This window comes from Octopus sinensis, unplaced genomic scaffold (genome assembly GCF_006345805.1).
Source record: "Octopus sinensis unplaced genomic scaffold, ASM634580v1 Contig13812, whole genome shotgun sequence".
NCBI lineage: Eukaryota > Metazoa > Mollusca > Cephalopoda > Octopoda > Octopodidae > Octopus > Octopus sinensis.
The window spans coordinates 25,001-82,500 of NW_021833046.1; the positions used below are offsets into that span (position 1 = coordinate 25,001).

Consider the following 57,500-nt stretch of genomic DNA (forward strand, 5'->3'; position numbering starts at 1 on the left):
AAAGCATGAGGGCCTTAAAGGATGCAGTGTCATGGCAGTCAACAACTGACGCAGGCAGTTTGTTCCATGCTTCAGCAACTCTGAGCGTGAAAAAATGTTTCCGAAAGTCATGGGAGCTGTGTTGTTTTCTGACTTTGTAGGCATGTCCACGTGTGTTAGACACATGGAGATCAAAAAGGTGTTCAGTGTTGTTGTTGGTGAGGTGGTTGATAACTTTGTGGGCGTTTACGACGAAGTCCGTCGCCAGACGCCGGAGCTTCAGTGAATCCATGCCCAGGGAAACAAGGCGCTCAGAATATGGTAGGTGTCTGATGGAGGGTATGCGTTTGGTTGCACGTCTCTGGACAGATTCCAGGAGGTCAATGTTCTGAGCAAGATAGGGGTTCCAAATACATAGCGCATATGTATTTGGTCATTCATGCACACTAACATAGTGCATTCAGCAGAGCATGTTCACTTAATTTTCTTTCTCTAGCTTTTACAGATCCTCCACACTGAAGGCTCTCGTTCACTACCACATAACAATTGGAATATGTATGCAGGTATCATACAATTTACCCTCATTCTGAGAGAGTAAACCTTTATTACCAGCAGAGGTAAGACGCCAAACTATTTCCTTCTCATTACCCTGGCAACTATACTTTCAGCGTGCCCACCTCCACTGTTGATTAAATCACCTTGGGAACACAAGCTATCAACTACTTCTAAGGAGTAACCTGAGCATTTAAGAGAACTTGTTTTACATATTCTCTTATTTTATTTCTGCACCTGTCACACAGAAAGTCTGTCATCACTGTAAGCCTACCTGCACTCTTACAACAACTCTTGTGTGCCTATAGTTTACACTAAGTAATATAGATTTTCTAACTTCTGTTTCCCGTAAGCTGAGCATAGCCATTACTCAGACAGTAACAGGATCCTGCCTGTTTTAATTCACTTTTTCTAAGTTTATGTTGAGGCCTCTCAATTCCAGGTTTCGGTTTCGAAGGTTGGGAATCCTTCATTATATCTGTTTATAGATTTAAGTTCTTTTCTAAATACATAATCAACTATAAGGTTATCAACATAAAGGACTGCTAGTCATAAACCTTTCTGTTATGGCTTAAGGGACAATATAAACTAGAAGGGATCAAAGATTAGGCCGTCGTAAAAAAAGGAAAAATACTTGTGTTCAGTAAATTCTATACACATTACTGACTACCACCCTGTTGGTAACACAGTCCTCACAGATCATTCATCCTGGGTTTTCTTAGTGGCCTTAAATGTGTTTAATATATATAGAAGTCTGGTGCAGCCTCTTGCCTGGCTGGCTCCTGACAAATTGTCCAAGCCATTCCAGCATGGAAGGCAGATGTTAGATTATGATGATGATGATGATCATAGTATGTATGTTAGCAGAATTGTTAGAATGCTGGGCAAAATGTTCAGGGTTGTTCGTCTTTACCTTTTGAGTTCAAATTCCACCAAGGTTGACTTTGCCTTTCATCCTTTCAAGATTGATAAAATAAGTACCAGTTGAGTACTTGGGTTGATGTAATTAATGTATCCCCTCCCATGAAACTGCTAGCCTTGTGTCAAAATTTGAAACTAAGATATATATATGTATATATGTATGTGTGTATATATATATATATTAATTAGAGATAAAATCACTATTATATATATTATAACTATTATATATATATATATATATATATATTATATATATATATATATATTAAATTAGAGATAAAACCACTATTATACTATTATAACTATTATATATATATATATATACAGGGTGTATAAGGTATTTGAGGACATACCTTTTTGGGGTCATTGCTGCATTTTTTGCTAACTCTGTATAATCTTTGTTTCAGAAAATAATAATGGCACACCCTCAGATTACTCAAGAAATGAAGAGGCATGCTGTTATTGTGGTAATAGAGGCTGAGCATAGCGATTTAGAAATATCTCAACTTTTAAAAGTTGACAGATCTTTCATCTATAAAGATTGTAAGGAGTTAGAGACTGAAGATGGAAATGTATCACCAGCATCAAAGCCTCAAAGCATAAAAAGCATTCTAAACATTCTGAAATCATCAGAACACTTGAATTTATCTAGCAAGTTCAACAGACCATTGATTACAATCCCAGAAAGTCCATGAGGTCAGTTGCAAAAGATCTCCAAGTGTCAGAAGAGACATTCAGAAAAGCTGTCCACAAAGACATCAGATGTAAATTTTATATGATAAAGAAAGGTGAATTTGTCCAAAAAAAAAAAAGAAAAGAAAATCACTACATCAGATTTAAAGGGTTCTTAAACAAACTGAAAAATCCAGCAGAAGAAAATTTGATTTGGTTTTTCTCAAACGAGAGAAACTTTAACCAAGATCAAAAAGTTAACAGAAGAAATGACAAATGGTTATGTGCAGACCCTTCAGAAGTTCCAAGTGTTAAGCATACAAAATTTCCTGCAACTGTCTTGGTTTTAGGGGTTGTCAGCAATGAGGACATGTGATGCCTCCTTACTTCTTTCCACTTACCTTACAGGCCTTAGAGTACTCTGCCACATACATTGAGGTCCTGGAAATAATTGTTAAGCCCTGGATAGACAGTGTATGCAATGGAAGGTCATATGTGTTTCAGTAAAACTCTGCACTATCACACATGGCTCTAGTAAGTGGCTGAAAATTTTCATGATCACATAACCCCTAACATTTGCCCCCCCCCCTAATTTTCCAGATCTCAATCCATTGGACTATTACATGTGGAGCATTATAGAGCAAGGTCAATGAACATGACTATAACACCAAAGATTCTCTGAAAGCTGCCATAGTCAGAGTAATGTCCAAAATGAACCAGGACCACTTGATTCAAGCATGTAGATGATTTAGATCTCATATAGAAGCAGTTGTTGAGGCTGAAGGTGGCTTTATTGAATAACATTTTAGAAAAGAAGGTTCATTTTTATCCTGATTCCATTTTTTGATAAATAAAGTTATAATCTATTATTATATATCTGTTTTTTTATACACATAAATCTGTCCTCAAATATCTTATGCACCCTGTATATATATATATATATAGTATATATATATATACATATATATACTCTTACTCTCTTTACTCTTTTACTTGTTTCAGTCATTTGACTGCGGTCATGCTGAGCACCGCCTTTAGTCAAGCAAATCACCCCGAACTTATTTTTGTAAGCCCAGTACTTATTCTATCGGTCTCTTTTGCCGAACCGCTAAGTGATGGGGGCGTAAACACACCAGCATCGTTGTCAGGCAATGCTAGGGGGACAACACCAGACACACAAACACACACCAATACATATAATATATATACATATATACGACAGGCTTCTTTCAGTTTCCGTCTACCAAATCCACTCACCAGGCATTGGTCGGCCCGGGGCTATAGTAGAAGACACTTGCCCAAGATGCCACGCAGTGGGAATGAACCCGGACCATGTGGTTGGTTAGCAAGCTACTTACCACACAGCCACTCCTGCGCCTATATATATATATATATTATATATATATTTATATATATATATATATATATATATATAGTTTTTATATATATAATATATATATATATATAAAAATATATATATATATAAAAATATATATATATATATATATATATATATTATATATATATATATATAATATATATATATATATATATACATATATATATATAGTATGTCTGTATGTGATAGTGTGTATATATATATATTGGTTTAAAAGTTTGAACACACAAGGCCAGCAAGTTTGGGGCAGGGGGGTTAAGTCGATTACATTGACCCCAGGGCTCAACTGCTACTTATGTTATCAACCCTGAAAGGATCAAAGTCAAAATCAACCTCAGCAGAATTTGGACTCAGAATGCAACAAAAATGGTCAAAATACCATTTAAGCATTTTGCCTACCTTTCTTGCATGGTCTTCATCCGACCCATGCAAGCATGGAAAGGTAGACGTTAAAATGATGATGATGATGGTGACACGTAAATGATGGTGACACGTAAAAGCACCATCCGTTCATGGCCGTTGCCAGCATCGCCTGGCCCCGTGCTGGTGACACGTAAAAGCACCATCCGTTTGTGGCCGTTTGTGGTACCTGTGCAGGTGGCACGTAAAAAGCACCCACTACACTCACGGAGTGGTTGGCGTTAGGAAGGGCATCCAGCCGTAGAAACACTGCCAGATCTGACTGGGCCTGACGAAGCCTCCCAGCTTCACAGACCCCAGTTGAACCGTCCAACCTATCCTAGCATGGAAAGCGGACGCTAAATGATGATGATGATATTAAATTTGGAGAAAGCCGTTCTGCCAATAAGCATATTCTGACAGACGATGTGGTTTCTATTATGCTGAGCTACCAATGAGATGGTTATTTGTGAATGAAGCCAAAAGTAACCAAACAAACCGGTTTAAACTAGGAAAATGAAAGTGAAACTGAAGCATTAATGGAATGAGAATGACAAACAATGATATGATGAGGCAGATAATAATGGAGTGCATTTGTACATACACACGTGTGTGTGTGTCTGTGTGTGCACACACATGATTGTATGTACATATATACATGAGTGTGTGTATGTTTGTATACAAACACACACACATATGTATGTATATGTGCATACATGCAAGCATGCGCACACACACATATATATAGTACAAATGTACACTTAAAGAAATATATATATATATAGGTATGTATGTATGCTTGTATGTGCATATGTGTGTGTGTGTGTGTATGTGTGTGTGTGTGTGTGTGTACTATGTATATTCTTTTTTTCTTTTAATGATTTCAATATTTGGACAGCAGCCATGCTGGGGTCTCTGTTTTCAATTTTATTGATCCCAGTACTTCTTAGACGTGTACATATAATATTTTATTGATATTTATTCATCAAATGGTTCAGTGTGCCTTTGATATAAAGGGAAATAACTGAAGATAACTAGTTGAAAATATGCAAATATATATATATATATATATAACCGTTGCTGTTATGTAAGAGTCACAAATCCAAAATGTTGCTTTTTCAGAAATTGAAAAAATAGTTTTACCATTTCATAACAAAACTGTTGTCCTACACTTTGACAATTTTTGATATCTTGGCATCTGAAGCAGCTTGAGATTCAACAGCTTGACCAAAAGAACTGGCCATTGCAAGCAAAAGTAAATACTGACAAACCGCATTTCACCAAATTTGGACATACAACAATTTAATATAATAGCAAATATATATATATATATATATAACATTTTTTCACGCTGAGAGTTGCTGAAGCATGGAATAAACTGCCGGCATCAGTTGTTAGTTGTCGGAGCACTGCATCCTTCAAAACTTCCATGCTTCCTGAGATTCACCAACACTACACCTGATTTTCTCCCCTCCATACACACGCAAGCATGTATCTGACTCATACACTGTTCACTTCCCAGACATTTGTACATTACTACATATGGTTTATATGCACTTTTGACAAGTTGTGGTGCACCTGAGCACTGTATACAATAATTTCATTATTATTATTATTATTATTATTATTATTATTATTATTATTATTATTATTATATAAGGATAAGATCATTATTTAAATATCAAACTTATCAGGTGGCTAGCATGGGAATAAAAACCTCATAGGTAATAATTATTACTATAATTATAATTAAAGGTATCTAAGAGATACCACTATGCTAGATATAGCAGCCAAAACTTGACTCTAAAACCACATTAAATGTTCATACAGCACCAGGAGAGAAGATAAAGAGACAAAATAAAGTAGCAAAAACAATTATTTGTCTTCTGGTGCTGTATGAACATTTAATTTGGTTTTAGAGTCAAGTTTTGGCTGCTATATCTAGCATGGTGGTATCTCTTAGATACCCTTAATTATAAGTATATATATATAAGTATAATTAAAAGTATTTAAACATCCCTGAAAGTTTCATCTGAATCCATCCAGCAGTTCTTGAGATATCTTGTCTTCAGACAAACAAACAAAGAAACATGACTGATAAATAATACCTCTGCCTTCAATAAGGTGGATGTAATAATACTCACAACACTGATAGTAAGAATCAATGACATATTGCAGTATAAACTTTTCACTTTAGTTTTCATTACCTCTATAGTTAAACATGTGAATTGGTAGATGCCAAGCATTTTGATAACTTATTTTAAGGTTAATTCCTTCACACCTAAGGCTTATAGTCAAATTTAAACATTCCTATTTACCTTTCCTATCTCAAGCCTTCACTTCTAATCCCCATACCTTCACCTTTCACCTACTCACACTCATCTCATTTTATCTTCCTTACTCCTATCCCCAATCACTTTATTTTTCTTTGGCATATCTTTGTCCCTCTCTTGTCACCTATATAGGCCACAGAATTACCCAAAACTTGTAACTATATCTAAGCATTATCTAAGCCTAATTAGATTACCTATTACCAATGAAGAAAATCAAATACTACCAATGTAAGTGATCCTCACAAATTATGAACACACAAACACTTTCCACTTCACAAGAACGTAGGACAACCCAGAACGACAAGATTAAGATATAAGAAATTCACAATTGAGCATAACAAATGTGTTTTCCCATCAGTCAGCTTATATATGCCAGTGATGGTGGTACATAAAAAGCACCATTCAAGCATGGTCAATGCCAGTGCCGCCTGACTGGCTCCTAGGCTGGTGACATGTAAAAAGCACCATTTGAGTATGGTCAATACTAGTGCTGCCTGGCTGGAAAGTGGCACATAAAAAGCATCCACTACAATCTTGGAGTGGTAGGCATTAGCTGTAGAAACCTTGCCAGATCATATTGGGGCCTGGTACAAACTCCTGGCATGTCAGTCCTCAGTCAAACCGTCAACAAACCAGAGACTCTGGTGCAACTGAAGGGGAACATCAAGAGAGAAATCAGAGAAGTGGGATTCTGAAACTCTTGAGGGTATTAGGGTGCAAGTTTATTTGTAAAGTTAAAGAAGTTATTAAAAATTGAAACCATCAGTGACTTTTGGGACACCTTGTATATATTCTCTCTCTCTCTCTCTCTCTTTCTCTTCTGCCCTCTGTGTCTCCCTCTGCCCACTGCTGACACGTGTCCTATGGTCAGCTCTTTTTTTCATTTTCACTTTCTTTTTTACACCTGTTTTTGAGGTGACTGATCGTAAATTCTCTCGTCTCCACTTCAGCCTGTCTTGCTGTTTCCAATCCTTGAGGATTTTCCTCTAAGCATTTCACATGCTTCGTCTTCATCTGGCTTTAATGCTGCGTTCTGTTTGTTTTTTCCTTTATTTTGTTTTTGTCCCCTGTCTGTCCACTCGTGGTCTCGTCTTGAATGACATTCATTTTCATACATCCATTTCTGTATCACTTGTTATCTATGTATTGTTTGTTCTTGGTCCATATTCCCTGCAACTTGCATATAGCTGGGAATCAATATTATCGTTAAAGGCACGAAATTGCATCAAGCCCTCTGGTTGATAACTGATGAGGAATTGGGGACATTCTGTGTGTGTTTTCCATTTGTCTGCGCATTTAATATATTTTTTAACTTGCTATTCTGTGTCCTTTTTTGTGTATTTACTACACATTTTTTACTCATATATATATGTGTGTGTGTATATATATATATATATATATATGTATGTGTGTGTATATATATATATACATATGAGTCTGAGTTTGTGTATCTTACTTAAAGCAAATACATCACTGAAGGCCTAATCAGCTGAGGTGTTTATCTTGGGATACCATCTTCTATAGACACATAGTGTCTATTTCAGTAGTGGACGAAAATAAATCGTCCAGCCGTGGTGGGGGCACTGCCTGCCTTTTTGACCTTCGTCAGTAGTAAGTATCCACTGCCAGTCGCAGGCTAAAACAAAACGGCTGTTACTGATACAGCAAATCAATGACTGAAAAATTATAATTTGCTATCTGTGAAAGAAGCAGCATTAGTTTAAAATAGGAATTTGTGTATCATACTTAAAGTAGATGCATCATTGAAAGCCTAATTCAGTATTCATCTTGATATAACATCTCTTGTTGGCGAATACTGTTAAGAGACCGAGAAATATAATATTAGTAAATGAAATCATCCAGTAGTGGTAATATTAGTGTTAAATGTGTATTTCTGTGTCATTGCACTTCATCAGTGGAAGTCACGTTTGGGCAATAGGGTGGCATTCCTAATTGCCCCCCACCTCATTCTATCAGGTGGGCGATTTTCGTTTACTATTAACATATTTCTGTGTTTTTCGCTTCAGTGTTTTTGGCACTACATGAAGTGGGGTTCTATTTTATGTTTTTGTGATATCAGTTGTCAGGTGTTTAGCATATGCTCTTTTTCTGTCTACAAGAACATTCATATTAAATAGTTAAATAATAATTTAAGAAATTTATATCGATATTCAAGGTATTTGGGAAAGAATTGGTACTGTCTTGAAATCTTAACGTTTTTTTTTTTTTTGCCGGATTAATAAAATAAGATTAATAAAAGTGTCTATACTCTTTCATTTGGGCAGGTATCACTTTAGCATTTCAAGTCTGCACTCTTGTGCAGATTCCATTGAATGTAATTATCTCTGTATAACATTTTCCAAAGCATTCTCTTGATTACGCTTTCCTTTTCTTTTCTTCAGATAAGATATATGGTATAGAGGAATGGTTCCCAAAGTGTGCATTGGAAACATCCAGGAGGGCATTAAGAAAAATTGGGGTGGTAGGTAGCAATGCTATCCCCCTCTATTTTTCAGTGGTACACTCAAGTTTAGAAAAAAGTGCTTAAATATCGACCTGAGAAGGGAACAAAAATAAAGAAAATATAAAACTCCAAAAGTTTTATAAATGACGCTGGTCTTAAATTTCTCCTGAGAATTCCCTTGAAAGACGAAAACATATGATACTGAACAAAAACGTTGGTTTCAGATGCCAGCTAACCACAACGTTCTTATGTGGTACCCGAGCTAACAATAAGTTGTTAGGCTCTGGGAACTTTTCTCACTGGGTAAATCCAAGTGTCCTGTTCAGGACTATATTTTCCATGGAGTAAGCAATAATATTAATAATGATAAAGAGAAAGGATGTTTTTCCATCCATAATTTTACAGTTATTTACAGCATCTGTACGGGACCTACACTTGTTTCAATCGCAGCAACCTAGCATCGTGGTCGATGCAGTTTCATCAGGGTCCTTACCCTCTGTCATTTTGAAGTAAAACGCTGCAACTGAAACACATGTAGGTCCCGAAAAATGCTGTAAATAACTTAAATAAAATTATGGATGTGGAAAATCTCCATTCTCCTTTTCAGTATTAATACTACACACACACACACTCACACAACAAACTAATGGGTTAATTCAGTTAAGTTTTATTTGTGAAATATTGTGTTTTGAATTTGCAATAAAAAGAAATCTATGTTTGTGGTGGAAAGCGATAGTAGTGTGATGTGGGCGCTAAAAGGGTGGCAGTCCGAAAACGTTTGCAGATCTCTGGTACAGAGCTGCCTCATTGGTATTTGAATATTTTTCAAGGAATACAGGATGGATTAAAGATCTAAATGCCTTCTAACAACAAAGATCATTTCCAATGAAGCAGAACATAATTCTAGCCGTTACAAAACTGCTGATTATGTCTAGCTGAGAAATACCACATTTGGAAGCATTCACTGAAGTCTCCCTCCTCCAGAGGCTCGAAATATTGTCTGTCTTCATCAGAGGAGCTTTTTCTAGACAATTTCCAAATGTGTGATTGCCTTAAGCCAAATGACACAAATTTATACATTTCATTTGCAGTGATGTACTTGGAGTAGACTCCCTTCCGTTTGTGACCATAAACTTGAACTGGATAACCTCCCTTACATCCTTATAGCCTGGTCATTTTTGACCTTCAACATTTCCGACTTTAAGAATGGGTTAAACTCGTGCTCTGCAGAAATATTACAACCATTATCATTCAAAAAACATTGTTAGATAGAGTAGATAGAAATTCACATGTAAAGGGTGAATCACCGAGTATTAACCTATAAACATAAATTCTTCTTTGTGCTGAGTTTTCCTTAGTTTGCGCATACAAAGACCCCTTCACAAGTACAGTTTGGAATCAGCTACAAGTCAATGCATTTCACTTTATTTTTATATCCTTCTCTCTCTCTCTCTCTCTCTCTATATATATATATATATATATATATATATATATATATGAATGTGTGAATATGTGCGTGTGCGCGTGGAGAGATAATGAGGGAGAGAGAGAGAGAGAGAGAGAGCAGTTGACATACATCGACATTTAGCTAATCCCATTCTGATAGGAAGGTGGTTACCTTTTTTTACGTACATACACAACAGATACTCTCAAGCAACAGACAAAGAAATGTGTTTTTATGTCTTTTAATGAATCCCCCAAGTTTCTGCTTCACTGAAGTAAATTTCTATAAAGACGAGTTATATTAAATGTCTCTCGAGTTCGAGTTGTAAGCGATCACCTCTGAAACATGATTGGTGGTTGGCAAAACGATTGTGAATGAATACATGAATTAGTATATAAATATAAAGAAAATACTTTTATAAAAATAGCATATTGCTATTGAAATTAGGCGTAAATAGAAATTTAGTAATTCACATCACGTGTCAATTGTGTGCTAAATAAACTCTAGGCCGGCGAGCAAGATTTAACAACGATGCTTTTGAAAGTAAACTTTCAATTGGAAAGATTATGACTTTTTAACAAAAAAAAAAGCGGGGTGCAAAAGGGGGAGGTTAAGATAAGATAAACGTGAGTGGCAGTTGAAGGTAATTAAATGAAAATACAAAAAGAAGCGCATATGTGTTAGCCCAGTCCCCAAATCTAGGTCGTTTTTGCTCCGATAGACGAAGTTTTGTTAGAAATCATGGCTGCAGCAGCTAAATTCGTGGTAGTCAGCACCGAGGAATTGTTTTCGTTTGTTGTGCGATGTATTGAGAAAGCTGGAGGGAAAGTTTCACATGCTGAAGCATTAGCAGAATTATTAGTTGCTGCAGACAAACGTGGACATTTTAGTCATGGGCTGAACAGACTTGGTGAGTTTATTTCTTGGTGTTTTCTTTTCTTCTTTTATAATTTCATTTCTAGTTCGTCCACGATTATTGTTAAACGAATCACACCAATCGGTAATTGTTACGATCGAGAGGCATTCCTATACAATAGAGTCGGAAATTACCTAGTGCGTAAAATACTGTAGTTTCTTCGGATGCATATTTTGAAAATTTTTTCAGATGTTATAGACATATGAAACTATGATTCTTTAAAAATATGCGGTACTATTTAAGAAGAGTGGTCCCGGTGCGCGCACTCGCGCATCCGCACTAGCTAGTCGTGACTAGACGATCCTAAAACGATTACCTAGCAAAGTAAATAAAACACAAAATAAATAATTTTTTTACACAAAGTAAATAAATATTTTAAAACAAAGTGAATAAAACACAAAGTAAGGATCAACTAGTCACGACTAGCTGGCGCAGACGCGCGATTACGCGAGTGCGCGCACTGGACCACTCTTTTTAAATAGTACCAAAATATGCGTAGCATAAATCTACTGAAAACCTGCAAAAGGATGGAGCAGTCCACGCTTTACCTTTTTTTAATGGTAGATTTGTAGTGTACGAATATGAAATTACTATTTTTGATGCCCGCGATCATTGTTGACTTTAATCCTGTCGAAACGAAGTCGCTTCTACGGAGTTGTTCAGCGATCGAATCACGCACAACTCACCGTCGTAAATACGCATAGGACAGATTACATAATGCAGTTCTACATATTCCTCAATAAAAGAAATGGTCACTACTGGAACATCTATAGCAGTAGGACTGCTCGCTGTCATATTGTTGTATGTATTATGAATGTAATTGCTTCATGTTATTATATTATACACTCACAAACTTGGTACTGATTAAGAATTTTGTACGAATAGCTACCGTAAAAGGGGCACGTATAATATATATACTGAAAGCATAAGGGCTGGAATTTAGTGCGGAGAAGACAAGTCGATCACTACTACTAAATTTATCGACTCCGAAAAGATGAAAGGCAAAAGTCGACCTCGGCGGAATTCGAACTCACAACCTAACGACGGGCGAAGTACCACGAAGCATTTCGGCCGGCGTGCTAGTGATTCTGCCAGCTCGCCGCCCTACAAAGTGAACGCATAATATAATACCATATAATATGCGCCTCGATTTTGAAGCCAAATTGTCTGAGTAGATGGGGAAAATAAGTTATGTCATTCCATGTATTATGTCACAATTTTAATCTTGATAGTGGCGAAGGAAGGACGTGTTCTTTGTGGGAGTTTTACGGTATATCTTACATGACATGCAGCCTGGGGAATTTTGTGGAAAGGGAAACGAGTGAGTGAATGGACATTTAAATTCATTGCAAGGACAGCAACGTGGATACCAAGGGAAATTACTCTACAGCTCTCTCTCTCTCTCTCTCTCTCTCTCTCTCTCTCTCTCTTCTCTCCTCTCTCTCTCTCTTCTCTCCTCTTTCTCTCTCCAGGATATGTCTTTGGAAGTGTTTGTTGCGTAAAGTTGCCCAGAGTTACCTGACTTGAAAAGTATTTCAAACGACGATCCACAGAGGGAGCATCTGTGTAGCCGTATTATTTACAACACTCCCCCCCCCAACTTTCAGATTAAAGCCAACTCTATGAAAACTCGGTTAACGAATTCGCTTAAAGCGGGATTGTCATCGCTAAACAGTCTGAGAACAACGTTAAACGGATGTCACATTATATTTTTAATTGCGTCATTCAGTGACTCCAAATCGACCATATATTTATATAATATACTAGCAGTATCGCCCGGCGTTGCTCGGATTTGTAAGGGAAATAACTATATAAGCATTTTTAGAGAGTTACTTCCCTTATAGATGCCAATTCGGGCTTTCTTAGCCATTTCTGTTTTGGTGTCTTCAAGCCATGAAGTCGTTGTTCTAAAAGAACGCTGGTCTCCTTGACAACGCTTTACGACGTTGATTTCCTTACACTCCCTTCCCCACAGCTTCACGAGGGAGGGAAGGGGGAGAAGCAAACACAGGTGCAGGTGTTTGAGCGTGGACGCCAACTCCGCCGCCATCGACACACGATGCATTTTATGCATTAAAATGGAATAAAAAATGATGTTAAATTATTTTAAAAATCGTAGACTCATCGTAGACGCGCGCTAATACTCAGACGGGCTCGATATGAATCACGACTATAAGATACCCGAATTTGGTTAAACTGCACCGCAAAGTGTGGGAGTAGTTAGGAATCTAAATCGAAGGGGACAGACACTCACACAACTACAGTTTTATATATATAGATATTTCTTTAATAGTCCTATTATTTAAGGCAATTATTACGTCTTCGCCTGACACCAGTTGCTCAGTTCGCTTTACGCCCAGTTTGCTTTACGCTCACTTTGAATAAAAGAAGTATTAGGAAATTACGGAGATGCGAATGACCTGATCTGAGACCGTGTGCTGGAATGAAAACAATTGCAGCGTGGAAGGTGTCTATAATCCATTTAAGAAACACACAAAAACCGTTAGATTCACTTCAACTTTTTAATTTAATTTGCCAAAATATTTGAGACCACGACTTGTTCACTGACAAATTTCTGACGAAAATATTTTGGCAAATTAAATTTAAAAGTTGAAGTGAATCTAACGGTTTTTGTGTGTTTCTTAAATGGATTATAAACACCTTCCACGCTGCATATTAGGAAATGCTTTGAAAATAAGAAAGGCCAAGGACGAAGACACTTAACCATGTTTCCCACCAAATTTTTTAAAAACATGAATATTTAAAGCTATATATTTTTTAACCACACACACACACACACGATATTTGTAGGTTAATCTCTAGTTTAAAACCCGATCACAAAAATGAAAAAAAATAGTGTAATAGGTGTTAAATAATGGGTAAATTTTTACCAAATTATGTGTAGTAAACGAAAATTGCACGCTAAAGAACGGGCCTTTTTTTCCCCATATTCTTTAACTACACATTATTTAACACCTATTACACTATTTTTTATTTCATTTTTGTAACCTAGAGATTAACCAGTTTTTATTTGGACGGTAAAGAGAGCAATACAAAATCACTCTAGTTCACTATATTTTTCTTTGAATCCTTTCATAAAGACCTCGTCTAGTTTTGTCACAATTACTGAATAAGTTTAGAAAACTAATCAGTTACCACCTTTGTGGATAAAAAGGAATTGTTTACTGTAGCAGGAATATTCAGTTAACGCCGATATCACAGGTCACTAGAATATTGCCCACATAATCAACAAAACCTGACCAATCATGATTTTGTGTCGAATAGTCTCCCACAATGATTTTTTTATTTTGGCGCGCTTTCTTCTGAGCCTATTGACTAGTATAAATTCAGTACATTGTGACTACTGGACTGAGAGCTTTGGGCTGTGATAGAGAGAGCATTGACAGACATACACACACAGCTGACAGCACCAAGGCAGTGAACAGTCAGTGGATGAACAACACTAGAAATCAACTGCACGCAAGCACTAACCACACTTTATCTGCCAGAACTACATCAAACACAAAAAGTCTCTCAATGTTTTGTCATTCATAGTAACAACAACTATCATATGTACACAATAAATTGTTGTTTATCAAAATCTCAACAGACTCCAGTGTTCCTTTCCATACATTACTTTAACCCTTTAGCGTTCAGATTATTCAATCAAACATAATGCCTATTGATTCCCATTGATTTGAATTAATCATGCATTATCTCATATCTTCAAGATGTTGATGGTGTAATTATTTAATGTAGAATAACATTGTAGGGTAGGTGTGAGAGCCTGGATCTGGTCAGTTTGAACATAAAACAGATTAGCTATTTTGGCTGGTTTAAATACTAAAGGGTTAAAAGTCCATCATTTCAAAAACGTTGGTAAGAGTTGAAAAAAAGAAAGAAAAGAAACATTTTACAGAATTAGAAGAGATTGTCACAGCAATGCTATGTTATTTGCATTATAAATTTCTCATTCATGGGAAGTGTGAGACAGTATGGTGAACAAACTGTTGTCTAAATTATGCAAAGACGAAAATAACACTGACATCTCATTTTGGCAGATCTATTTACCAGCATTACATAAAAAAAATATCTTGAAATACTAAAGAGTAAATGTATTCAATAAAATCACCATTGGCTTCAACCATAGCCTCCAGACAACTTTGGAATCTCCTGCAACTCTTCTGGATGGTCTCCTTGTTTAGGTTGGTGAATACTGCCATAATCCTTGCCTTCAGTTCATCTTTGATTTTTACTTGAGTACAAATATGATAGAGATAACTCGTGATACCTGCTTAGGAATGGCTCACTGGCACCGTACATTTCATATCATCAGCATCGTCATCATTTAACACCCATTTTCCATGCTGGTGTGGGTTGGATGGTTTGAACAAAGCTGGTAAGCTGGAGGGCTGCACTAAGCTTCAGTTGTCTGTTTTGGCATAATTTCTATGGCTAGATGCACTTACTAATCCAACCACTCCACAGAGTGTACTAGGTGCTTTTTACATGGTACCCTTTTCTTGTGGTGCCAGCTCAAGTGCTCTTTTATGTGGTGCTGGCATGTGTGCTATTTTACAAGGTACCAGCATTGGTGCTTTTTAAGTTGCACCAACACGGGTGCTTTTTACATGGCACCAGCACATAAATTTATGTGTGTATAAGCTCAGTGATGGCTTTGTAGTAAGAAGTTTCCTTCTCAACCATATGGTTCTAGGTTCAGTCCCATGCATGGCATCTTGAGCAGATGTCGTTTACAATAGACCTGGGATGACCAAAGCCTTGTGAATGGACTTGGTAGATGACAACTGAAAGAAACCAGTGGTATGTGTAAATATATATTTTTATATATGTTTGTGTTTGTCCCCCATTATTGCTTGACAACTGGTGTTTGTTTACTTTCCAGTAACTTAACAGTTCTGCAAGAAAGACTGATAGAATAAGTACCAGTCTTAAAATGGAGAGCAAGAAAAAAGACTACTGGGGTTCATTTGTTCAATCAAAACATTTAAAAGCAGTACCTTGATGTGACTGCAATCCAATGATTAAAACCAGTAAAAGATAAAAAGGTATACATATATATATAATATACATGAGGGAGTACTGAAAAGTTCCTGGCTTTAAGAATATTGTGAAAGGCCTGGGTGAAGGCCCAACCTTCTGAGTTCTATTACAGGGCTTAGAAGAACTGAAGGATGACTGCAATAAGTGTGTGAATCTGAGAAGGGTATATCTATATATATAAAACTGTAGTTGTGTGAGTGTCTGTCCCCTTCGATTTAGATTCCTAACTACTCCCACATTTTGCGGTGCAGTTTAACCAAATTCAGGTATCTTATAGTCGTGATTAATATCGAGCCCGTCTGGGTATTAGCGCGCGTCTACTATGAGTCTACGATTTAAAAAATAATTTAACATCATTTTTTATTCCATTTTAATGCATAATTTTTCGTGTGTCGATGGCGGCAGAGTTGGCGTCCATGGTCACACCTGCACCTGTTTGCTTCTCCCCCTTCTTCCCTCCCTCTTGAAGCTGTGGGGAAGGGAGTGTAAGGAAATCAACGTCGTAAAGCGTTGTCAAGGAGACCAGCGTTCTTTTAGAACAACGACTTCATGGCTTGAAGACACCAAAACAGAAATGGCTAAGAAAGCCCGAATTGGCATCTATAAGGGAAGTAACTCTCTATAAATGCTTATATAGTTATTTCCCTTACAAACCCGAGCAACGCCGGGCGATACTGCTAGTATTGAATAAAATCATAATTGACTGATCCTCCTGTATTTCATTTACCCAAAGCTAGGGATTTTTCAGCACGCACCCTATATGTATTTACAAAACTAGAGTACAGTTCACATATCAGCCACAGTTATGAATATTTAATGTAATTTGTGTATCATATGATCACTGTATGGTGAATATTCTAGTTTTGTAAAAAATGTGATTCAAAGCAATAAAAAAACTTTGTGATGTTAGATTTAGTTGCCAGACTGGTTAGGGTGAGCTGCCAGATGAAAACTTTTCTAAACATTTGATGGGAACAGCCATAAACACTCACTCGTGGTTGCAATATTACCAGGTTCCATAATTTAGTTCAACTTCAGCAACAAAAGACATTCTCGGTTACATAATGCTGTGTATCCAGCAACATTATAAAGAAGGTGTAAAAAAAAAAAAGAGCAACCAGATTGGTAGCTGTTGATAGGTCAAATAACAATGGGAATTGTTAAAAACCACTTCATGAACAATGAGAGGAATAAATATTTGCAACAAAAATTCAATTGAAAAAATGTTTATGAAATATAATATTTGTTTAAAAACTTTATCTTTTTAATACTTTCCTGTCAGTAGCAAAGTGTTCATCATCATCATCATCATCAGCATCGTTTAACGTCCGTTCTCCATGCTAGCATGGGTTGGATGGTTCGACCGGGGATCTGGGAAGCCAGAAGGCTGCACCAGGCTCCAGTCTTATCTGGCAGTGTTTCTACAGCTGGATGCCCTTCCTAACGCCAACCACTCCGTGAGTGTAGTGGGTGCTTTTTACGTGCCACCTGCACAGGTGCCAGGCAAGGCTGGCAACGGCCACGGTCGGATTGGTGTATTTTACGTGCCACCGGCACGGAAGCCAGTCGAGACGGCGCTGGCATCGGCCACGAGTCGGATAGTGCTTTTTACGTACCACCAGGCCAGGGATCCTGGCTGGTTCAATTCGATTTCGATTTCGATTTCGCTTGCCCCAACATGTCTTCGCAAGCAAAGGGGGTTGGCATGGGTGCCTGTCGTCGGATGAGGTTCTATATCGACTTCGCTTGCCTCAACAGGTCTTTGTGTCCAAGGGAGGAAAGGCATGCATAAGTGGGCTGGGCTCACTTGTCCTGTCTGGTCTTTTCACGTACAGCATATTTATATTTAAAAAAATAGGAAAATCTCATGCTAACATAAGTGATATATTGAGACATCAGTTAATCAACACAAGCATAGCTGTCTTCATCGTTGTTGTTATTATAGTTATCATCATCATCATCATCAACACCATCGTCATGTCCACTTTCCTGTGCTCAGACAGGTTCAGTGAAATTTGTCAAGTTGGATGTTCTACAGCCAGATACCCTACCTGTAATCAACCCTCACCTGTTTCGAGTAAAAAGTAATATTCTCTGATGACCAGACATGTTTTCACGTAAGATTAGAAATGAAGGATTATTTGCATGAGAGGGATTCTCATTAACAATGATCACATGATGTGTATCAAGGCAAAGAGAGTAACAAGCACACACACACACACAACACACACACCACCTGTTCTGGCATTGTGATTATATATATATATGTGTGTGTGTGTGTAGGTGCATGGCTCAGTGGTTAGAGTGTTGAGCTTACGATCGTGAGGTTGTCAGTTCGATTCCTGGACCGGGCTGCGTGTTGTGTTCTTGAGCAAGACACTCTATTTTACGTTGTTCCGGTTAACTTAGCTGTAGAAATGAGTTACGACATCACAGGTGCCAAGCTGTATCGGCCCCTTTGCCTTTCACTTGGATAACATCAGTGGTGCAGAGAGGGGAGGCTGGTATGCATGGGCGACTGCTGGCCATCCACAAACAACCTTGCCCGGACTTATGCCTGGGAGGGTAACTTTCTAGGTGCAATCCCATGATCATTCATGACCAAAGGGGGTCTCCATATATATACATGTATATATATTTACATATACACACAGGATGGGGTGAATAAACTATCGTCTAAATTATGCAAAGAAGCAAATAACACTTACATCTCATTTTAACAGATATATTTACCAAAATTACATAAAAATATCTCTAAGTACTAAAAAGTAAATTTATTCAATAAAATCGCCATTGGCTTCAACCACAGCCTCCAAACAACTTTGGAATCTCCTGCAGCTCTTCTCGACAGTCTCTTGGTGAATGCTGCCATAATCTTTGCCTTCAGTTCATCTTTGGTGTTACAAAGAGTTTTGTTGGTCTCTCGCTCAACTGCGTCCCACATATAATAATCAAGGGGATTGCAGTTTGGGGAGTTAGGTGGCCAGATGTTAGGGGTGATGTGGTCGCAGAAATTGTCTGACAGCCATGACTGGGTTCTCTCGCTTCTGTCGCAGGGTGCAGAATCCTTTTGTCAGACCTAGGGGCTTCCATCAGCCACCCTCTTGAGCCTGGGCAGCACTACCTCTTTCAGGCACTTAAAGTAGGCCTCTGTGTTGAGTGTGAGGCCGTGTGGGAAGATCAATGGAGGCAAAACCTCACAATCACTAGTGATCACTCCAAACATAATGATGTTGACTGGATGTTTGAATTTTATCACTCTTGGTACATGACTTCAGAGCAACACACTGATACTCTGAAGTGGTCATATTGGAGCTTCTGGCATGAATACCAAGCAGTACGAGGTGTTTTTCTCACAGACGGTGCCCAACTGACCCTACTATACTGTGTAGTCAACAAAATCAAAAACAAACTATGTGCATGCGCAAAATAAAAAAATATAAAATGGAAACAACTTACACATCACACCCTGTATGTATATATATATATATATATATATATATATATATATACATATGTTGGGCTGCTTGCAGTTTATGTCAACTTTATCCTCCACTCAGAAAGCTTTGATTGGCTCGGGGCTATAGTAGAAGACATTTGCCTGAGGCATCATGCAGTGATACTGACCCTAGAACCATGTGGTTGGGAAGCAAACTTCTTACCACATGACTATGCTTGTACTAATATATATATAGGGAGAGTTTACGAAAAAACAAAAGACGAAGACAGGTGGTGTAGAAAACAAACAGATGTATTAGTATAACGCTCAGGAATAGAAAAAGTCTTTTACCTTTCAAGCCTACACTCTTCTACAGAAAGGGACACAGAAAAAACAAGGAGAGAAAAAAATGTGTATAGTGGCTAATACATATACACACACATATATATAAATACAGAGAGAGAGAGAGAGCAATATATGAAGTTGCCGAAATTTTACTATAGAATGTTGATAATTTTGACAATGAATTCTAAGACATGTTTAGTCACGAAATGACCTAAATCCATGATGTTTTGAAAGTATGAGGGTCACCTGAAAAGTTCATAAGCTGACCATGATACTCTCATGGAATGTCACCAAATTGGGTTTGCTTTTCAACATAGCCTCCTCTGCAGTCCACACACTTCTCCCATTAGTGTTGTAGTGCTTGGTACCCATTGGTAAGTACCTTTTGTCCTGTTGGTCAAAAAATTTGCTAACAACAGATATGACATCATCATCACTGCGATACTGGTTCATAAACAAGTGTTGTTTTTTGGGGGTTTTTTTTTCAGTGTTTAGAAATAAAAAGAGAAATAGCATTTACAAAACAGCTACAAGGGCAGGCTGAAAAGTTGATAGGTTGATTAAGTGCTTTCAATGACTGCTGCGCATGACTGGGATTTGAACAGTTGATGGGACCAAATCAGGAGGGTAGGGAGTGGGGCGTTCAACAAGTTCAAATCAATGTCATGCACAGCAGTCATTGAAAGCAAGGACGTGTGTGCTGGATCACATAATCAACCTATGAACTTTTCAGCCTGCCCTTGTAGTTGTTTTGTAAATGGTATCTCTTTTTAATTCAAGGTGGTGTGACGAAAGATTTCAGACAAAGGACACTAAAATAAGAACAATAATAAAACTGAAGTGATGACCAAGTGCATGGTGTGTGTGGTTAATTGGTAAAAATATGACCATCCCCAAATATAACAATAACTTTGTCATTTTTAAGCTGGTATAAGGTGGAGAGCTGGCAGAATCGTTAGCATATTGAGAGTGGCAAACAGAGACAGGTATTGTAATGTCCATTCTTTAACCACTTTTGCTACAGTATTTATGTAGCTTTTGTTTCAATGAATTTTTGAAATAATGAAGAATTTAGTTAAATAGCTAAATAAACGACATGGGTACATACAGTGTAATAAGCAAACCTATACACACACACAAATGGATGTGCAGGTTAAGGATACACGTCACAGACAGAGAGGATGGACTAAACATCGGCATAGGAGTGGTAAGTAGCCTGCTTACCAACCACATGGTTCTGGGTTCAGTCCCACTGCATGGCACCTTGGGCAAGTGTCTTCTACTATAGCCTCGGGCTGACCAAAGCCTTGTGAGTGGATTTGGTAGACGGAAACAGAAAGAAGCCCTTCGTATATATATATATATATGTATGTGTGCATGTATACGTTTGTGTGACTGTGTTTGTCTCACCAACATTGCTTGACAATCGATGCTGGTGTGTATACGTCCCCCGTAACTTAGCGGTTCGGCAAAAGAGATCGATAGAATACGTACTAGGCTTACAAAGAATAAGTCCTGGGGTCGATTTGCTTGACTAAAGGCGGTGCTCCAGCATGGCCACAGTCAAAATGACTGAAACAATAAAAGAGTAAAAGAGAAAAAGAGTAAACAGAACAGGAGACACATGGGATGGAGAGCTACTGAAGAGGTCAAAGGTGGTGTGACGAAAGATTTCAGACAAAGGACACTAAAATAAGAACAATAATAAAACTGAAGTGATGACCAAGTGCATGGTGTGTGTGGTTAATTGGTAAAAATATGACCATCCCCTAATATAACAATAACTTTGTCATTTTTAAGCTGGTATAAGGTGGAGATCTGGCAGAATCGTTAGCATATTGGGCGAAACACTTAGTAGTATTTTGTCTGTCTTCATATTCTGATTTCAAATTCCGCCAAGGTCAACTTTGCCTTTTATCCTTTTGGGATCAATAAATTAAGTACCAGTTATGCACTGGGTTGATGTAATCGACTTATCCCCTTCTCCCAAATTTCAGGCCTTGTGCCTATAGTAGAAAGGATTATTAAGCTGATATGGCAGTGAGCTGGAAAATACATTTGCACACCAGGCGAAATGCTTAGCGGTTTTTCATCTGTCTTTATATTCTAAGTTCAAATTCCACCAAGGTTGACTTTGCCTTTCATACTTAAATAAAGTACCAGTTGTGTATAGGGGTCGATCTAATTGACTGGCTTCCTCCCCCAAAATTCCAGACCTTGTGCCTTGAGTAAAAAAGATTATTAATCTGGTATTTAAAAATTAGATTAACAGGAAATTTTGATGGAGGTATTTAATTTCAATCACTTCATAGCAAGAAGTCTCTGAGATAGAACAGTTTCAGACAGGTTGGTATCAAATGGATTAAGAGAACAATATGATGACTTCAGAATAGTTTAAAAATTGGACAAATTTGTATGGAATCCAGTATTTTAATATAAAAATAACTGCAACAGTTTAGGTTTAAGATATTCCAAGAAGTGCAATCTGAAATACTGGAACTAGGAATTTAGATACGGCTGTGTGGTAAGATATTTGCTTCCCAACCATATGGTTCTAGGTTCAGTGCCTTTGCATGGTACCTTGGGATAGTGTCTTCCACTATAGCCTCAGGCTGTTGAGTGTGTGATAATGTCTTTTTGCCTTGGTACTCTTTTACTTGTTTCAGTCATTTGACTGTGGCCATGCTGGAGCACCGCCTTTAGTCGAGCAAATCGACCCCAGGGCTTATTTTTTTGTAAGCCTAGTACTTATTCTATCGGTCTCTTTTGCTGAACCGCTAAGTTACGGGGATGTAAACACACCACCATCGGTTGTCAAGCGATGTTGCGGGGACAAACACAGACACACAAACATATACACACACACACACATATATATATATATATATATATATATATATATATATATATACATATATAAGACGGGCTTCTTTCAGTTTCCATCTACCAAATCCACTCACAAGGCTTTGGTCGATCCGAGGCTATAGTAGAAGACACTTGCCCAAGGTGCCACGCAGTGGGACTGAACCCAGAACCATGTGGTTGGTAAGCAAGCTACTTACCTCACAGCCACTCCTGCATCTTTGTATGATAGTAGTAAATGAGCATCATCTTCATGATGCAAGCATTGTCCCTTGTTTCTAATCTTCCATGAAAGCAAGTCTGATCTTGGGGAAATATCACCTTATTTGGGAACAGATGAGGGTTAGTAGCAAGAAGGGCATTTGGCTATTGGAAAGCTACATCAACAAATTCTGTCCAAACCATGCACACATGGAAAAGTGGATGCTAAAACACTAATGACAACAACGATGATGATGTTGATGCTGTTAAATTAATGTTAATGAAACCGTTGCCAGTGCCGCTTTGGCTGGCTTCCGTGCCGGTGGCACATTAAAAGCTCCAACCGATCATGGCCGATGCCATCCCCGTTTGGCACCTGTGCAGGTGGCACGTAAAAAGCACCCACTACACTCGCAGAGTGGCTGGCGTTAGGAAGGGCATCAAGCTGTAGAAACTCTGCCAGATCAGACTGGAGCCTGGTGCAGCCCCTGGCTTCCCAGGTCCCGGTCGAACCATCCAACTCGTGCTAGCGTGGAAAACAGACGTTAAACGATGATGATGATGATGATGATGAAACTAACGATACATGCATAGTTCCTTTTATTTATTTTTGAAGTTTGTTAAAATACTAAAGATAAATCATGTTCTATTTCTTTCTTTAAATTTGTTTTGTAAACAAGCAAAATCTGGCTGACCTAGATATGTTCAAGGTCATTCAGTTGATATAAATCAGTTGATTACTGAAATCTTTGTTAAAATTCAGTGTTAAACCTATTGTCATTATTATTATTTTTTTATGTTTGACTTTTGCTTTACATTTGTACAAGTTGGCTCCAAGTCTCACCCAGAGACCTCAAGAGACAACAAGTTAGAAGTTCATGTTGGTGTTATGCCTAGGGTGCCATATATTTGGTTTTGTACATAGTATTGTTCTAGAGAATGTTTAAGAAACCATAAGAAAATTATGTGTTTGTTTTAAAACTTGAAATTACATAGAAAGTATTTTGCATAGGATATGAGCAGTTCCCATGAGCACTATCTTTTGAATTTCTGTCATTTTGGGGTTTCCTGGTATCTGAGCTAGGTAGCAATCAGCCCCTTTTGCTATCATTCCCAGGGCACCTATGACAACAGGTATTGTTTTAGTCTTCAGGTTCCACATTTTGCTAATTTCTATTTCAAGATCTTTATATTTGCTCAGTGATAAAAATTTAAAATTATAGAAATTCAGATCTAAAATATAAACGAGAGCAACCAGTGTCCATGCATTGATGGAATGACATCATCAGTCTTCAAGTTTCAGTTTTATAACTGGCAAAAAAAAAAGACAGAAAAAAAGTGAAAAAAAAATAAGGAAAGCAAACAAAAAAGAAGAATACTTAATCAAACAGTTTTGTGTAAATTTGATGAAATTCTCCTGTCATTTTATTCATTCCTCCAGGGCATCATGTTAACCCACTAGCATACTTCTCCTCATGCATTTTGCATATTGAAAGTGTATCAGATTCAGAAATTTTTTTTCTGAGAATTGCACTTTCAAGTCTTTTTCAAAATTGCAGCTGTATGGACTTGCATATGAAATGGACATGTGTGTGTGTGTGTGTGAGAGAGAGAGAGAGAGAAAGAGAAAGTGAGAGAGAAAGAGTGTGCCACTTACACATACAGAAGAACACATGGATTCACTCACACACTCCCTCTCTCTCTCTCTCACACGCACACACACATACATAGACACGTACATGCAAAGAAGATTGTAAATCTGATCAATGTAATATGTTTAATTTTTCAGACATGTATGTCCGTGACCTGGAATCCAAAATCACATCAGGGACGGCAGAACCTGAAATTGTAAATGAAACTCCAGCAACAGCATTGGTTGAAGGAAACAATATTCTTGGTTGGTTTTACTTATTTTTCATTTTTTTTTGTGTGTGTTTCCGTCTGGTAATTTGGGAAAGCCATTGCTACTACTACTACTACTACTACTGTCATTCATCATCATCAACATCATCATCATCATCACTATCATCGTCATTCACTATCAGCCGCATCCCTATATCACATCTAACACATGTATTACACCCTCGCTCTTATCAAGACAATGAACACTGTCGTTGGTACCGTCATCATCATTAGCATCATTGTCATCATTAGCATCATTATCAATCATTATCATCACCACCACCCTCATCATCATCATCACCATCATCATCACCACCACCACCACCACCACCACCACCATCACCACCGTCACCATCAGTTTTATGTCTATGATGGGGCAACAAATTGTCCTTGCACTTTTTTTTTCTTAAGTCTCACATTTAATCTATGGAAACTGAACTGCTAAGTTATAAGGGCATAAACAAACCAATACTGGTTGTCAAGTGGTGAAGGCAACAAACACTAAGTTACACATACATACATACACACCCACATACATATGCACACACACATACATACATAGCCACAGATTCTGTCTCCTAAATTCACTCACCTTGAGGTTATGATAGAGGATACTTGCCCAAGGTGCTACGTAGTGGGACTGAACTCAAAACCATGTGACTGCAAAACAAGCTTCTTGACCCCTCAACCACACCTGAGCCAATCCAAACAAAAACAAAACACGGTGCTTTTGATAAAATAATTGAAATTGTTTATATGAGAAAAAGGTTTGTTTTTTAAAAATAAATTATTATAAATAATTTTGATAATTCTTTACTAATTTTGTTTTGTTTGTATATAAATTCTGGCATTAAAATCTTTGTTGGCAGGTCCTGTGGTTGGAAAATTTTGCATTGATTTGGCTATTAAAAAGGCGAAAGAAGTTGGTGTCGGTTGGGTTTGTGCTTCAGGTAATAATGTTTTAGCTTTGTTTTATCTTGTTTTTTTCCTTATAACCCTGCTTCCAAATAATTTTCGAATATTTATCAATTTATAGTGGTTACATCAACCTCACCGCTCAACTGGTACTTATTTTATCGATCCTGAAAGGATTAAAGACTAAACTGACCTGAGTGCAATTTGAACTCAGAACACAAGGAGGGATGAAATGCTACTAAGCATTTTGTCTGGAATGCTAACGATTCTGCCAGCTCACTATCTTGCCTTATGCCTATATTAGAAAGAATAATTATGTGTAAACTTATGTGTAGAGTTCTGTGTTTTACCAATTAAATAAGTTTTGGTTTTTATCGAAAATAGTCTTTTTATGTCAAAAAGAAACTTGATATGAGTTCAAATATGTTTGATAGATATTTGAACAAATTAAAAGCTTTTAGTTGCTGTTTGTCATGAAGAAAAAAATTCTCTCTTGAAACAAAAAAGCATAAAACATTATTGCAGACTATTATATTTTTCTCCATTATGAACTGCAGTGAAAGGTCTTGAATGGTTTCATATATCTCTCAAATATATTTCAGCTAATATCAAGTTTGTTTACTCTCAGTCATTGCTTTGCATACAATCTCACAAATATTTTAAACATTTATTCATACATTAATTTGTGACAGAAAAGAGAAAGGAGCCTATGGGATATAAACTACAGTTGCCTGACAAGCTATAGATTTTTAGTATATGTCTAGTCAATTGGCCCCATTTTCCTCAAGGTCAAGTTTTGCATTTGTGATATCTAATAACAAACAAATCTTGGATTCATTTTACCAACCAGAAACAAAATCAGCATTTGGTTTAGTAATGTTTAGTATTTAATACCCTTCTAACCTTATTATTGAACTTTAAAAAAACAAAATCTTCAGATCTTTATGCTTTGATCAGCAATAATTCAAGACTAGCAAAAGTAAAAAAATTCAATTAAAAGAAAATTATAAATTCCTTAACCCTAATCATCATCATTTAGTGTATGCTTTCCATGCTGGTATGGGTTAGACAGTTTGACTGGAAATGGCAAACTATGCAAGGTTCCAGTCTGATTTGGCATGGTTTCTATGGCTGGAAACCCTTCTTGACACTAAGCACTCCAAGAGCGTAGTGGGTGCCTATTGCGTGTCACTGGCACAGGTTCCAGTCATATGTTGCCAGCATGAGCACTTTTACATGTTACTGGCACCAGCTGCAACTACAATTTCACTTGGCTCGAAGACTCTTCTCAGACATAGCAAATCACCAAAGGTCTCAATCACTTGTTATTGTCTCCAAGAGACCCAACATCTGAACATCATGCTTCACCACCTTGTCCCATGTCTTCTTGGGTCTACCTCTTCCAAAGGTTTCCTCCACAGTTAGAGATCAGCCCTTCTTTACACAACTGTCATTGTCCATACACATTACATGACCATACTAGTGCATTTTTTTATGCAAGTTGATGCAACTCAACATTCCGTTTTATGCAACTACCAATAAACTTAGACATATACACCTCTACACAATGAGTCTCCTCATATTATCTGTCCACAGAGTTTCACTCACGAGCTGTTGATCAACCCCAGGTTACTGTGGAAGATGCTTTTCCAAGGTACTGTAGAGTGGAATCAAACACTCAAATCACCTGGCTGAAAAGCAAACTTGTTAACAACATGGCTTATGCTTGCACCAAAATATTTGCTGATGACCATATTTTTTGGCACTACCAGTATCATCATCATCATCATCATTTTAACATCCACTTTTCCATGTTTGTGTGGCTCTGATGGAATTTGTTGAGGCAAATTTTCTATGGCTAGATGCCTTTCAAGGTCGGTAACCATTACCTGTTTCTAAGTAAGGTAATATTCCTCTGTGGTCAGAGACGTTTTTTGCAGAAGACTGGAAATGAAGAAGGCTCATTTATAATCCTCCCATGCTATCAAGACAAGGAGGCATTCATCCATGCATCCATCCATCCATACATGAATGTATATAGGTTGGTAGATAGTCAGATACAACAAGTTTCTTTCGGGTCCCATCTACGATATCCATTTATAAGGTTTTAGTTGGCTCAGATCTATAATAGAAAATATTTGCCCATGTTGCTGTGTGAAAGGACTGAACCCAGAATCAAGTGGTTGGGAAGCAAACTTCTTAACCACACAGCCACATCTGCACTTTTAATACTAACATGTGGTATTGAAATAATTGGGACATTTACATAATTTCTCAGTAGTTTTGACTATTTTGTATACTATATTCAGTTTCTTTAATATTTTCTAAGGTTCCAATCATTTTGGAATTGCTGGCTGGTACTCAATGAGAGCATCAAATCAAGGATTACTGGTAAGTTTTCAAGACAGTAATGTTTGAAGTTGTATTAGATCTGTATCAGATATCTATTTATCTATGTGCCCTTTTCAAGCCTGGCTAGGCTCACGGGCCCGGTTTCCCAGTTTCTATGGCATATGTGTTCCCCCCAGTTGGACGGGATGCCAGTCCATCACAGCGTTACTCAAGAAACAGGAAGAAAGAGTGAGAGAAAGTTGGAGCGAAAGAATACAACAGGGGTGGCCACCACTCCCTGCTGGAGCCTCGTGGTGCTTTTAGGTGTACTTTTTGCATAATATATATTAATATATATGTGTGTGTCTGTCTGTGTGGCTGAAATGAATAAAAGAATAAGATAAACTATAAACAGAAAAAACTGAATGAAATTAAGGTTTGTGTTACAACTGGTTGAAAATGTTGACTTACCTTACAATATTTTCTTCATATTCTGGTAAAACTTTAAATAATAATAATAACAATAATAATAAACATTGTGTACAGTGCTCAGGTGCACTACAACTCATCTAAAGTGCATATATAATCAGGTGTAGTTTCGACGGATTTCGGAAAGCATGAGGGCCTTAAAGGATGCAGTGTCATGGCAGTCAACAACTGACGCAGGCAGTTTATTCCATGCTTCAGCAACTCTGAGCGTGAAGAAATGTTTCCGAAAGTCATGGGAGGAATACAGAGAGATAAGACAGAGAGATAAGTAGAGTGAGTGATTTATAATGCTAATCAAGTAAATGGCTTTCTCTAGATGCAGTTTTGAGGGTGTCTTTGTGCAACTTTTTGTAGATTCACTTGAGGATGTCTGTGTGTTAACACGAATATGACTATTATTTTTTCATGTGGATGACATCTATGAATAATTTCTTATTCCATAATTTATTCTCTAATTACCATAATATATTTACAAAATTGCCCTGTATTTTATTATTATTATATATAGGAATAAAAAGGAATACTTTTGTTTTCTCTGTATAACATCACTTTTGTCTATCTCCTTTCTTTTTTTTCCTTATAGGGAATGGCATTTACAAACACTTCTCCTCTTTTGGTACCAACACGAGCCAAAAAGGTAGGTATACGTGTTTGTGTATTGATATTATTGGTATTTGGACTGATCCTTTTGGATTGGAAAAGATGATACTGACTTGACATCCAGAGAAGAATAAGAAAAAAAAGACACGATGCAGGCGTGGCTGTGTGCCAAGAAGTTTGCTTTCTAACAACATAGTTCTGGGTTCAGTCCCACAGCATGGCACCTTGAGCAAGCATCTTCTGCTCTTGCCTCAGGCCAACCAAAGCCTTGAGTAGATTTGGTAGACAGAAACAGAAAGAAGCCAGTTGTGTGTGTATGTGTGTGTGTGTGTGGTGGCAGTGGTGGATTATGTCAGGTGGGCCAGGGATGGTTGTACAGTCTGAAGGATGAGAGGAGGACAGATGAGCTTTGAGGATCAGATGCCATCATAGTAACACCAGAGGTGGCAGAAAGAGAGAGAGAGAGAGAGGAATCATCATCATCATCGTTGTTTAACGTCTGCTTTCCATGCTGGCATGGGTTGGACGATTTAACTGAAGACTGGCGAACCAGATGGCTGCACCATGCTCCAGTCTGATCTGGCAGAGTTTCTACAGCTGGATGCCCTTCCTAATGCCAACCACTTCGAGAGTGTAGTGGGTGCTTTTACGTGCCACCGACATGAGGGCCAATCAGGTGGTACTGGCAACGGCCATGCTCAAATGGTGTTTTTTACGTACAACCTACACAGGAGCCAGTCCAATGGTACTAGCAACAACCTCACTCGAATGTTTTTTCATGTGCCACCGGCACAGGTGCCAGTAAGGCGACTCTGGTAATGATCACACTTGAATGGTGCTTTTTATGTGCCACTGGCATGGAAGCCAGTAAGCTGCTCTGGCAACGATCACGCTCGGATGGTGCTCTTATAGACAGAGAGAGAGAGAAATAGGTAGGTTGACAGAGAGATAAGTAGAGTGAGTGATTTATAATGCTAATCAAGTAAATGGCTTTCTCTAGATGCAGTTTTGAGGGTGTCTTTGTGCAACTTTTTGTAGATTCACTTGAGGATGACTGTGTGTTAACACAAATATGACTATTATTTTTTCATGTGGATGACATCTATGAATAATTTCTTATTCCATAATTTATTCTCTAATTACCATAATATATTTACAAAATTGCCCTGTATTTTATTATTATTATATATATTTTAAAAAATATTTTTCAGCCTGCTTTGGGAACTAATCCCATTAGTGTTGCTGCCCCGGCACAAAAAGACGACAGTTTTGTTCTGGATATGGCTACAACCACTGTAGCTTTGGGCAAGGTGAGTTCACACAGCAGCAGGTAAATCTAATATGGATGTTATTGTAACACTTACTATTATGGCCACCACTGCAACAACTTTAATAGTGGAAGATTGGAGATGAAGAACACCACTTGTATGACAGTAACACACACACACACACACATACATATGTGTTTATATATATATATATATATATATATATATATATATATATATAAATATATACGTAATTTGGATAAAATCATCATTTAATGATTTATCAGTGGCCAACATACTAAAAATACCATAATGGTTAATTCATATTAAAATTATAATAAGGATACGTGAAAAAACATTTGAGTGAGGTCGTTGCCAGTGCCGCTGGACTGGCTCCTGTGCAGGTGGCACATAAAAAGCACCATTTGAGCATGGCACGTAAAAGCACCCACTACACTCTTGGAGTGGTTGGCATTAGGAAGGGCATCCAGCTGTAGAAACTCTGTCAGATCAGATTGGAGCGTGGTGCAGCCATCTGGTTCACCAGACCTCAGTCAAATCGTCCAACCCATGCTAGCATGGAAAGCGGACGTTAAACGACGATGATGATGATGATGTTGAATGATTACAACACCAGTCTGCTAGAAATACATCCAAAATTGTCTATGAACCGCTTAGATTATTACTCCAGTACACATGGTTGTAAGCGAGGAAAATAGACAGTGAGGATTTATAAAATAATTTGGATAGACCCAAATCTATAGATTTCATGGTTTGAGTTACTAAAAACTCTTTCTGATCATCAGTGGCAACATACCAAACATAAATAAATGAAAAACTCATTATACATACTGCCATAAGCGCAAATAATGGACATATATTTTCGCATATTCACCAATTAAAATCCAAGTGCCTATTTTAACTACGTGCTTGTTTACTCAGAATAGTTCTGCAGTAAATATGTTATAGGAGTGAATTAATATATATTTTTATACGTAACTGGGACAAAATCATTATTTAATGATTTATCAGTGGCCAGCATATATATATCATCATCATCATCATCATCATCGTTTAATGTCCGTTCTCCATGCTAGCATGGGTTGGACGGTTCGACCGGGGATCTGGGAAGCCAGAAGGCTGCACCAGGCTCCGGTCTTATCTGGCAATGTTTCTACAGCTGGATGCCCTTCCTAACGCCAACCACTCCGTGAGTGTAGTGGGTGCTTTTTACGTGCCACCTGCACAGGTGCCAGGCGAGGCTGGCAACGGCCACGGTCGGATTGGTGTATTTTACGTGCCACCAGCACGGAAGCCAGTCGAGGCGGTGCTGGCATCGGCCACGAGTCGGATAGTGCTTTTTACGTACCACCAGACCAGGGATCCTGGCTGGTTCAATTCGATTTCGCTTTCGCTTGCCCCAACATGTCTTCGCAAGCAAAGGGGGTTGGCATGGGTGCCTGTCGTCGGATGAGGTTCTATATCGACTTCGCTTGCCTCAACAGGTCTTTGTGTCCATAGACACACACACACACACACATACCCACATGCACACACACACACGCATGCATAATGGACTTGTCTCAGCTTCCATTTGCCAAGTTGATTCAAAGGCTTTGGTCAGCTGGGGCTACAAGAGATGTTTACCCATGGTACCACACAAAGTTAAGGGAGTTTGGTACCCAAAACAAAAACACATGCCTACATTCACATATATGAATTGCAATGGGAAATAAATGCATTTTAAAATTTTTTCTTTTTAGGTTGAAATTAATCAGAGGAAAGATCTTTCCATTCCAGAAGGTTGGGGAGTTGATTCAAATGGCAAGGTAAGCTGATCTGGTCCCTTATATTCTTGATATTTGAATATTTTAATAAATAATAATAATAATAATAATAATAATAATTGTGTACAGTGCTCAGGTGCACTACAACTCATCTAAAGTGTATATATAATCAGGTGTAGTTTCGGCGGATTTCGGAAAGCATGAGGGCCTTAAAGGATGCAGTGTCATGGCAGTCAACAACTGACGCAGGCAGTTTTGTATGCTTAAGTTCAGATATTTCAAATCCTCTGGTTACCCTATGAAATCTATATGTGCTATAGTCTGTATTGTAATCTGAACCTATCACAGCAGTCAATGTGCCCTAGGGCTAAGGTATTTTGGATGCCACAACCACCTTGGTCTGAGACTTCAGTTGAACATAGGATAAATTATGACTTTTGAAGTTCACTTCTTTTCCTCCTTCACCATATCCACTTGAAACTCTTGTCAGCTACTTCTCTTGTTGCTTTAAGACTCCTGGTCCTCTCTTTCACAAGATTAAGAGCCATTTATGAGATCATAGGAAGATTTATCTACAAATCCTCTTTCCCCTACCTCTATAGCAAGGACTTTGGGAGCCAAATTCTTTCAGTTTCATGGTTAAAGTACCATATTTCTCATTCTTGTAGATGTGGGCTTCCTTCTCAAATGAATATTCTTTATAATTTCAGTTTGGAATTTATTTTTATCTAACAATGAAACAGGAAAAGATTTTTAAAAAATAGTGAATTATGCTATTAATATTTCTAATTTCTTAATATTAGAAGCATAATTTCTTACATTATTCCAGTTAGAATGATATCTGTTTTTACCATTATTGATTGGGGTAAGTTGATTAATGCGCTTTGTCTAAAGACACTTGAAATCAAGTAGTCACTACTAATTTTTCTTTACATTTTGTTTGTATTATGAGCAAAAATCTTCTATAGAAGAGGGAGTCCTTTCTTAATTTTTGCTTTGTAATCAAAATATTGCAAGTGGAACTTTTTCATTCATTCTGTTATTGTTAAAAATATATAAACCCATTAAAAATATAATGGAATAAATCCTGCTGTCAAGAGCTTTAGTTACTTAGTATCTCCATAAAGCTAAAGATCTGAGACCCTTTGCTATAGGACTCAATAGGATTTTGCTGTTTAACTGTGCTTTTTTAAAAAGTGAAATTATACCTTATGTTACTGTATTTGTATTTGACCAGGTTACCAAAAACCCTGCTGATGTTTTAAATAACGGTGGACTATTACCATTAGGAGGTGTAGAAGAAACTGGTATGCATTATCTTATTCAGGTCTTTTTCAACACCTTAGTTATTTTTGACTCTTATACCTTAGTCCACCAAACCGTAAATAGTTACCACAGAGTAGAAATGACTTGATGCAGGCAGTAAAGGGAGCCTCTCTACAGTCATTTGATCTGCTACAAACAGTAGCCAAATCTCCCAGAGATGAGAAACCTAGTGGCTCATGATCTTTCGGTCATTGATTCAATTCCAGGACCAGCTGGTATGTTATGACCTTAGGCAAGCCACTTCATTTCATGTTACTTTGGGCTATTCAGGTATAAATGATTATTAGCCAGGTGCTGACGCATCTGTCTCTTCCTCTTGAATGTTCTATTGAGTTAAGGTTGAGGTGGCCAGGAAGGTGTCTTTGTATGCTAGCACCCACACAGACACCTACAACAATTAGTGACAGCATGGTACATGTAACCAAAATCAGACTTGCATAAGAATAATAATTGGTTGTACAGCAATGTACTGCACTGAACTCCCTCAAATAACATCCTATCATCATAAAAAACACAACAAACAAAAACAAAAGACATATCAAATAATGTAGTCTTAGATACTCTAGTTGAATAAAAAAGAAAATAAAAGCGGATGGTCATGGCTGGAATACCTTTCATCACTAGTTTGCTTGATCAGAGTTAATATGTAGCTGGACAACAACACGTGCTAATGAGGGTGGATGTCTGTTTTCACTTCATTGACCCCCTAGAAATAAGGACCTAGCTTCCCCCTATCACATGTTACTATCTAAAAAAAAAAAATGAAAAAAAAAATGTCACCTTAGACACTCAACATTGGCAGAAACGTTAGCACGCCGGGCGAAATGCGTAGCCGTATTTCGTCTGTCATTACGTTCCGAGTTCAAATTCCGTCGAGGTCGACTTTGCCTTTCATCTTTACGGGGTCGATAAATTAAGTACCAGTTACGCACTGGGGTCAATGTAATCGACTTAATCTCTTTGTTTGTCCTTGTTTGTCCCCTCTGTGTTTAGCCCCTTGTGGGTAGTAAAGAAATATATATGGGGAATTGATGTATAAACTTCAAAATCTAAATCCACAATAATTAAGAGCTCAAATTAGTTCAATTAACAACTGATAATTAAATCCCAGCATGTCGTTAGGACTGACTCGCATGCATATACATAATCAGCTGATTTGATTTTATAAGAGAAACATATTCAGAATAGAAGCAAAAAGCATAAATTCCACTGACGGTTCATACTTTAATTGTGCTTAAACAGTGAGAAACTATGCTTACCCAAATCCTTATAAGGTTCCTCATGGTTTGGCTACTTTTGGTTTCAGGTTTTCAACATTTCATTCTACTTTTTCTCTCTCTCTCGATCTACTAATTTTCTTTTTTCCCATCCTTGTCTGCCTGTCTTCTTTTACCACCACCACCACCACCACCACTACCACCGCCGCCGCCGCCACCACCGCCACCACCATTTAATGTCCGTTATCTATGCTGGCACACTGAAAGGCTGCACCAGACTCCGGTCTGATTTGGCATGGTTTCTATGGATGGATGCCCTTCCTAACACCAGCCATTTCGAGAGTATAATGGGTCCTTATATGTGCCACCAGCATGGGTACCATTTGCATGACACTGGTATCTGCCACGACTGTGATTTTGCTCAGCTTGATGGGTCTTCTTCTCAAGTACGACACAATGCCAAAGGTCTTGGTCATTGCCTCTGTGAGGCCCAATGCTTGAAAGGAACTCAGCCACCTTGCCTCTGTGAGGCCTGCTCGAAAGGGTCAAATTAAAAAATATAATATTGGTTTCAAATTTTGGGTCAAGGCCAGTAGTTTGGATGGAGGGGTAAGTCGATTGAAATGACCCCAGTACTCAACTGGAACTTATTTTATTGACCCAGTAGAATTTGGACTTAGAATATTAAGACAGATGAAATGTTGCCAAGTATTTTGCCCAGTGTACTAATGATTCTGCCTTATTTAAAAATATGATATTGGTTTTAAATTTTGGCACAAGGCCAGCAATTTAGCGAGAGGGGTTAAAGTCAATTATATCAACTCCAGTGCTTGACTGGTACTTATTTTATTGCCCCTGGAAGGATGAAGGAATGAAAGGCAAAGTGGACCTTGGTGGAATTTGAACTCTGAATGTAAAGACAGACAAAATGTCACTAAGCACTTCGCCAATTGTACTAATGATTCTGCCGGCTAACCAGCTTATTTAAAAATATAGTGTTAACCCATTGCACAGTTTAACACTTCCACATTAGATATCTTTAAAGCAAACACTTGGACTAGGTCTCTTGACCCAATAACTTACTCATTCCGTCTGACTAATCACAGGGGCCCTGTAAAGGGTAATGAGCAGTGCCTTCCCTTATTCATTTTATTCTTTTACTTGTTTCAGTCATGTGACTGTGGCCATGCTGGAGCACCACCTTTAGTCGAGCAAATCAACCCCAGGACTTATTCTTTGTAAGCCTAGTACTTATTCTATTGGTCTCTTTTGCCAAACTGCTAAGTTACGGGGACATAAGCACACCTACATCGGTTGTCAAGCGATGTTGGGGGGAGACAAACACAGATACACATACATACACACACACACATATATATGCATATAGACGATGGGCTTCTTTCAGTTTCCGTCTACCAAATCCACTCACAAGGCTTTGGTTGGCCCGAGGCTATAGTAGAAGACACTTGCCCAAGGTGCCACGCAGTGGGACTGAACCTGGAACCATGTGGTTGGTAAGAAAGCTACTTACCACACAGCCACTCCTACGCCTTATGATTCTTATAAATACAAAGAAGGTATATAAAAAAGAGTAATTCATCTTATGTTTTATTGGTTCTCAGTCATTTTCAGGAAAAAATATTTTGTTGCTTATTTTATGTTGCTATTTTATTTTGTAACTTATTCAGGTGGTTACAAAGGTTATGGCTTGGCATTAATGACTGAAATATTTTGCGGAGTCTTAGCTGGAGCAAATTCTGGAGCTAACATTCGATCATGGAAAAACACAACATCACCTGCAAACTTGGTATGTAAAGTTTTTTGTTTTCTAGACTTGTACTATTTATATTAGTAAATTTGTTTCTTCATCCTCCTGAAACTACAACATAAAAACTTCCTGTTTTAAAATGATTTAAATGAAAATTTTCAATCAAAATCAAAATTTAATTTTAATTTGTTTCAAACACCAGTTTAGTAGTGACAAAGTTATTTTCCTAAATCATTCATTATTTACAAAACTAATTTAAACAATGGCAGTGTGTTTCAACAGAGATATCCTATTTTTATATTTAATCATAGTCTTGCTGCTAGAGTGGAAATTGATGATCATATATCAGCAAAATTTCAGATGATAGTTGGGACCTTTTCGGTTTGAACGGCAGTTTTTTCTAGCGGTGTCATATGAAATTGTCACCCGTAATTATGACCCTTTTAGGGTTAGGGTTGGGGGAAGGGTATCTTTTTTTTCTTCACAAATGTAAATAAACCCAATCTATTTCTTAAACGAGGGACATATTCATACGGCACAGAATGCTTTTTAACTCAATAAACGTCATTGATTGGTTGAAATTGCAGAAATTGAAGAAAAAAACAACAAATATCTTACAAACTATAGAATTTTCTCAATAAAGCCAAGAGGAAATGATGTTTTATAAACACATTCTACGAGTATACGAAGTTTAAAAGTGTTTAGTTACGTGGAAATTATTTTAAAAAACTGCCGTTCAAACCGAAAAGATCCAATAGTTGTTGAAAATAATATTGTTAAACATCGACATAAACCTTTTTTCTTTATTTTTAATTATAGGGACAGTGCTTTGTTGCTCTGGACCCATCTGTTTTTGCTCCCGGATTCAAAGGGCGTATGTCAGATCTTCTCGGTCATTTAAGGAACATGGATCCTGTAAGACTTTATTTTATTTTTGTGTTATTTTGTATTTGTATGTGTGCTGTGTATGTATGTACCATTCAGATCTGTCAGGGTCCCAGTAATGGGTTAATTAACATATTAGGGCTACGTGATGACTGGATCTGGCAGACTCTGTGGAAGAACCTTCATGGTTTACTTGAGAGGGAGGTTAGCTGCTGCAACAAACTGTAGAGTTTAGAGAGAAAGTTGGAGCAAATAAGACATCTTGGCCATTCACTGAATCCGTCTCCATCCCTATTTGTCTTGATCTGGTCTTGTCACTGGATTGAAGATGGTCACAGATGAAAGAGTGAAGTTGATGGTGTTCAACTACGCATCATATTGATGAATAGTTAGCTCAATGGTAAGAGTGTTGGACTCACAATTATGAGGTAGTGAGTTTGATTCTCGGACGAGATTGTGTATTGGGTTCTTGAGCAAGATACTTTATCTCACATTGCTCCAGTTCACTTAGCTGTAGAAATGTGTTGCGATATCACTGGTGCCAAGCAATATCAGCCTTTTCCTTTCCATTGGATAACATTGGTGGCGTGGAGACGGAAAGCTGGTATGCATGGGTGACTGCTGGTCTTCTATAAACAACCTTGCCCAGACTTGTGCCTCAAAGAGTAACTTTCTAGATGCATCTAAGGGGTTCTTTACCTTTTACATTTTATCCATCATTTTAAAGTCAGCAAGCAAGTCATTAGTCATCCCGAAGGATGACCAGACGATTCTCATCGCTCCGACAGACGAACATGGATGGATGTGTGTGTGTGTGTGTGTACAACGGTAAAGCCATTAAGGAGGCCTGATTCTGTTTTCAATTTTTCCTTGATATGAACACGATCTTTGGAAATCACTCGAGGACACATCGAAGTTTATGAAAAAATGTGTGAAGCAGAATATGCTGTCAAGAAGAGGAATTTAAAATGTTTTCTTTATCCTCGCTTAAAATATATTCGGACCCCAAGCATAAATAAATGCAATTTGTTAAATTCTAGTCTCGCATTCGAAAGAGAAACATTATGTAAGGGAAGTAACTACGTACGCGTTAATAGTTATCTACCCTTTATGCATTTATTTTGATGTTTTCAAGTTTGAGATTTTTTTTTCGTAGAAAGACAACTGTTTTTGTTAGATTAGTTTAATTGTTTTGTTGATGCTAATTTAATTAAATTCAATCAGTTTAGTTCAAATATCTATAGTGATGACTCTTCGTTTTGTGACTCCTTGGTAGTTTGATTCTGGTCAGAAGAAATGGGTGTTTGACAGTTTCTGTCAGCATTTGTTGGTTTTTAACATCAATAAACATCGCAAATTTGATGAGAGGGAACAGTCAATTAAATTGAGGGAACAGTCAATTAAATTGACACCCATTTGGCTTGATACTTATTCTACTGAATGCAAAAAGAAATGTGTTAGAACAGTTTCGCGCCGCATCTAAGAGTTTCGTTTTTCGTTTGACATGTGACAATTTCAGTTTTTTGCACTTTCATTTCTGACGTTTTACTTTCGCTTTTGGCAGCATCTGTGGATGATCGAACTGTTAGGAATAACAGACATATCTTCATCAACGAATCATAAGGATCAATTTACCCTTTTTTAAAAAAATATTATTGTCATTAATTTTCAGCAAAATTAAATAAAACACAAACTATACTTTCGAATGTTTTACAAAGTTCTGCTCTTTTTCGAGTCGATATAACAGACTTTATCCACAACTCTTTAGTATTATCATTCACTGAGGTTCCTACCATAATTTTCGAACTAAGTGATCCCTGCCTATGTATCAGGCTTTGTACAATTTGCTGAATTATACACCAGACTGAAAGAATGGTTTTGGCTGAAAGTACTTTTCTAGTTGGTCGCCACTCTTTTTTTATTCCTTAAAAAGTATTTTACTTGTAAGTTCGTTTCGTCACTCTATGTAACTATTTATTGAAATGGGTATTAAATAAAAGCGAAAGTTAAAAAGAAAATGCGGAATTGTTGTGGCGAAAAACAAAACGTTCCAAAACCGATCATGTGTTGTGCACAACTACACAGACGTCACAAAAATAACAACAAAGAAAAAAAAACCAGTGCTATAAATCAGTTTATCTGGCGCCCAACTGATTCTTCCAATTGTTATTAACACTAATGTTGATTCATTTATTTAATTATTTTGTTAATTCTAGTCGGAGGAAGGTAATCCTGTATTAGTTGCTGGAGATCCAGAAAGACAACATGAACAAAAATGTGATAAACTGGGTGGAATTCCTTACCACCCGAATCAGATAACATTTGCTGTAAGTGACCGAGAGGTTTTTTTAATTTTTAATATTTTTTCTTTTAACTTCAAATTTGTCTTTTAAAATCTTTCATAAGTCTGTATATTTATCTGCTTGCGTGCGATATAGATACAAAGAAAGTGTAGTGTCTTCATTATTGATTTCCAATCTCAACAATAAATATGAAACTCCTTAGAGAGGACCTATGTTTAACTATTTCATCTACACAGTCTTCCCAAATACTCTTCGTGTTGTGATCTTTGCAATTATACATATATATTACTCCAATTGAAGGACGAACTTGCTTTCAACCTAATATATAGATGTACGTATGTATAGGCGCAGGAGTGGCTGTGTGGTAAGTAGCTTGTTTACCAACCACATGGTTCCGGGTTTAGTCCCATTGCGTGGCACCTTGGGCAAGTGTCTTCTACTATAGCCTCGGGCCGACCAAAGCCTTGTGAGTGGATTTGGTAGACGGAAAGTGAAAGAAGCCCGTCGAATATATGTATATATATATATATATAAATATATATGCGTGTATGTGTTTGTGTGTCTGTGTGTCAAGCATTGCTTGACAACCGATGCTGGTGTGTTTATGTCCCCGTCACTTAGCGGTTTGGCAAAAGAGACCGATAGAATAAGTACTGGGCTTACAAAAGAATAAGTCCCGGGGTCGATTTTTTCGATTAAAGGCGGTGCTCCAGCATGGCCGCAGTCAAATGACTGAAACAAGTAAAAGAGTAAAGAGTAACAGTATGTATCTGCAGGGCTGAAAATGGAACCAACACAATCCGGGAGGATACAAAAATGGATGTAGGTATACCAATTAAGCGAAACGAATATGTAAATGCGTGGAAGCTCCTATATTAAATGGAAATAGATTAATTCAGTATCCTCTTTTGTAATTTTTTTCAAATTTATTTTTTATAATTTTGGGGGAATGTTTCCAGTTTTGGCTTTTCTTCGGTATTCGTAGACGACATCATTCACCTATACTTGACTTCCCGACACAGAGGCTAGGCTAAAAAGGTGGGTGAATGACATCGTCCCCTCATACCGACCCTTTGCTTGCCTATACCGAAGGATCGCCTGTCTTCCTATTTTACATTCTGAGGTTAACTTCATTTATTATTTTGAGGTCGAGTCCTGGGGTCGATGTAATGTCATGCCCTCTCCCTCTAATTGTTGGCCTTCTGCTAAAATTATAAATTAATGTTACTCTTGCTATTGTTTATGGTTGTGTTTATTTTACTGGTCATTCTTTGATGTAAGAGTGTTTACGTAACAACAACTTTGTAAGGCGTGTATACAAATGTAGCAGTATTTTATTTAAGAAAAAGTTAATACTTAATTTATCGATCCCGAAAAGACAAAAAGGAAATGTCAACCTCGGTAGATTTTGAATTCAGAATTTAAAGACGGACGAAATGCCGCTAAGCACTTTGCCCAGCGTGCTAACGGTTCTCCAAGCCTTCAAGCTATAAAAATTAAAATCAAATCCTAACAATTATTTAAGCAATGATTCATAAACATTTACAGGTAAATTTTTATATTATCATCCGCACGATTTTCACTAAGAAAAATTTATCCATTTACATATTCGTTCCGCTTATTCAGGATACCTATTTCTTTATTGCCCACAAGGGGCTAAACATAGAGGGGACAAACAAGGACAGACATATTCGTTCCACTTATTCAGGATACCTATTTCTTTATTGCCCACAAGGGGCTAAACATAGAGGGGACAAACAAGGACAGACATATTCGTTCCGCTTATTCAGGATACCTAAGAGGGTAAATACGAAGGGAAGTAACTATAAACGTTAATATTTATGACCGTTGTCATAAATACCTTAGCTAACAATGATATAAACTGACTAACGACTGAGGTTATTTGAGCTCAGTTTAGCTTTGTAATGTCTCCCCTCTTTTTCAGATCTCATCTCCTGAATATAGCCTTTATCCACCTTTCTGCTGCATTCACTCTGGAATTCCTGAGGCTTACCATGGCTCAGGAATTCCAGGATAGCTGTTCCACTGCCCTACTATTTGTACTGCCAGGAATGCGCTTTAGCTAACAATGATAACTTTTCATATCTGAACTGAATATGAATGACAGTATCTGATGAAATCTCTGTACAAATATTTTTATTATTTTTTCACTCAGGTTTTTGTTCATTAACTGTTTAGCATTTAAACTGGCCATATCCACCCAAAATAACTTGTTTGATGTTAAGACAGGCCAGATAAAGCCTGTCACCACAGTCCTATAAAGTCTTTGTGAAACTAAACAATCACATCATTGAAATCTCAAAGCGACAAGATTATGTATGATTAATCCAAGACAATATAAATAAACAAACATTATATTTGACAGAGTAATCTAAATACTAAAGGGTTAAATCATGATGATTCTTATAAGTTGATTTAAAAAAAAAATTAAGCGTATTGTTGTCATGATGCTTATTGTTGTCATTAAAGCATCAGGCAAAATGTTAAACAACTGTAGTGAGATCTAGAATCAAACCTATATTTCTTGGTTGCTAGGCCAGTGCCACACATAGACCACATTTTTGTTATGCAGTCTGTCCTGATTATCAACCAACCAGCTTACAGCGTTATCAGGCCATATTACAAACATCACCTGCAGTGTTGTTGAATTTCTTGTGCTTTTCTTAGTATTTAAAGCACATTCATGTCAAGAACAACCACAGAGGTTTGAGAACCACCCCAGAACACATATCTTCATCTCACACTGAGTAATACCAAGTTTACCTTTGGTGAGTCCAGCTAGAAATGAAAGGAATTCTTCTTCATAATTGCAGACCAACTCGTACCTGTTTCTCAAACCTTACTAGTTATTACTATGTATAAATGTTACACTGAAGCTTCATTTCTAATCTCCTACATCACTACCTGCAGTCATTAGAAGTTTATATTCCATTGTTCTCCTGTTCATTAAATCTTATAATAAAAATGTACTACTATGTTCACATCTGTTAATTGTGATACAACACAGCTGAAACATTACAAATAAATATTCACCAGTGAATCTCTGAATATGGTAATGAACATAACCTTTACGGCACAGCACAATATTTCTTTCAGCCCTCTACTTCTAATTTCAAATCCTGCTAAAGTACATTAAATCTCTCCATATATAAAGCTGAAGTTGTCTGTGTATGGCAGGTTTGGTAGCCTTCAACTAACACTATCTCCTCCGAGACCCTGTGGCGCAAGTTGACCAAAATTGAGAGTATGATAGAAGAAGGCTTGCTCTTCCTTCCATAGAAGAAAAAATTCAAATTGGACCATGCTAACACCAAAAATTATTTACAACAAAAAGGTGCTTTTTTTCTATGAAAATCCCTAATTTTATGATTTTTTTGACTGCTGTGTCGCCATTTTTTGGTGTATTTCAACCAGAAAAATGTTCACTTGAAGAGAATAACAAGCTAAATAATGCAAAATTTTTACTTTCCAAAAATTCTAATTCTAAAGGGTCGAAACAAACCCAAGCAATGCCGGGCGATACTGCTAGTCTTATAATAAAAATATACTAGTATGTTCGTGTCTGTTCATTGTGATATAACACAGCTGATACATTACTAATAAATATTCACCAGTGAATCTCTGAATCTGGTAATGAACATAACTTTTACAGCACAGCACAATATTTCTTCCTGCCCTCTACTTCTAATTTCAAGTCCTGCTAAAGTACAAATCAAGTACTAAGGCCCTGAGGTCAGTGGTATTGACTATCCCTCTTCCTTCAAAGTTGTTGACCTTGTACTTAAATTCAAAACCATATGGTATCAGATTTGTCTTTTACACTTCTTGTCCAGTTGCTGCTGTTTTTCTTAGTGAAGATTCTCTTAATTGTTTTGGTATCAACTCATCTGAAACCCTAACCCTAACCTTGGTTCTATGATACAAACTTCCAGATTGAAAGTGACCTAAATCAAAATCCTCCATCAAAATTCCATGCTAACTTGTATTAGAAATACTGGCCTAATAACAACAAAGTTATTCCATAAAAAATTTTCATCATTTTCAAAATTAATTGAACGTGGGCTGCATATCTCACCAGAAATATGGTAAGAAAAGTGTTGATAACAATCCCTAATTTGACTTCTCCTTTTAACTCTTATGTTTTATGCTTACAAAACATTGGAAATTTATTCTATTACTTTCATGTTTTCATACTGGAAAATAAAAACATTTTATGTTGGTGCTGAAAACTAAAATTAGTTTAGTAGATTCTGAAGTTTGCAAAAGACTACTCCTTACATATTTTTTCCAAAAATTGATGTTTTATTTATTTATTTATTTATTATTTATTCATTATTATTATTATTATTATTATTATTATTATTATTATTATTATTATTATTTGTTGTTGTTGTTTCAGGAAAGGTTGGCTGATCAGCTTAAGATTGCTCGAATGAAACCAAAAGCCTAATCCAAGAAGAAGAAAAAAAATCTTCTCTCTATTTCTACAAACATCGAATTAGATTGACCAGAATTAATCTTTTGATAAATATTTTTTTAATAAATTCTTTTAATAAGTGAATTTTATTCATTTCTGTTTTATATCTGCTTGTAAACATTTTGTTTAGACGTGCAGTTTAACCGTACGGTTCTGGTTCAATCACACTGTATGGCACCCTAAGCGAGTGTCTTCTACCTTGGCAGAAAATTAGGGCCTATGAGAGAGAGAGGTACAAGGAAGACATCGTACCTAGGTCTGAGAATTTACTGTTATCTTAGAAAATGTCAGCCTATTTTGTAGACTTGTATTCATATTTTGAAGGAGGCTTGAAAGAAACTAGTAATTAATAAAATTTCTCTTTGATAATCAATGTCTTGTGCATGAAATTTGGTAGATACATACATACACCTGCATCAAATCACGTCAAGGGTAAAGAAGATGCTTTAGAGAAAGGCATGAAATTACTAGAAAGAAGAATAACTATGGAAATAACTATTGTACAATTGATTAGGATGAGAAGTAGCAGTTTGGCTTTGTGCCACAAAGTAGCACTATTAATACCATTATCCTATGTAGTACCTCTGAAGGAGACTTATCTACATAAGATTAAACCCCTATACCCAGCATATGTGAAGCTGGAGAAAGCCTTTGATAGTTTGCACATTCTATAACCAGATGGCTCCAAAGGAAATTAAGGGTAGCTGAAGGGTTTATGAGGATTATATCAGCTATGTATGTAGGTGTAGTTCTAAAATGCATCAGCTGTAAGTTCAGGGAACATTAGGGTTCAGTTCTCAACCCCACTCTGTTTATTATTCTTAGGGCCATAACAGGGATTCAAGAATGACTGTATATAGTAATTCCTTCTTGTATGCTGATGACCCAGTTCTTGTAGGTAAATCTGAAACAGACTGAGAGAAAGAAATTCCTGACATGAAAGCAAAACATAGACTTGAGAGAAGCTCAAACTTAGCAATGGCGAAGGTATTAGTAGGGAAGAAGACCATCATGGAAGAAGGAAGAAGACCATCAATATAGTATAGTCACCATAAACTATGGCCGCACAAGAAGTGTAGTGGGATTATTGATATGATAACAGAGAAGATAGATTTCACTGTTGTAAATACGCTATGAAATCTACTTCCAGTACACAGGCAGTCAGCAGTAAGATTACACATAAAATAGATTCTTTCATATGTCTGGAAGGCTTCCCAGTAGTCGATTGACCTTTGTTTCCTTAGATTGCTTAACTAGCAATGGAGGTGGGTGCTCTGAAAGAATAGGGTGAAAAAATTTCAAGAAGCTTCTGCCTTTGCAAATAAAGGATTTGTCTCTCTCAGAGTGAAGGCAGGTTGTATATGATCAGCCATCTCCACTAATAATTAAGTCACCTTGATAAATAAGAAAAGAAAAAAAGTCCTGTCAACAACTGGTAGGGAGTCTTTCAGGTATTTGGAAGAATCTTTGCCATTTGTGCTTTTATTGCTGATTGCTCTTGTGCAGTGCTATGCGGTAACAAGACATGAGCCTTGCATGCTGAGGATGTGCAAAGATTGGAAAGAAATGAAGTGAGCATGTTCTAATGAATGTGTAATGTTAGTTAACATGAATAATAGAAGACAAAAGTGAATTGAGAGAAAGACTGGATACAAGAGGAGTCAGATGTAGAATGTAAGAACAGAGAAGACGGTTCTAGAATAGTTGTGATTTGTGCAGGAGGGTGTTTGTGTGAAGTGGCGAGCTGGCAGAATCGTTAGCAGTATTTCATTTGCCGTTACGTTCCGAGTTCAAATTCTGCCGAGGTCGACTTTGCCTTTCATCCTTTCGGGGGTCGATAAATTAAGTACCAGTTATGCACTGGGGTCGATGTAATCGACTTAATACCTATGTCTGTCCTTGTTTGTCCTTTCTGTGTTTAGCCCCTTGTGGGTAGTAAAGAAATAGGTGTTTGTGTAAAGTGCTGGGTGGGGGGCAGGAGTTGAGGCTGTTGAAGACTTAGGAAGACATCTCAAGAAGCTAAACCTCAGCAGAATGACGACAAAGGACTGAGAAGCAGGGCTTGAGAACAGCTGTCTAAAGTATGATGAAACAAGCCATCTAACAGAAATTACAATTTATCCTTTTATTAGAATCAAGGGTTCACATATTGTTATATTTCTGCTTAATGTTAGCTACCGTTTATTGTTATTGAAAAGGATTCATCTCAAAGTAATTGTAAGTGGCTACCATTTGCTTGAAACTCAGTAAATATTTGTCATTAACATGTTTATATTTTGTTTCTGAAACCATTTCTTTCACTCTCTTTGTCCTCTTTTTCTACTTCTCCATTCTTCTATCTCCCTTTTGCCATTTTTCTTTCTCCCCTTTTGCTATCTTTCCCATTCTCTCTCCACTTTCCTTCTATCTCTCTCTATTTTCTTTTTTCTCTCTCTTCTGTTTTCTGTCTGATATTTCTTCTGCCCTAGAATACCGCCTTTCCTTTTCTGATGATGCTCTTATCCACATGTACTCTCTCTCTCTCTCTTTTCAGACTCATTCATACTTGAGGTCAATTCATTAGGAATTGCCTCCATCACTTCTTCTCTTCAAAGGGCTTATGACTGAAATTAACTATTTTCATATAGCAATTACCTCTTCATGACTTGTCTATATTCATGACACTGGACACTGAGTTAATTCTCTTTGCTCATTATCATCTAAATTATTCAAATTACTGGAGACCAAGTGCCTTCTTGTCTCTAAACAATCAAAACACTTAATCCAGAGAATCTTTTGGTTTTGAGATTATCTCCCTTACTCATTTCTAGTCTCTTGCAATTTCGTCAAAGCTGTTTAATCTTCTCTTGAATGGAAGATTTAATCTCAAGAAATTAAGAATGGAAAAAAAATCCATGATAGCAATTTCGTTACAAGAACATATCCGAAACGAAGTAATCCGAAAACGAAGTTCTGTTATATTTGACATGTCAGAAAGCTCACAGCCTAAGAACCATGCAGTTGTTGGGTGGTATCCAAGAGATGGAAGAAAACCATTCAGAAGACCTCCAAGGCGATGGAAAGATAAGATAGTAACGGCGGCGAGCTGGCAGAAACGTTAGCACGCCGGGCGAAATGCTTATCGGTATTTCGTCTGCGTTACGTTGTGAGTTCAAATTCCGCCGAGGTCGACTTTGCCTTTCATCCTTTCGGGGTCGATAAATTAAGTACCAGTTACGTACTGGGGTCGATGTAATCGACTTAATACCTATGTCTGTCCTTGTTTGTCCCCTCTATGTTTAGCCCCTTGTGGGTAATAAAGAAATAGGAAAGATAAGATAGTAAAAAAAAAAAAAAAAAAAATTCGGGCCGAATCGAAGAAAAAAAATGCAATCACGGAAAGAATGGAAGCACATTTTGACGATCGATGTTTCACATCTGATAGTCTAATTGATAGAGCGACACATGCTTAAAAGTGTTTACACACACACACATAACACGTACGCAGTTTTTTGTTACAGACTTTGGCAAAATAACGATTCAGAGATTGAAATAAATAGAGAGAGAGGGGGGAGGTGGATTAAAGGGGGATAACTCTAAAATACATCAACCCAGAAGCAATTATTATTAAAAGAGAAGCAAGTGCGAGACACTTAATAAAACAAGTTGTTTTAATATCTAAACAGTGGGAGGTATTCTCAGTAATAATAATAATAAGGCGAGCTACTACTGTTTGTTTGCTTGAAATGTCAAGAAAACATTGCAAGTTAATTGTGTATCGAAGAGACTCAAACCAGCTGGTAAGAAAGCAGCAAATTGCTCACTTTACAAACTGAAGTAGGGAATAATTTCCCCGTAATTACATCAAGGAAAAAGGCTGCGAGGTGGCAGAATCGTTAGTACGCCGGACAAAAATGCTTAGCAGCATTTCGTCCGTTGTTTCTAAGTTCAAATTTTGCCCAGGTCGGCTGTGCCTTTTATCCTTTCGGGGGTCGAGTCAATAAGTATCAGTTGAGCCCTGTGGTCAACATGACCGACGTATCCTCTTCCCCTATATTGCTGGCCTCGTGCCAAAACTCGAAATCAATTACATAAAAGGAAGCTATATAGTAAACTTATATTCACTTTTTATTTATTTTGCGAGATATCAAAACTTCGTCTTATTGTGAGTGACCAGTTGCATCGATGCAATAACAAATTTAGGGGCTAATGCAGTTTCGCACCTCTCCTTGAAAAATGCATTTTTTTGAAAAAAAAACTTTTCGGATTCCTTCGTTTTAGGTGTCGGAGATAATGAATATGCAAAAAAAAAAAAGAAAAAAAATTTAATTTCACCCCCACCTTTTCTCACCCCAATTAAAATTTTTGATTTTGTTTACTTTAAAGAGATCGTAGCGAATTGACGAACATATGCAAATCAAAATTAAATCCAGACAAAAACATTAACGGGAAAAGAATTTGCGTTTCACTTGTGTTTGCCTTAAATAATCGTAAATGATATTTTAATGTAAATTAAATATACACCAGTTTATGAGAAACAAACAATGTTTAATAATTCATGTTAGAAAGTTTAATAAGGGGCTCAGATTTCACCCCCTCCCCAATTTTAAATTTTGAACTTTTTCCTCTGTGTATTTATGTATCTGTCTATCTATTTATCCTCGTCTGTTTATTTATAAAATATATTTCGTCAACTAAATGTGGAGGTCCTATAGAAGACGGTGTTACTGTTATTTTTAACCCCAGGAAGACATTCGTATTTATCTCTTTATACACAATATCTATATGCTTATTGAATTTAAAATTTTGAAAACGTGGTTTCTTGTCTATTCGGAATCTCCGTCATCTAAAACATTGGGTAAAAAAAAAAAAAAATTCGAAAAAGTTCTAAATTTTAAATTTGGTTAGGTGAAATTAAAAAAAAAATTTTTTGCATATTCGTAATCTCCGACATCTAAAACGTATGCATTTTTCAAAGCCCACAATTCTTGAAATAATTACTCTTTCCACTTTCCAAAATCGTATGGCATTCACCCAGCTGTGCAGCTATTTGATGTGCAAAATGTCTCTGTTCATTACCTGGTCTTCAAGTTCTCCTAGCTTCCAAACTGCAAACAATCATTTTGCTCTCTTGCTAAAAGAATCTCCATTTCTTCTAGATAATGATGTCTATGTAGGCAATGACACAATGGGAAAAGGCTCCACCTTTGCTGTCCCCTTAGCATCCAGCTCCACCGTAGGCACCCCTGGCCAATCCCATCCAAATCTACCCCATTCCACTTTTCACCAGATACCCCACATATGTATACATGCTACTGTTCAGATTTCAAAAGGATATCCTTTTATTTTTTTCACTTGTTTCAGTCATTAGACTGTGGCCATGTTGGGGCACCATCTTGAAGGACTTTTAGTTGACTGTATTGACCCTAGTATTTATTCTATCAGTCTCTTTTGCTGAACTGCTTAGCTATGGGGACATTAACAAACCAGTACCAGTTTATATATATATGTATATATATATATATGTATATATATATATATATGTGTGTGTGTGTGTATTTATGTGTGTGTGTGTGTATTTATGTGTATGTGTGTGTGTGTGTATTTATGTGTATATGTGTGTGTGTGTATTTATGTGTATATGTGTGTGTGTGTATTTATGTGTATATATATGTATTTATGTGTGTGTGTATGTATATATATATATATATATACACACACACATACATATAAATATTTGCGTAACATTCTCCGTTTTTCCCGTCCTTGTTTTCGTATACATTCGATGCTTTTTTTCCAAGAAATCTAATGCTCTTAGCTTAGTTTTTCCTTGGGGCTGGCCAGATTGGAGCAATCTCGAGTATAACCAGCTGAAATCGCAAAGATAATCTGGAACTCGACTGGGGAAAGAAGACTCCGAATGACCTGTCCTTGTTTTCTTTGCATCATCTACCTGGATGTTTTGTTGTACCTTTTTTGTATCACCTGTCTAGATGTTTTGCATTCTTGTACCATTTTGTATTTTATATATATATATATATATACACACACACACACACACACATACACACACGTATGTATATATATTTATTGTTTGCTTTGCACTTGTTTCATTGGAGCCACATCCTTGAAGGTTTTAGTTTTACTAATTGATCCTAGCATTTATATTTTTTGAATCTGGGTACTTACTCTATCAGTCTTTTTTGTTGATCAAGTTTTATATATATATATATATATATATATATATATATATATGTATTTATATGTGTGTGTTTATTACGTATATATATATATATATATATACTAGCAGTATCGCCCGGCGTTGCTCGGGTTCGTAAGGGAAATAACTATAAAGCATTTTTAGAGAGTTATAGCCAAAAAATGGAAAAAAAATGATGGTAAATTTTTTTTTTTAGTTAAAAAGGTCGAGTTGCGCCCCCTAGACAGTCTGTGGTTTGTGTTTCTGATTCTCGACCCCATGTCGAATTTATCGATTTTTTTCAGAACTGGGGGAACTTTTCAAAATTTTCGCTGCGTTAGTTTTGAATTATGACATTGGGCTATGTGTGTGTCAAGTTTCATCAGAATCAGTTGAAAGCCGTGGTCAGGGTGAGGGTACAACCTGACAGACACACAGAAACACACACAGACAAACTGCCGTTTATATATAGAGAGAAGATATATATATATGTGTGTGTGTTTGTGTGTCTGTATTTGTCTCCCCATCCTTATTTGACAACTTACATTGGTGTGTTTACATCCCCCATAACTTAGCAGTTCGGCAAAAAAGACTCGATAGAAAAAGCACTAGGCTTTCAAAGAACAAGTCCTGGGATCGAATTGTTCGACTAAAGGTGGTGCCCCAGCATGGCTGTAACCGAGTGACTAATAAAAGAATAAAAGAATACACACACACACACACACACACATATGTACATATATACATACATACACACATGTACACACATTCTCTCTCTCCCTCACACACACACATGTGCACAAATACATGCATGCACACACATTTTTCTTTAAGTGTCTGTGACCAAGTTGTAAGATGCTCGGCCTCATCCAAAATCTCTGATTTCTCATCAACTTTCTTTGAATCCTTGATTTCATGTTGTGGAAGTTTCTAAAATATAGCATCTGATATGACCACCTGCTGCTTAGCTCAATAATAGTGAACCCCAAAACCACTTGTAAACTGCACAATATTAGCAGTGATAGGTAAAATGCTGATATATATTTCATCTTTGGTCTTGTCATGAGATATTTAGAGGTTTCATGAGAAGCATGGCATGGAAATCATGGCAATCACAAAGATTCTTTTTCATATTCTAGTTTTCAGCTGCACAGAGAAAATACATTATTGATATTCCCCATCATCATCATTATTGTCATCATCACCATCATCATCATTGTTTAAAAAAAAGGTCAGATGTGTGTGACGGGGGGGAGGGCAGGCAACAAATAGAATGTAGGTTAGGCAAGATTTCTTGATTTTGAAGTACTTGACTGTCAGCTGTTTTGAAGTTTGTCCCTTTCATGTGGTGAAGTATTTCTTATTGTCAGCAATATAGGACTCAAGGTGCTTGAACTTACTCGCTTTCTTGAGTTGGATGCCCTCATTGGAACAAATTAGCCCTTGGCTTTCATCCTTATCAATGGTTTTGTGCTATGTCTTCTCTGCATTGAGAAATTGACTGACTTTGGTTACAACCTTCTCAAGTGATTTTTTTATCTTTTACTTGTTTCAATCATTAGATGGCAGCCATGCTGGAGCACTGTGATGTTAACAAACCAAGACTATCATGCAAAGAAAACCTATCAAGCTTTGCCAAAAAAAAAGATGGTTTAGCTAAAGGGTTTTCACACAGAGTCCTTCAGAGAGACGCTCCTTTCTTGTATGTCATGGTAGTGGAGAGCAATATTAGAAAAAGTGTTGACCCCTACCTGTCCAAGTAAAAGACTCCATCATCAGGCAAAAGCTGTCAAGATGTCAGCTGGGTCAACATTTACCTGACCTTTACTATGCTGATGATTTTGACCTTGCTGCATCCTCTCATCTAACATCAACATTATCATCATCACCACTGTCGTCGCCACCACCTCTGCCACCAACAGTTCTAAGAACACCACCATCCTCATCACCGTCACCACCAGCAACACCATCATCATCATCATCACCACAACAACCACCATCACCACCACCACTACCACCTTCATTGCCACTGTTGTTACCACTACTGCTGACCACCGTTGCCATCACCACCACCACTGTTAGCATCATCATCATCACCATCATCGCCACCACCACCACCACCATCATCATCATCATCATCATCATCATCATCATCACCATCACCATCACCACCACTACCATCACCATCACCTTCTCATGTTGGTTTGGGGTAAAAGGATTGTTGCTGCTCTCCTAAAGGGATTGGAGGACCACATCTCACTTATAAATTTCATTTTTGACTTGGTTCCTGAGGCTGGTTCCCAGCATCAACCATTTTACTGAGTGTACTTGATGCATCATTTGTAGTAGGTTACACACAGACACAGACATATGTATATACATATATATATATAGTTGTGGCTGTGTGGTAAGAAGCTTGCTTCCCAAACACATGGTTTCAGGTTCAATCCCACTGCATGGCATCTTGGGCAAGTGTCTTCTACTATAGACACAGGTTGACCAAAGCCTTGTGAGTGGATTTGGTAGACAGAAACTGAAAGAAGCCTGTTGTATATATATATATATATATCTATGTGTCTGTGTTTGTCACCCCATCATAACTTGACAAGCAGTGCTGGTGTGTTGCATTTGTGTAGCTTAGCGATTCAGTAAGGAGCCTGTGTGTGTGTGTGAGTTGTTTTTTTTTTTGTGTAGACATCATGTGATAGTTGTAAATGAGTGTCACTGTTATACAGCAGTGTCGTTCATTTCTAACGTTCTGTGAAAAACATGTTCGACAATTGGGAAATATTACCTTACTTGCAAATAGGTGAAGGTTAGCAACAGGAAGGGTACCCAACTGTAGAAAATTTCTCTCAACTAATTCTGTCTGACCCAAGTGAGCATGAAAAAGACTAGACATTAAAACAGTGATGTTGATGACGACGATGTACATACATACATATATATATATATATATATATATATATATATAAATGTGTGTGTGTGTGTGTATATATATATATATATATTATATATATATATATATATATATATATATATTTATATATATACACACACACAGGACTTTGGTGAAATTTTGATTTCAAATGCTAAATAAACAAAAGATTTTGACATTCAGAAGTAGAAGATTAATTGAAGATATATATATATATATATATTTATGAAAAAAATTAGAAGAAATTAACAGCCAGGAAAATCATTTAAATTTTCATATTTTTTTATTATTTTTTTTTGTCTTAAAGCACACACACACACACACACCTTGAACATAGGAGGTTGGTATTGCTGTCATCATCTTTGGTTGGAGCATCAAACTGATGTTAAGTCACAAACTGAAATGCCACAAGTACTGAGCAAGAAGCCGGCAGTCCCTAACCCCTACTCCGTAGATGGCAGTGTTGTGGTCTCAGGAGGCACAGCAGATAAAATATGTGGAAGAAGGAGGAGGAGGAGAAGAAGAAGTAGAAGAAGAAGAAGGAGGAGGAAGTAGAGGAGAAGAGATTAAAAATAAAATACAATAGAAGAGAAAAAAAATAGAAAAGAAAAAACAACAGAATGTTCTTTTGCAGCAACTTCAGCAACAGCAGCAGATGGTATGTAAGGGTTGTCTGCAGCAAACAAAATAAGGGTGGTTGTTTTGGTTTTGTTAAGTGTTAAGATGGAGACAATTGTTTAGGGTATATTTTAAAAAAAAAAAATTTCTTTATTTTGGCAGAGTGGGGGGTGGAGTTTTGGCAGGTACAGGATGGGGCAGAACAGGGTGGGTGATGTTGTGTGAAGGACTGCATGATCTATCTTTTTGGTGGGTGGGTGAGGGTGGGGGCTGGAAGTTTATTTTTTTACTTGTTTTTTTTTGTCTTTATTATTTTTTTTTTGCTGGTGGAGGAATTAAAGAAAGAAGGAGATAAGGAGGTGATTGTGGTTCTATGTTTTTGCTGGTGACAGTGGTAGGGTGATGGATGGTGGTTAGTGGTGGTGGTGGTGGTGGTGGTGGCGATATCATTGTGGTGTGGCAACCAAAGATGTTTTTTCCAGAATCTTTGGAGGAAGTAAGGAAGAATGGTTATTTTGAATTTCTGTTTTGTCAGGTGAATTCATTGTGGAAGTGCATTTGTGCATGTCTGTGTGTCTTGGTACTTGGGTAATGGGTGGATTAGTCCATGATCGACATGGGCAACAGGTTGGTGCCATCACAATCATCGTCATCATCATCATCATCATCATCATTGTCAACGTCATCGTCATTATTGTCATCATCACCATCATCATCATTGTTTAAAAAAAAAGGTCAGATGTGTGTGGCGGGGGAGGGCAGGCAACAAGTAGAATGTAGGTTAGATGTTTGTGAGGAGGCAGCATTGGAGTGTGTAAGAGAGAGAGAGAGAGAGAGAGAGAGAGAGAGATAGACACACACACACATAGAAACACAGAGAGAGAGAAGAAGGAAAGAGAAAGAGTAAGAGAGAAAACAGATGAGTGAGGATGCTTTTGAAAAGACAAGACTTGGAAAATAATAACAAGAGGTTTGTGGCAACGAGGACAAAGGTATGGGATGTAGAATTAATGTTTTCACCAGCTTATGGCATTACACCAAAAAAAAAAACAAAAATTAAATTAAATTAATTTAAATTAATTCATTAATCAATAAATGGCTGACAAAAACCCACAAAATATATGAAATGGTTTGCAATTAAATTTCTGCAATTCTCTTATTTGTGCGCCTTTGAAAAATTTCTGTTTTTTTTTTTTCTTTACATTGTATATATATTATATATTGTTTTCACATGCTTTTCCAATTTTTTTTTGTTTTATTTCAATTTTTTACAAACAGTACATGCTTGCTTTGCTTTGTTAATTTTTTTTTAAACATTATTATTTTATTCCATTAGCATTCCTCGTTTTCGTCTTCCTTTCTTTGTTTTATTCCTTCCTTTTGTTATTTGTTATTCAAATTATTATTATTATTATTATCATTATTATTATTGTTATTATTATTTTTTTTTGTATATATACACACATATATTTAATATACATACATATATATTATATACATATATATATATATACATATATATTTATTTATATATACATATCTATAGCTATATATATGTGTATATATAAATATTTATTTATTTATATATACATATCTATATCTATATATACACACACATGTATATAAACATATATCTATATATATGTATGTATATATATGTATATATACACATGTATATAAACAGATATCTATATATATGTATGTATATATATGTATATATATATATATATATATATGCACACATATACACACACACATATATATATATATATAATATATATATATATATATGCACACATATACACATACACACATATATATATATATATATATATGCACACATATACACATACATATATATATGCTTTTTCTCTTTTTTTCCAAATAAATTTATGCAACTTGTTTAGTTTTATCTTCTGTGATTAGTAGAAGAGGATAGCAGGGCTAGCTGGGGGAAGAGGGAATGGAAAGCGGGAACGGAAGGAGGGGAGGTTCAGTGGTAGGGTGGATTTGTTTGTTGTTTAGTAAAATTAGTCATGTGACAGTTATGTTACATTACAAAAAAAAAAAAATAACAAATGAAATTCCCTAGATGTTGATGATTTTTTTTTATGTCTGAGGTGGGACGAGGGGAAGAAGAAAAAAATGAAGAAAGTAAAAAGACGGTCGAGCAGGTGTGGAGTTGAATGTGACAATGTGTTCTGTCACACAGCACTGAATACTGTTTTTTTTTTTTTAAGAGCAAAAAAATATTAAAAAAAAAAGTGAAAATATTTATTATGTGAATTTTTTTTTTTGATTATTTGTGATTTGAGTAATTCATTAGATATGCTATCCCATCACTTTTATGGTACAAAATTGAAAGGGAGGATGAAAGGATAGTATTAGAGGGAGTGAGAGAAATAGGGAGAAAGAAGGGTAAGAGAGCAAGAGAGGGAGAGACACAAGCAATGGCAAAATGATATAAGTTATTGATCTAAAGTTAAATTTCTCATACGCACACTTATTTGTACACATGTATGCTTATATACTCATAAATTAAGTACACCAGTACACCAGTTCAAATGTTACAACGAGAGCCAGTGAGTTGTATCCCAGGGCAAGGCACATAAATCTGCCTGCCTCAGTTCGCCTGACTGACAACAGGTTTCCACTCCTACTTCATACTTGAATGAATAGCAGTAAAAAGGGCATTGAACCCTAAAAGATGTTAGCTCCAACATAAAAAGAGAAAGAATGAAAATCCCCAAAAAACAAAACGAAAACACTATCAGGACCATGCTAGCATGGGAACGTTGGATGTTCAAAAGGAAATACAAATTATACATACATATGTATATGAGTGTGTGTGTGTGTGTGCGAGAGAGAACACATGAAGAAGCTTTTTATATAAACTAATATTTGTAAATACACACACCAATGTATATAAGATCAATATAGGGAATGGAAATGTGCACACATTTCTTAAACTTACATACTATCATATATACATACATATACACACACATAAATGTAACAACATACATACATATGTATATATATATATATATATAAACACACACACATATGTATACATAGTATGTATGCTTATATATATATATACAGATGCACATATATATGCACACACATATACATGTATGCATGAGTATGTGTGCTTGTATATATATATATATGAATAAATATTCATATGTATGTATTAATAAATATTTTACAATAAATATATATTTAAAAATATACATACACGCTCTCATGTGTGTGCGTGTGCTTCAGAATGTATGTATGTGTGTTTTACTTTATATATATATATATATATATATATATATATATATATATATATATATATTACAGTCAATCATATCAACTGGTTTCATACTGGCTATTAAGCTTGATGTTACATAATAGCATGGTTATGTAATACTGCATGCTCATCAGAGCATACTTGCTAGCCCTGATGAGCATATGGTATTACTTAACTGTGCTGTTATAT

At 36.8% G+C, this 57,500-nt stretch overlaps 1 protein-coding gene across 1 annotated transcript; it reads left to right on the forward strand.

Annotated features, from left to right (window-relative positions):
- Nucleotides 1-10,650: 10,650 nt before the first annotated feature.
- Nucleotides 10,651-44,363, forward strand: LOC115229906 (uncharacterized oxidoreductase YjmC). Its single transcript, XM_029800167.2, has 12 exons — nt 10,651-11,073; nt 24,780-24,887; nt 25,762-25,842; nt 28,137-28,198; nt 29,211-29,264; nt 30,439-30,537; nt 32,259-32,324; nt 33,520-33,589; nt 36,514-36,632; nt 37,413-37,508; nt 39,695-39,805; nt 44,202-44,363. The coding sequence occupies exons 1-12, from the start codon at nt 10,905-10,907 to the stop codon at nt 44,250-44,252; spliced, it is 1,086 nt and encodes a 361-aa protein (XP_029656027.1). The 5' UTR covers nt 10,651-10,904; the 3' UTR covers nt 44,253-44,363.
- The last annotated feature ends 13,137 nt before the right edge of the window (nt 44,364-57,500 follow it).

Bases quoted from the DNA above. Each gene is read 5' to 3' on its own strand.
- LOC115229906 (XM_029800167.2), top strand. From the start codon at position 10,905: ATGGCTGCAGCAGCTAAATTCGTGGTAGTCAGCACCGAGGAATTGTTT. The intron at 29,265-30,438 runs GTAGGTATACGT...AATATTTTTCAG, and splicing joins TACCAACACGAGCCAAAAAG to CCTGCTTTGGGAACTAATCC. The intron at 33,590-36,513 runs GTATGCATTATC...TAACTTATTCAG, and splicing joins AGGAGGTGTAGAAGAAACTG to GTGGTTACAAAGGTTATGGC.